A 60948-nucleotide genomic window follows, 5' to 3' on the forward strand; every position below is an offset into this window, starting at 1 on the left:
GAATAACGGAAGCTGTCAATAAAATATCGAACGGAAATGTAAAATGAAAATTGAAGGCGCCATTTTGTTTGAAAAATCTGATAAATTAAAACAATTTTTTGTCGAATTTTGTTGTGAAAACTATCTAGAATGAAAGAAAATGGTCTAACTAAGAAAATGAATCCGAACACCAATATCTTTTATTCAGTCGTTAACGCTGTACAGACGTTTAAAGTATTGTTTACACGAGTCGTCACAATGTAGCGCCAAACAGCACGTGCAAAACAAACAAATCAAGTACGCTATTTTAATGTCGCAAACGTTTTAAGTTTTACATTTATTTCACTTTTAATAATCTTTATTTCGCTTGAAAAATTATAGAGTGAAATAAAATAAAGTTTTATCAACATTTTCAAAACTCGTTATTCATTTAACGACAGGGGCGGAGCCAACACAGTACGTGTAACGTCACATGCACTCGTCACTGCATTTCAAATAAAAATGAGCGATTATTTCATACTATATACGTTAAAAGTACATCGAGCTCGCTTTGAGGCTTTGCCTTTTTCATACGGGGAAGTTAAAGACCGGGCCCGCGAAGTGGGTCCGGGCTTTGGCTTGCCCGGCTATAGACTACACATGGATATTTAAAAGAAAATCAAATAAAAAACAATTAAAAAATATACAGAATTCTATACCTATCAATGAAATTTTCAGTGTCAGTTCTAGTCGGGCGCCGCCATTTACAATGTATGTCAATGATAATAGGCGGGGTATTCCGATAACGGAACAAATCTCAACTTTTCGGATTAGTAATAATCATCAAGTGTTCCGAGTGAAAACGGAAGCGGTGTATGCAATATCGAATGACGCCTTTAAAACGGAAAGAATGAAAGGATTTTTTTAACGACTTCCCCGTTCATAGGCTTTGCCTAATTTCATATTATTATTTTAGACTAATAAATATCCACATACTGCCAGTTTTCAATCACAACCACTTTTCAATCATCCCTAGAAATTTTTTTATTTTTGACCTTATTTGTCATGTAACCAAACTGTAAGAACATCTGGTATTCACCTTGACTAAATTTATCAGCAGCAATGTCAATTATGGCGATTAAAAAAGAAAATACTAGCATTTTAGTTCAAAATATGTAAAATGTGTGTTTTCCACTAATCCTTTATTTTCCAAGTTACAAACCGCAATAATTTTCTAAAAATAATTGATTTACAGACTCTGTTTTTTGTCAGTCTGCAGAAATGGATACTAAGTTGGACAACTGTTTCAATATCATGAATTCATAATGTATACTGCACTTCAAAAGCTGTAATTTTAATATGTACATATTATACCATACAGTTCTTAATTGGAAGGTAATACATCAGTAAAGTAACAGTCACTTAACCAAGGAAAAACATTCTCTGTGATAACTTTTCAGTAAGCAGTCACTAGAATGGGGTCATATAGACCCTAAGATCCTAAAACTTTCACAAGAACATGCTTTATCTGTTATGCAAATTGAAATGTACATCCATACCCCAATTGTGACAGCTTTACCACTGCAAATAGATATCTAGATTGAAAAATGGCATTATAATTAGGTTAAAATTGTTTATTACCATTTATCTGAAGTTGAGTTTGTCAAAATTTCTCCAAAATACAGAACTAATTATATTTTAACATTGTATGACAATTTTTATGTGATACAGTTAATAATTTGTTAACTGATTGAAAAGTGGTTGTGAAATTTTGAAGAACAGGAAAATGGGTCAGTAATGATTTGTCCTCGATTCATAGTAATAATTCAAGTAAAATTTTAAAAAGTTGGTGCATTTATTAGCTGATATGATAATATTCACAGAATTGACAGAGAATTTTTTTATATATAATTCCACTGTCAGTTATTGTTGAAAAATCTGTTAGCTGATCGGAAAGAGGCAGTACGGGGATACGTTACATTGAAAACCTTATCCAAAGACTTGTACCAAGCCCAATAAGTAGAAAATAAGCCCAATAAGTAGAAAAAGCTATTGTTCTTCAAATGTTTGTGCTAAAGAAGTACACAAGGAAGTTGTAATTTGTAGACTACATTTTTGACCTTTACTGAACATCGCGAAAATATGAGACAAATACATATTTACTAAAAGAAGAAAATTTTCTTCCCGTTTATTAAAGTATATTTGTGAAAAATTGTTTGTTTTTTTCAAGTAGAATAAAATTTGACAAAGTTTTAGACTGACAAATTGAGAAAATACACAAAATATACCTGCTAGTTTTCTGAACAAGGACGCTGCCATCTTGGATTTACTAAATTTCTACCCTCCCAACGAAAATAACGTTGTGGTATTCTTGCTACCGTAGCAGACGCTTTATTTAGTTGTGACTATATGTTTTAAAAGAGATTTACATAACCGAAACTGTGTATTGCCGAGTAATAATTTCTAAAAATTTCAACACCTGCTCCCAGGTGATTTTTTTCCAAAGATGATAATTGTTCTGGAATTAAAGTGCCTAGGCCTATATCTAGCTACATGTACATGTACCTGGTCCGATTTGATTAAAAAAAGCCTAAAAACATCAAAATAATCTCAACACAATGTTCATATTTACTATGGAAACAACAATATCATCACGCAGGAGGCACGCAGGAGTTTTACTTTCACTTTCTTATTGTATTTTTACAACATACACTAAATCAATTATTAAAACATTATTAAACTTATGTTTGATATTCATAAATAATCTTATAAATATGGATTTCTGAGGCATAATATGTGCCTTGACACTAAATTTGTACACTTAACTTTTTTTTTAAAGTCAACATAAATCCCCAAGGTGTGTTGCTTTAAATCTCTTTGAAATTGGTATTTTGAATTAAACCCTGTTACTGTGGCATAAGGAAACAAATTGTTTCCAAAATACAAATGAGCCGTGTCATGACAAAACCAACATAGTGCGTTTGCGACCAGCATGGATCCAGACCAGCCTGCGCATCCGCGCAGTCTGATCATGATCCATGCTATTCGCTTACAAGCCCAATAACAAGTAGAGAAACTGATAGCGAACAGCATGGAGATGCAAAGGCTGGTCTGGATCCATGCTGGTTGCAAACCCATTATGTTGGTTTTGTCATGACACGGCTCATTAATGTAGAGCTTAAGAGTCAGACTGCCTTCATCTAAATGATTCTATCATACTTTGGCACAAGTTATCTGGTAATTGCAGTCACCAGTGACAACAAGTGTAGGTGATAGGAACAGGATGATCCGTGATTTTTTTTTTTCAATTTTCTTAAAACAACCTGTGCTTTTCTGAAGGGAAAAATATAGCGTGATAAATCAGAAAAGGGAAAAATCAAATTCTACAACTGTAAATGGAATTTATCCACTCATTTTATAAAATTTCAATTCAATTCAATTCAACATTCTGAGTACATAGAAGAGGCTGTCTATAGGGACAGCTTTCTGTCTTCTAGCTGATATACGTCAGCTGCTGTTAAGTCATGGTTCTGGTGAAAAATGTGCACATGGCGTTTTAGGGGAAAATATATCCATTTTGTGCTAGGGGAAACAGCCTTTATTTGGATGTAAAATAAAGGAAAAAAAATCACTGTTAAATGATAGTCTACTTTAATGTTAATATTTTTAGAGGTTACTTTATTAGAACCAATTACAAATGTATACTCATAAATATATATAACACGTTCTTCTATAGTATTTATGCATTTTATTAAAGTAAATCACAAAATCAAATAACATAACAACATACATTTATTGCACACATCCCTTTAACTGTCTAGGTAGAGATATACAATTTAATAGTTTTTAACTATACAATAATGTATTATATTCATCAATTGAATCTACAAGTAAAATTTCCTTCAATAAATGGTAGATATCATAATAATTATACTTTAACAAAAACTATCTTTATAGTTTGTCAAAGAATGATATAAAACGCAAAATAAATTTTTTATTCTTGAAAACTGATGTACATGTAGGTGTATTAAGAAAAGTTATCTTTTTGCAAACTACATTTCTTTGCATCAACTTACATTAGATTTAAGTAAATAAATGTAATCTTGTAGAAATGAAAAACAAACAATTGAAAGAGAATATTTACATTCATTTTACAATGTAACTATAACACTTGACACAAATGATCTTTAAGTAATAAATATATCTGATGTATATGTGTATATATTTTGGGCAACTGCTGAATAAGTAAATCGTCTCCAATTAACTTAGTTCAAAATATGTCTATACAAAGATTGGCATTTTCATCCTTGTCTTTTATTTAACATGTCACTGTGACAACAGTGTTGAAACTATAATTTTTCCATCTAGGTAACCAGTCAAACAAATTTTTGTGTCAATATTAGGTGACCAGTCTACCGTTGTTATCAAGGATGACCTATGACCTCTCAAATCCATCATGTACAATAGTCCTGGATCCTCCTTGATTAGCTGAAAAATAAGGTAAAATACAGTCAAACTGTAAATTAAACAGGGCAAAGCCACCTTAAAGTGCATTTTCTAGTTATTTTTATAAAGGGAAATAGGCACATTTACATCTGAAAAAGAAAATTTATGCTAGAATTATGTTTCTTGTTATTGTTTCTTTGTTATTGATTTATACTGGTAACCCAAAAGTCCAGTGTAACATTTAAAACAATTATTTGCCAGAGATAATGGGCCTTGGGCAATGACCTACATGTACAATTATGATCCAAATGAAAACTTGTGTGAAGTGAATACCTTCAGTTATTTATACTTATTAATATAGAATGGATTTAAATCAATACAGTGTTGGAGCAGTACCTCTACACACTTACAGAAATCATGATCACAAAATAGACAAACATCATTGCATTCCGTAATACCGTATTTAGGTGGTGCTCCAATCCTTTTTTTAGTCTCACTCATATGGAATATAAAGATGCATGCAACAGCTTATATTATTTAACCAAAGTTGGTATGATAAATCAATTATAGTTAGTTATAGTATTTCTTAAATACTCTAGCTAAATATCTAAATTCTGTGCTAAAAAAAGAACTGCTCAGACATCGTACCCTGTATATTTCAGCACTTGTATCGTTGCAGCTCATTAAATAATGTCCATCAGAATCCAAGGCCAACAGTTTACCAACAGGGACTTCCTTTGTGTTACCAGACTCAAGCTGGGAGAAGTTTGGTACTGCCCCCTGGTGGAGTGGTAAATCCCGCAGTTTTAAACCAGTCTTGTGCATACTCCATTCACTCATCTAGAACAAGAAGAAACGTCACAATTCAGCCTATTATTTTCACATGCCTACTATTCTTTAAAGTATTTTTTTTAAACCATCACTTCTCCAAATTTAGCTTTACTTGTTATGTGTAATGCTTTATTTTTGTAAGGACTTAAATAAGCATGTCCGATTATATGCTAGAAATCTGCTAAATAGGTATTTTGTAAAGAAGAAAGAAACCTACAGCAAAAACTTTCTGTACCTGCCTTAATAAGTATGGATGGATTTTATGCTAAATATATGTAAAATTTGCCACTATTTATATAACTATTATGTTGAAATATTCACTTCACTAATAGTATTTGCAGACACATAAAACCTAGCATCTGAACATTTAAAAATTATAAACAATTTTGCAATGGCATAATTAAAATCAACAGTTTAACACAAAACACACAAGATACTGTCTAAGTTAATAGATCAATGTTATGCTGAATCATTAGATCATCAGCATATATTTTGCATATTGTACATGTATATATACACAATCGTACCTTTCCGTCATTACCAAGACTGTAACAGGAATTATAGTCGGCCGAGTACTGGATGTTTCTAATGTCACTGTGGTGTGCCTGCCACTGTGATATACATTTCTCCTGGCTTACATCTGTAATACAATATACACAAAATACCATGTGATATGAGCTGCGTCACGAAGAAACCAACATAGTGCGCTTGCAACCAGCATGGATTCAGACCAGCCTGGGCATCCGCGCAGTCTGATCAGGATCCATGCTGTTTGCTTACCAACCCTATTACAAGTGGAGAAACTGATAGCGAACAGCATGGATCCTGATCAGACTGCGCATATGCGCAGGCTGGTCTGGATCCATGCTGGTCGCAAACGCACTAAGTAGGTTTTGTCGTGAAGCCGCTCATATATACTTAATTGTTTATTATTTTGGATTAAATCAATCAGATAAGCTATATATTTACTTGGTTTACTACTTCTCACGATTTAACAAGTTTTTCTTTATTATTAATATTAATTGGTTTTTAGCTTCATCAACAATATGAAAATCAATTTCCAGTTTCATTGGCAGAGGAAGACCTCAAGTGATCCATTGTACATTATTAATTCAGCGCAATGCCCACATAGAACTACATACCTTCCAGATATTTTTCAGAGGTCAGTTACATGAATATCAACTAAGATGGCCAAAGGAATAAGGGACTAAATGTTAAGTTCTTTTCTTGTCTTTTTTTCTCTCTATTTCAACAAAGTGTAAATCTTTTGTTCATATATACAGACTAACAGAAAAAAGGGTACAGATAAAGTTAAATTTGTACATACAATGTATATGTAGAAAAATATAAAGGGGGGGGGGGGGGGAGTCCAACATTCTGATACAACAAAGTAATAATAACACCCCTAAAGCCATGTATACACAAAGGCTCTTTCACACATCTAGTACAGCACTTTGCTTACAAGTTGGAAATTATTCAACCAAATTAAAATTATGCATTTTTAATTCCAAATTAAATTTCTATTTAACTCTGTATAATTTCTATGATATTTTATTTCAGGACATGACTTTGAGGTAATATAGAGGAATGTTCATGTAGAATTCAAGCTTACCAAAAAGTCTGATCATCCCGTCGGCTCCTCCTGTTATAAGTAACTGACCATTATGGTTGAACGAACAACTGTTTATACATGCTGAACCCGGTTCAAGAGGAAGTGTTTTCTGAAAAATCATAACATTGGTTGATTGTTTGTTTGTTTTTATTTTTACGCCTTTTCCCAACAGTATTTCACTCATATAGGCGGGTAGTTTCCTAACCATCGTTCCTGGAGAGTTACACCAGTACTAGACTACCTTCCTCCGCGCTAAACTACCAAAGCATCTCCCGGGGATCAAACCCATGCCAGAGAGGTAACTGGTTGAAAACAAATAAATATAACAGACCTACAATACTAATGCATGTAATATTATTCTTGAAAAGGTGAGCAAAGGTCTAGCCAGTTGTGTTTAAAGCCTGCCTATAAACCCAGTAATAATAGGTTTTAGACCAACTATGGTTATGACAATATCTCTATATCATACAGAGCCCACCATTCTCTGACTAATTGAGCTAAAAATTTATTATAATTATTTTTGTTCATTTTCTTGCTTTTTTTCTTCCAAAAAGTATAGGTTTTACTTATTCTTTAAACATGAAATGGAAAATATGAATCCATGATTTACATTCTTTTCATCAGCCTTAATTAGTTTATGCTAAATGAATTTTAGTTTGATTGTGTTGGAAGCTTAAAGCTTATTGAAACACTCTAAAATCTATTCCTGGAACCTACCAGTACTAAGCAATGAGTGTAAAGTTTCTTGTTTACAAAAAACAACAGCTTGCCTCTCAAGGGATTTGAACTCATGCAGTCAGCAATCCTTAGATTACTAGTCAGATGTGTTAACCAGTTAGCCACATCCCTACTAAATACTTTGTAAATGAACAACTTCAGCTCTGGCAGAAAGTGGAATAACTTACATCAGTTTTCATTGTTTTAAGATCCCATACAGTAAGTTTACCAGCCCTGGAATCATGACTTGGCCCTATATCAGAGCTGAAAGAGGACGATCTCGGATGTCCAGAAGTTGCTGAACATACAAACATCGGAGATGCTGGGTTAGAACACAATGTCACTATTCTGTAAGGAGGACAAAACTGATGTATTATCATGTATAATAAACTGAACAAATGTTACTGCATAACACTTGGAGTACAGAATATTATGTCAAGAAGTACTGTCAGTACAGATTAATCACATACATTGACAGTTTAAGGCATTTATTAAATGCATCCAACCTAAAACATTGATGAAGTTCTGGCTTATTTTTGTTTAAAAATTGCCAACATATCACATTAATGAGTTCAACAAGAAAATTTAAGTTCAACTAGAATGTGTTCATAGAACATGAATGCCCCCATATTTCAGTTATGTCAGTCTATGGACAATCAGAATGACATCTGGATGGATAGACAAGAGCAAATTTATATGCCAGTAATAGGGGAAAAATTTAATTCCACAGTTCAAGACATTGAATTTGCAAATGGTTCACTAATCACCTAATCTTACAATCACATCTTTAAAACATGACATCTGTTCAAGTAAAAACAATAAGTAAACACTTTACACAGATATGATACATAGATATGAAGAAAGTCTTACCTTGGATAGCTAGCATCAGCCGTTGCTTCATAAAATGATTTCATTTCCTTCACATCAAACAAGCGTATGTTCCCAGATCTGTTGCCCAGCAATAACTTGTAAAATAAAACAAACCATATTAATCCTTTGAGCACAAGGTGGAATTATGACACACTTACACCTGTCAAAATTCTGTGACGATACTGCTGAAATCTAATATTTGATGCAGATATCCCTGAATCTACTCGTGATTCCAAGGCATAAAGAATTTTTCAAATTTCAAACTCAAATCTAAGGAATATGATTGGTCAAAAAACAGCACCAATTAACCAATTGCAATCGTAATATTCCAGACTTTGCTCAGAAAAAGATTTATAACCTCAAGGCCAAAACAGTCCCAAAATATATAAATTTTGAAAATTCCATTATACAAATTTAGCATGTTAATATTCATTAGTCTCAAAGAATATCATGTTAACTAATCAAATGTTCAGGAAAATGAATCTAAGACAATAATTAATTTATGATAAATGTACTTAAGTTGAGAAAAATCATTAAAAAAAAGATCCTTCAAGCTGCACGCCTCCAGATGAGCAAACAAAATTCAAGAAAATCAATATTGAGAAAAATGTACTAACATTTTAAGAAAGGTAAAAACAGTCAAGATCAAAGTTAAATTTTACATGTTATATGCAGTTTAACACTGATTTTGCAGTATCTTATCACCATATTTCTACTGCCCTACTAATGCAGTAAGTGCTGTTTTTGCATATGCTGACCACTTTTTGGTAATTTATTTGGATTGTAAGTGCTGACTGCAATATGTAAATATTTTGTTTGTTCACCATACAATATTTTACTTTAAAATACATTTCCAATATTTTCATGAATATTAACATAAATCTTGAGGTGTGCTGCTTTAACATTCAAGTTATTATTGTTGAAATAAACTATTCCATCATTGCTAAGGTTTATAACAGTTTGTAAGACTTACCCGTTGTTGACATAAAAATTAATGCTTACCTTGGCCCGGGTTGGCCCGGCCCCTTAGTGCAGGAATGCTTTTAGAAAATAACTTTTAGTTTTGTAACTGCCCTTTGGGGTTAGACCCTTTCTCTGGAAAAATTCTTGTTTTATAATTTGTCTTCAATGGTTTATTCAATAAATTCATAACATACCCTCTGTTTTTGGGCATTTTTAGGGGTCAAAAAAAACCCAAACTTGGGTTTTAAACATGGTCCAGCCCGCCTTTGCACACGCGCAGTTGATTTAGGGCCCCTGCTGTTGGTTTTAAAAACCTATAAAAAAGTAGAGAAACTGATAGCGAAAAGCAAAGGATCCTGGTCGGGTTGCGCGGAAAAGCGCAGGCTGGTCTGGATCCATGCTTTTTTGAAAAGCACTATGTTTTTTTTTTGTATGAGGGCTTTAATTTTGGGTTTTTTTAGAGAATTCACAGCTGAGTATTTCGGCTGGTATAAAAAAATCTGTCGAAAAAAACCTTCTTTATCATTTGCAATTTGTCCCCTAAATCAAGAATTTACAAGTGGGTTTGAAAAAGGGGACAATTTATACATTTAAAAAAAATGGTTTCGTACAAATAAATTTTTGAAATTTTCCCCGTTCCCGAAGTGTCCCCAAATTTAAAAGTTTAGTGTCTGAAAGTTTTAATTTAAATTTAAAAAAAATAATTTTTGGGAAAAAAAGGAGGCAAATTTTTAAATTTTTTTTCAAGGGAGATCTCAAGGCAATTTTTTTTTTTTCCTTTTAAAATGGAAAAAAAATATTGAAAAATTTAAAAAATTATATGGTTTCATAATAAAGTCACTTGATACGCCCTCAACATCCCCACTTGAAAATACTTTCCAATGTTACTAAATCTGGGAATTGATAGGGGCCCCATGTCTGAATACCATTTCCCGAAGATACAAAACCCTGTACATGTTTTTCCCAGCTGCCCCAATACTAGACAATAAAAATGCAAAGGAAATAGGCCAAAAGCCCCGATAAAAATTTTGAAAATAAAAAAAAACAAAAAACATCAAAATCTGCCAAATGACCCCTGTACTGGTTTCTTTTGAATCATTAAAAAAAATGTATGTCAATTTTTTTTTTCATTGACTTTTAATTTTTTTTCAAAAATTTTTAACAAACACTAACTTTTGGGTTTAAATTTTCTACTAAATTTTTTAAACAAAAATTATACCATAAAATAACTTTTTATTTTTTTTTACGGTTTTTATGTAAAAACCACTAACAGAGGTATGGAAAAGTTTTTGTTGTTAAATGGGAAAAACAAAAAAAACATTTTGGGTGCAAGTAGGTTTTTTTTATGAGAAACATTTTAAATTTTTAACTGTGCTGTCTGGGCTTGATGCATGGGGAGAATCTTTGAGCCCTGTCCGACAAAACCAACACATGTAAAGGTTTGGAAGCATGGGTCCCGACACCCTGTGCATCGCGCATTCTGATCGGATCCTGTGTTCGCTATCAGTTTCTTTTACTTGTTTTAGACTTTTTTTTAAACGAAAGCTGGGGTCCCGATTTAGACTGCGTGGGTTTCGGGAGGTGGTTTTGGATCCCTGGGGTTTTCAAAAAGCACTATGTTTTGGGTTTTTTATGGCACCGGGGCCCCATTTGTCAATGGTAGGTTGTGAGTAAAAAAATGTCAGGATTTTTTTTCCGGGGTTTTGGGGGAAAATGAACCCTAAAAAATGGAATTTAAAAGTCAGCAAAAGTTTTATTTAAGATTGGGAAAAATCATGAATAAAATTTTGTAGTGATTAAATGACTGAAAACAATCACTGTCTAGAATGGCATCTTCAAACATTTCAGCACCATTACAGTGAAGAAGCCTTTATTTTCAAAGATTTTAGAATTTTTTATTCAATATCTTTATTTTGTAACTTTCAATTGGGAATTTTTTCCTGTGGTTTGGGAAAATAATATACTATTTTCAATTGGGAATAATGACCGAATATCGGCTATAAAATATTAAATAAGCCAAAAAAATCCCTGAATGTAGTAACATATTTAGAGAGATTTTGATGAAAACTACTATAGTCTTACCTGACTTAACAACAGAAAAGGTTTCTCATGAACTGAAAGACATAAAAAAAAACACATTAAATCATTGTAATAATTTGTAGTAATTATTAAACTCTTTAATTATTTTCTTTTGTTTAATAGAGGCCAATGGCCCCTTACTCTATTGTTACGGAATGAACTCTATATAATAGAGGGCCAATGGCCCCTTACTCTATTGTTACGGAATGAACTCTATAGTTCTCTTTTGTTCTGTTTACAGTTAGATGGCCCCCTATCCCTATTAGGTAGTGCAGACAGACAGATAACAGAGAAGTGATTTATGTCGCCACTACACCTTAGAGGCTACACACAAAAAAAAATCATTTCTGAATAAAAGATCACAAAAAAGAACTTTATCTCAACAGGTTGAAAATACTGTTTTCTATAATATCAACTACATTATAAAATTATCTGCTTTTCTCAGAAGCTTAAGAAAGCTTGAATGAATACTTTTGGATATATGGAAAGACTTGCAAACAATCAAATATGGGAAAACTTCAATACTTAATTTTTAGGGGTCATTTGTGTTATTTACATTAAACGTTTTGAACTAGATAAAAATACAAATGCATAATGGTATATATCAATATTGACAAAGTAGTATAGTAGTATCATACTTGATTCGGGGTGTCCGTGGCCGAGTGGTTAAGGTCGTTGACTTCAAACCACTTGCCCCTCACCGCTGTGGGTTCGAATCCCGACAGGGACTTTGGATTCTTTCATGTGAGGAAGCTATCCAGCTAGTTTACAGAATGTTGGTGGATCTACTCAGTAGCCCGTTCGTGCCTGAAATAATGCACGGAGGGGCACCGGAGGTCTTCCTCCACCAGTAAAGCTGGAATGTCGCCATATGACCTATGCTGTGATGGTGTGATGTAAAATCCCAATCAAACAAACAAACAAATCATACTTGTTTCTAATGTTTTTGTCTCTGTGCTGGATGTGGCAGGTTGTTCCGGCTCAGTAACAGAGGATGTGAGTGGAAATGTTTGCATCTCCTCTGCCTTGCTGGGCCCACCAGTTCCCAACATTGTTGCTAAGGTAGCTGTTGCTAAGGGAGATACAGTCTCCATGGAATCACTTGTTCCAGATGTGCCAGAATACATACTGGACTATAAAAAAGATATTGTGAACAGAAATGAAAATAACCTTACAGCAAAAATATCAAAAATATACCTCATAGCTTTGGTTTGAACAAATGTAAGGGCAAGTAACCTTTGATAAGTTGGTTAGGCCTCACTGTTGCATTTTACAGTAAACTCTTAACAGTTCATAGTGATAAAAGGTTTTGCATTATCATATCTATATGGAACAACTCATCTTTCAAAATTGTATAAAGTTCAAAATATAAATTCTTTCAAAACTGTACAAAATTGAAAATATAAATTGTGTATTTTGCAATACATAGAGGATATTCAAGTTTTTTCTATAAATACATGATTTATTTTCATCGAGTGGTATGAAAATAAATATTTCATGAGTGGCGGTAGCCACGAGTGAAATATGGTAATTTTCATGCCACAAGATGAAAATAAATCATGTATTTATAGAAAAAACTTGAATTTTCTGTTTATTATATACATTTTTCTCTTTCTGGACATTAAAATTTGCAAGACTTTCCCTTAAATTTTGAGTACTGGCAGAATTTAAAAGAAAGTAGTCCGGCAAGACACCAGTGAAAATACGGAAAATATGTTTCACTGCAGTGAAAAATAAATTTTTACAATGAAAATACCGAAAATGAAAATACGCATTTTATTTCATCAATATTTCTCAATATTTCATTTCAATGTATATAATAAAACACAATATTAAAATATAGCAATTTTTGTGATAGATGTCTTAAAAATATATGCTTCTTCAAAGTATATGAACCCTTATCCTGCTTACTGTGAATGAATTTACCTATGCAACTATCAACTAGCATGCTTATATGCCATTTAATCATGGTCTGCACTGTTTGCTAGTCAGTCGGTACTTATTTTGAAATTTCCCCTTAATATGATGAATATCTTTGTCAAGATTTAAAAAATGGACAAGTCCATTAAAGGAATTTATCAGATTAAGTGTTAATTTTATATATCAATGCAAAGATTCCACATGAATTTGGATCATCTATTAATATATTGAAGTTTGTGACCACATAAGTTTGTATTACCATGTAAAAAGACTTTTACAGATTACTATGTACATGTACATAAACTAGTGGTGAAAACTTGTATCACACAAACATACCTTTGTTTCTAGAACACTCTTGCTTACAGTTCTTCTAGTCCCCCTCGGTGAATATTTCGGTGTCAACGTATCCACACCGGATTCAGATAATGACCGGTTATAACCGGTACTGACGTCTTGTTTTACTTCTGGTGGCTTCTGTAAAACATTAAGCATCTGTTTATAATTCATTGCCTTTTCTGATTACATACAATGTAAGTTTTTCAGTGTTACACATGTCACGGTATGAACTGTTCACTAATCAAGGGAAAAAAAGTAACAAATGGCCTGATAACTCAGTCAGTAGAACCACAGTACAGTATTACGAAGGCTCTATGTTCGAGTCTCAGTCAAGCTGCACATTTTTCTGTCAATTTACCATAATCTGCTGACATTAGGTGCTGGAGTTGCTGATATACTGTACATATATTTTGAAACTGCTTGTTCTCTTAAACAAATGATTTAAACCTCAAAATTCAAGCAGTGACATTAAGATGCATGTACTTTGCCTATAGTCCAACTTATTGCAATATGCGTTGAGATATTCTGCTATTTTGTGTATGGGCAATATCTCCCACTCCAAGCACAAGTCAGATTCTGACAAAGAAAAAAATATCTTAGTTCTAGCTGAAGTTGGCACATCACAATCATGTTAAAGTCATAAGATACCTGTACCTTTTCTTCTTTCACCTTTGTGCTCGCTTCAAACAGTTCCTTCCTCTTCTGTTTTGCATCTTCAATCTTCTTCATCTTCTGATTGGCTGGTGACATTTCTACTGTATTGTGATTGGTTGAAGTATCTGTCACATGACCAACTGCTGCTGGTTCCAGGCTCTGTACCTTATTTCCTTTCACTGGTGGTTTCCTTTGTTTGTATAACTGGCAAGAGTTGTTCCTTTGCTAGATTAAAATTTTTTGTTCCCCTCGGGCTTTTGTTTGGGGTATTTTTTTTTTGGACTGGTAAAGATTTTTCATTCTTTTCCCAAAATTTGGGTGGGGATATGAAAAAGGGAACTTCTTCGGGGTTTGGGGGTTTGTCTCGGGTGCTGTATTTTTAAACAAAAAAAATATGCTTCTTATTTTTACAAATAAAATATCGTCGTACATTATTTTCCCTGGAAAACCTTCATTTTTTTGTGTAATTTAATTTTCCAAATACCCCACTGGGATTATTTACATGCAACTGTTAATGCAAGTGTACCATGTGACTAAGAAATTTGTACTGTAACAGGATAATGGTATTTTTAACAGTATAAAATCTGGTAACATGGTTTATTTTCTATAGAAAATAAAATCATAAAAAAAACATCAGAGTTATTACTCGAGGGTAATAAAATAAATAACACATGGGTTTGTGAGTAACAGTCAAAATATCATCCCTCGTAAAAATACTGTTACCCTCAGCAAATGCCTTGGATAAGAGTATTTTCCTCGGGATGAAATTTTACTGTTACCCACAAACCCAGCATGGGTAAAACTAATGGAAACAACAGTCTGATATGCAAGAATAAATGAAGGATCCTGGCTGCCCATCTGATATATTTTGCATACCGGTACTTAGCTTTAATCAAATGACTGTTATAAGAGTGGCTAAACACATGACTAAGGATGGTTGATCAAACAAAATGAAGAAAAAAATCATATCAAAAGAATAGTTTAAAACTTCTGTTGAAACAAGCTTTAATACAAATATCTTTATTCCTTTTTATGTTTTTGGTTGGGATTTCAGTCAAACCAATACTGTAAAAACCATCTTGAACAATTGAAAAATAACTTACTCTCCGAGAGATGAGAAGTCATATACAAGATCCATGTGACTGCGGTCACTCAAATAACTTTCTCGATTTGTCATCTTTGATGTCAGGTCTGGTTTCTCCCCTAATGACTTTATCTATAAATGGATTAAAGAACATATCATGCGATGCTGTGCATTCTGAACTTTTTACTAAGCAAAACAATTTGAAATCGGTTTTTACAGCGAAACTGTTTTTTTAAAAACGGGTCTTATTAAAGTTTCCCGCCCCTGGTGTGGTTGGTGTGGGTGGGGAACAGGTGGGCAGTGTCCAATTTTTGTACAGAGCATATCTCCTACACACATGGAAGTGTTTCAATGAAACTTCATGGCAATGTTCACATATGAGAAGCTGTGTTGCGCACATGAACCAGGTCTCTTGGTCAAAGGTCTAGGTCACATTTAGAGTTACAGGCCATTGAAGAACCAAGACTTTTGTATGCTATAACCAGAATTGAAAATTTAAGATATTATAAACAAAATAGGTATAAGTAGTGTCTGCATACACAATTGATAGAGAGAATGTGAATTTTTTATCCAAATTTTTTCATCATTGATCAATGATGTACAATTTACATTCATTTATTTATATTATCTAATCTACATACAAAATGTAATTCTGAATATTCTATGCATATTTCACAACACCATACACATTTCTTAATTCCATTCATTACTATAATCATTTATTTTGAAGTTATACACATGCAAAATTTCTATTATCATTATTATTTATTAAATAGTGTCAATATGTATGTATACTTAACCTGTGGTACTCTGCCTCCATATACCAGGTATTCAAGTACATGTTTATTACAGAAAGCAATCAAAAGCAGTATAGTATGCAGATTCTTTCCAAAATTTTAATTCCTATTATCCTTCTAACCTCACATCATTACAAGAAAATCTTAGCCATGCAGTTTTAAAAGTTCAATTGTCTATTACTAATAGTGTTGTACTACAACAATCAGAACGTTCCCGGCTATTATCTATAATAACCTCGGAAACAATACAGAGTGAAAGTAGTTTTACCATGTGGTTTCAGATGTAAACATAAAGAGAGAGTGTAATAACAAATGTATATATTTAACATCAAAAAGAAAAGTAAGTCTGTTTCGGTACAAATATGATTGAAAATATGTCTGACAACCATTTTTAATTTAAATATGCCCACAGATGTACAATTTGAAACAAATCAGACTAATTGTCAACAGGTTGACAGTTTTACTTTCAGTTTCTACAACCATAATAATAAACATACAAATATTGTATTGTTTGCTTTTGTATCTATAGATTCACTTATTTAAGGTGGGCATTTACTTGATATATTGGAAATAAACTTGTCAACAAGTCCCAGCATTAAATCATTATTTGTTTACATGTTTAGTTTCTTAGCATAGGTTAAACCCAAATACCGTATCCGTTCTGTGTATTCATACTATTGTGTGTGAGGTCCTTATCCGAAGACTGATGGGAAAGTGCCTAAAAGTTGCGATTGGTACTACAATTGTTTACCTGTACTTTCAGTTTGTCATTTTCATCCTGCAGGTCTCTAATCTGTCTATATTCAGCTTCAAAACTAAGCAATACTGGACCTGGTGCAATACTGTTAAGGAAATCTAAACACTACCCCATTTCATATCAAATAAAATAGAGCTTTACATCTACTATTACTTTATGTATTAGTTGTGACATACAATGTAACATTTTAACTCGTGCTAAATTCTGACTAGTCAGGCTTTATATTTGAAAAATCCATTAACCTATTGGTAACAGATTCTACACAAGAAACCAGTGCAGATTGCAGACCAAGATCTGCCAGTACATATGTGTCTTCTGATCATGGTCTGGGGCGTCCATGGCCGAGTGGTTAAGGTCGTTGACTTCAAACCACTTGCCCCTCACGGCTGTGGGTTCAAATCCCTACTGGAACTCTGTATTCTAATCTTTCATGTGAAGAAGCTATCCAGCTAGCTTACAGAATGTAGGTGATTCTACTCAGTACCTATTTTGAATTTTTCCCAATAAAATGATGAATGGCTTTGCCATGAAATGAAAGATGGACATGTCCGTTTAAAATATTTAGGATGGTAAAGGCTAAAAGGTTTCAATGTCAACTGCAAACAGAAAAGGGTACATATTACTTGTATGCAGGCTGCCCTGGATCTAAACATAGTAGACATAATAAATTATGCCTGTCCTTAATATGACTAGAACTCAACATGTAAATACTATATATTACACAATTACACATTCAATTTTAATAATGCTTAAATAAAGTCAAGTTTGAAATATAACGCAGCTGAATACTTTACTCAATTAGAATTGATTTGAATTAACAACAAACTTTAAAAGGATATGCATAGCTTGCAGAATCACACTTAGAAAGTTGTGAAGTGAAAGGAAGAATGTCTCCTGCCACTGCACAGTAAAATACATTGTAAAATGACTGTTCTCCCGTGGGTTCCTTACAAATGGAAAAGCTGAAATTACAAATAAATCTTGGTTACATGCTAGCCATATCGAAAGTTTATGTTGCATTTAAAAGAAATGTAGCTAATGCTCTGAAATAACAAGACTGCATTTGAGAAAAATGCTATGCCACCGCATGGTTCAAATTTCATAGCTGTACATCAAAGGACAAGAAAGTAGGTCAAATCATCAAAATCTAGGTCAAAGTTCAATTTTACAACTAAAACTGTGTACATGGTCAAAATGTCATACAATGTAGCTGTACATCAAAGGACAAGAAAGTATCTATGTACATAATGAAAATCAATGACCCCCGGGGCAGAACCAATTTTGACCCCAGGGCTATAATTTGAACAATCTTGCTAGAGGTTCACTACACAATGTTTCATGCAAAATATCTTAACTCTTTCCTTTGTAAATTTAGAGAAGATGATTTTTTAAGTTTTAACTATATACATATAAGATAAACCTATGGCTCCCGGGGGCGGGGCTAATTTTGACACAAGAGGCAAAATTTGAACAACTTTGGTAGAGTACCTTTAGATGATATTATTTAACAAATATTAAAGCTCTAAGCCTTTTACCTTCAGACAATAAGATTTTTTTATTTTTTACTATATGTATATATTGAAATCAATGACCCACAGGGCGGGGGCAATTTTGACCCCAGGGCTATAATTTGAACAATCTTGCTAGAGGTTTACAACACAATGTTTCATGCAAAATATCTAACCTCTAGCATTTGTCAATTGCTGGAAGAATTTTTTTTTAATTTTTACTATATACATATAAGGAAAACCAGTGACCCCTGGGGTGGGGCCATTTTTGACCCCAGGGCTATGATTTGAACAATTTGGGTAGAGGTCTACCAGACAATGCCACAAAATATATAAGCTCTAGGCCTTTTGGGTCTTTTAAGTTTTTACTATATGTACATATCGCGAAAATCAATGACCCCGGTGCGGGGCCGATTTTGACCCAAGGGCTATAACTTGAACAATCTTGGTAAGGGTCTACCAGATGATGCCTTATGCAAAATATCTAAGCTCTAGGTCTTTTGGGTCTTTACAAGAAGATTTTTTTAATTTATTCTTATAATTCCTTTTGGTTGCCATTTCAACCAGATTTCTGCATGGAATGAAATTCTTTGAACAACTTTGGAAGCCCTTCACCCAAGGAACAATCCTGCCAAGTTAGGTTGAAATTGGACTAGTGGTTTTTCACAAGAAGATTTTTTAAGTTCACTATATATATAACACACACAAACACACACACACATACACACAGATGAATCGCTATATGCCACCGCATAGCAGATGCTGCGGTGGCATAAAAACATCAGACAACTATACTAGTCTACAGAGCTGGTTTATGATATATGATAGTTCAACTAATAACCCTGCAAAAAACCTTACAAATTGAAATTTTAAAAAAATGTAGCAACTAGGGAGATTTGAAACTCATCTTACCAAACCATTCCTTAAATTCCACCTGTGATTGTAAAATTTCTGTCATCCTATCGAAGAACTCTAGTATTTTATCCTGTTTGTTGTTTTGCGACGCATTTACAAGGTAGTATTTAAGTAATCCCACCTCCAACTTCCGTACACTGCTCATATACCTCTGCTCTAGGCGAGCAAATAATCGGCTGTTTAGGAAGTTCCAATAATCCCTCAGGTTTGGCAAGTCATAACTTGAGACATAATTCTGTAGCTGCTCCACTATCTTATCTACCTGAATTTAGAAGAAAGTTACATGAATACAGGATATTGAATGAGTGTAAATTCAATACTGAATTTATTGAAAAAGTTGATTAAAGTTATATTATGGGAGCATGGGAGCCACTGGGCAGATATTTCAAAATCCAAATATATAGAAGCAGCAAATGCACCTTTCAATAAAGACAAAAAATTAAGAACATCAATGTTCTATCCATTCAATATTCTGTTGGGTCAGTCCTTTGGTATGTCAATCTTTCAACTTGTACACAACATGGACCTTGAACAGTGTCCATATAATTACAGCAATACTGTAATTATATGGACACTGTCTGTCGATCTTTCATTCTTTGTAACATTTTTGGTTATTGATTAACTTAGTATTCTTTAAATATTAAATTATTCTAAGAGATATGTTTTTACCAAAGAAAAAGTTAACTTTCAACACCTGATAGTGTAAAAGCACCTTGTGTTGTGTTAATATTTTATGTCTAAAAAAAAAGAATGCAGAATGAAAACATTTAGTGGTGTTCAACTTACAAATATATCCGAAAGCTTCAAGAAACAAAGTGTTTCCTTAAAAAAAAGCATGGCAAATTTTTTCTTACCCTGAATCCTTTTTCCTTTTCATTTCTCAATTCAATTTCAAGTGTTTTAAGAGTAGTCGACAAGCCTCTATATATTAAATAATCTTTAACAAATTCGTCTACCCTCCCAACAGCAGTCGCCATTTTGAACAGGAATTCAAGAGCCTAAAATCGATACTGTACTGTAGCGCTACTACGGAGACTTACCATAATTTACAGTATCTTATTTATGTCTCAGATAGAGCAAATTACACAATATCGTCACCAACAACCGTTCACTGTATACAAAGTTGAGTTTGAGAAAAGAATACTGTAAACAGACATTTTAGCAGAGGTATGATTAGGCAACTTCCTAGCTGGTAGTTAAGTTATCACTTGTGTTTGCTAAACTTAAAACTTGTAGCAAGTAAAACTTGTTAACCAGATAACAAAATACAGTAAAATAAAACATTTTCTGAAAGCTTATACATTTGTCTTTGGCTGCAGGTAAAAATATTTACAGTTCCCATCTAAATAAATTGATACATCAATTTTTAAGAGAACTACAAAAATGTTCTTATTAACTTTTGTTTGTATATGACGAAAAACTGACTGAATATGTAAATCTATGTTTTGCTACGTTAAAGACATAGATAGAAAACTATCAATATTTAAACATGTACTAATAGATAAAATGTTTAACATTCAAGTGGTGTACTGTATACTATAAAAGTACCAAATAATACAAATTTATATACATGTACATCCATCCATTAAGTTTAACTAGCTACAACATGCCTATTTTATAGTCAGTGGAGAATATAGGAGCTGCTTGTCTCTGTTATCTTCATCTTTGATTTAAAAAAATTCATTTTGCGTCCTTCAAAGTCTCTAATTATCCTGATATCAGATAATGTTCATTTTCAGGTTTTAACTTTCTCTCACACTACTTACTTAAATTTAGAGGTGTACTATTCCTGCATATAATACTAACGGGATGGATTGGCAGTTGTGTAGGTGTAAAGTGGTTCTTAGTGATTTATATGTAATAGTGATCAGGTTCTAATCGAGAATCAATGCTTTACACGGAGACCAAACGACCACAAATTATAACTGGAGTAAATTCTCAGGGCTCAGTAGATTTATATTATAAAGTGTCTCTATATAAAGATGATGGACTAAACAACAACAACTAGTAAATTCAATTTCAATAAATGCTTTTAATATATGAAAAGCCCTTACAAATTTAATGAGTATACTAATCGAATTATATTTAGTTATATATTAAGAATAACTATATTTATTAGTAAATTAAGATTATGTTTATGATATATTTTATATGTGGTCGATTATAATAAACGTATATTGAAGAGGTCATCAGACCTCTCTCCACAGTGTTCAGACTGATTGCTGGCGGCATCCATTTTTGCGTATCTGATTGTAGTGAACGAATCTCATTTAAAGCGTAAAATCATTAGGAGCAGTCTACAAAAATTGTTTTGCGCATGCTCCGTTTCAAAATACGAAATAACTTAAACGAAAAATTAACATCGAAGTGAACAAATCGGTACATAGAAAAATCGGAAAATATCTTTTACGTTACCTAGCGCTACGTGGATGTTTCATTCCGTTTTAATCTTTCATATTGTATAAATCGATTACCGTATTGTTTTCTGAATAGTGTTTTACTATTTCGTGTTCCGATAAAAAATAACAGTGAACATTACAGGTACAATATCACCATGCACTATTATATGACCGAGTGAACCATGTACCGAAATTGTGCTGCTCCTTAAACATTTGAACCGGTATGACTAACTTACGCAACGGATATTTTTTGGCTCAAATGGCGCAAACTTTACTCAAGATTTTCCTGAAATATTCTGTAATTCAGAGCATGCAGCTTTATATATCAAATGTTATAAACATTTTTTATGTAAATATTGCACTTAAAATTGTTTGATTAACAAACTTTATGCCCGTTAAATAATTGTAATTTATAACCATTCATTGTGTCGTTTATGCAAAAATATACCGAAATATTTTCGAATTAAAAAAATCTTCTACAGCAGCAAAAAGACCTCTCGCATGCTTCTTTTAAAGAAGCAAACTTGTACAGCTATATTTGGGTTCCAGTCGGCAGTCGCCGTTTCTACAGTAAGGCTAGTGAAGTAAGAGAGTTGTTAAAGGGACACCACTTCAAGTATTTTGTGAGTTGTTAAAGGGACACCACTTCAAGTATTTTGTGATAAAAATTAGAACGAAGATGTCGGGGTCAGTTCGCCTTGCTTTAATACAGTTAGCTGTTTCTGCTTCGAAATCAGACAATCTCGCACGTGCAGCTCGTTTAATCAAAGAAGCTGCTTCAAAAGGAGCCAATATTGTTGCTTTTACCCAGTGCTTTATTTTCCCCCTTTTGGGACAGCTATTTTTCCCCCAAATTGCGAAACCTATTCCGGGGCCCTCAACGGAGCACTCGTTGGGCGGGTAAGGGGAACAATATCTACCTTATTGGTGGTTTGATTCCGAAAAAGACGGCGGGAAAATATATAAAAACGTGCACCGTTATATCCAAAAAGGGACTTGATTGCAAAACAAGGGAAAATACATTTGTTTTCATTGACTCCCGGAAAAATTAAAAATTTTAAAAAATGGAAAAAGCTGCCCTGGAAAATTTGCTTCTTTGACACTCCGTTATGTCGAATTGGAATTGGAATTTGTTACGATATCAGGTTTGCTGAGATGGCTCAAATTTACGCGAAAAATGGATGCAAATTATTGATATATCCCGGTGCCTTTAACATGACCACCGGACCTGCTCATTGGGAACTGCTTACCCGCGCACGTGCGTTAGATAACCAGCTGTACGTAGCTACGGTATCACCCGCACGGGACGAAAACGCTTCATACGTGGCATGGGGTCATAGCAGTGCAGTAAGTCCATGGGGAGAAGTGGTTGCTACGACTGGTCATGAAGAAAATATTGTGTACGCGGACATCGATTTGGGACTGGTTGACCAAATAAGGGGACAAATTCCAATATCAGTGCAAAGAAGAAACGACTTGTATGAAGTTGAAGAAAAGAAAAATGAATGAAAACCATAGTGCAACTGTGTTTATAGTTAACAACTTCGAAACTTTGGATTCTATCTGAAACATTTTTTAATATTTTGAGAAAGAACTAACTTATGTTCATGCTATTTGTAAATATAGTACCATTCACATAATTATGGTAAATTATCTCAAATTTCTTATGCGAAAATAAACAATTGAATTTGTATTGTAATTTACATGCTGATACTTTTTTAATTTATGCACACATATCTATTTTAAGCAGTAAAACATAAAGATGTAACCAGTTTTCGCTGCTTAGTGTGTTTGCTGTTATTTGCGTGCCATTGTTAATCAGTGTTTTATAAATATTTTTTGTTGTTATAAAATCACTGAAGGATTAAATTGGGAAATATTTGATATTCTTTTCTTTCTTATGACGATACTGGCATAGATCACGTTTTAAACGATGAGGAATGACCACTGGGAGGGGGCAAACTGTGGTTAAACATGTCTGCCTTTTAATCCAGCAATATTATTGTACGGCGTTTGAGTTTTGATGCAGTTTTGCAGTGTTACCCCAGCGCTGAAATGTTCTGTCTATATAATCCAGGCTCTTGTTTTACTATCAAAGTCTGGGAATAGTCGAGCACGCTGTCCCACCAACAACTATTGTTAAAATATATTGCGCTGTATACAAGTAGATAAGAGGTTGCAATCTATTGTTTGAGCATCCTTAAGTCTTCCCAACGGTTGTGCACATCGCTGATAAGGCACGGGACATCGACAGACGTCCAATATGGCCAATGTTCGCATAGTCGCTACAGCTCGTTTAAGGAGGCACGGCTAACTTCATATGGCGTTAGCTGCTGGTGTCTTGAATAAAGCCTTTTTTCAGGACTACCTCAGATTACTGTGCATTTAGGTTCTCATTGCTTGCCGTTTTAAAGCACCGTAGAGTGACATTCTTTTAACTAAAAAGTCATAAATTTGCTAATTCTCCGTGAAAATTGCATGGAGGTAAATTATCGCCTCTGTGCTTTAAAATTAACCCTAATGATTAACCCTAATGGCATACTAGGGGATTTTGGGGCCTGTACTCATTTCAAAGGGGGCTTTTGTGGGGAAAGGATCCTAATAATCAAAGACTAATACATGTACATAATACATACATATTTGGGGCACCCCCAAACGTAAAGTTATGGCCTTCACCCTTTCCCAAAAAGGAAAAGATTTCCTTAAATTTATCATGTCCCTATAAAAATTAATCGAGATTCAATGTTTAGTAGTTTTATACATTAAAAAACGGTATTCAAATTATTCATAGATAAGAGCAGTGTGCACATGAATACACAACAAATGTACATAAAAGTGACTTGTAATACATTAAATATTACCATATCTCTACTAGAAGAGACCTGTAATAATGTATCGCTGAAATATTAGCAGCCGTGGTGAATTTACATAAATTTAAGTTGTAAATTTCTAGGTCGTATATTCAATCTTAGTGTCACTGCGATGGATTCTAGATAAAATTATGATTCGTGTTAAAATAAAAGTCATAAGAAATATATTATAGAATCGATTAAAAAAAACAAAGATATATTTTTCCTTATTTTAATCTGACTAGAGTTTAGTTATACTTATTTCTAAATGTGTAGCGTTATTTAGTTGCTGATTTTAATCAGGTTGATATTTTTCAGATATAAGAATTAATTAAGTGTCATCTACAGGTCTGCTTAAACATCTGCTGAACACAAGATATATGACCTATACTGTGTCGATGTGACGTAAAACCCAAAACAAAACAAAACAAGAACACAAGATATAAAAACCGACGTTGAAAACTGAAGGAATAATAATCAATCTTCTAACATCGCCATGCAGGCATACGTTTTTTTTTGTTGTTTTTTTCTTCGTTGTTTTTCTCGGCACACACTTTACCGGGACATATTTTACTACGATTTCTCCTGTCACCATCACTTAAAATTTTCTTCCAAAACCCTTTTATCGGCGTTTCGCATGACGTCATCCCAGACGAAAGTTGAAGTCTAATAAAATTACACAAAGTTTTTTTCATATGATTTATTCTGACTAAAAAGATAAATTCTAAAGGAGTACATGTACATATTCGAATCATTCATATTTTTGAATAAATGGTAGTTTTTGGAAGAAAGGAAATGCTTTTATAGCTGTGGCTATATATGGAAGATTATAATTGTCGTCTGCCGATATTGTGTAAAACTTATCTCCTACATCATGATGTCGGCTGCGGAAACCCCTCTCCTCCTTAGTTCCTGGAAATAATAGTACATGTATAAGAATTTGTGAACAAGTACATCACAATACAATCTTGGTCATTTGTCGGCGGACGGTCCACTTAATTAACCGGCTTTCTTATAACAATGTGGTCCACTTAACCGGCTTTCTTATAACAATGAGGTCCACTTAACCGGCTTTCATATATCAATGTGGTCCACTAAACCGGCTTTCTTATAACAAAATGTGGCCCACTTAACCGGCTTTCATATATCAATGTGGTCCACTTAACCGGCTTTCTTATAACAAAATGTGGTCCACTTAACCGGCTTTCTTATAACAATGTGGTCTATTTAACCGGCTTTCTTATAACAATGTGGTCCACTTAACCGGCTTTCTTATAACAAAATGTGGTCCACTTAACCGGCTTTCTTATAACAATGTGGTCCACTTAACCTGCTTTCTTATAACAATGTACCAGGTTTTTGCAAATGACCGATAACTAATCTCACACGATATCTGATTACAAATGACCACAATTTTCCAAATCAAATCTCCGGAGAAATTATAATTCGGCTGGAGATCGCACCCTTGAATAACAAAGTCGGTATTTATTGGATTGACTTGTATTAGATGCTGCATGTCTGTATGGAAGACCACGAAAGTATCTCAAGTAGATGAGTGTTATGTACATGATGTTGGCAATCTTATATATAATAAATGATCAGTTAACTTGGATTCAATACTCTATACTCATTATGAAATTTCAGTAGAAAGTCGACATAAATACCTCTTATGGTATTGTCTAATATGGCTGCTGCAAGCCCTCCTAAAAACATTGGTGTCCCTAGCATACCTTTAACAATACCATCAGATGTGCTGTTACCTGAAATACATTGTATGGTACATGTATTGAGCATTTGTAACCATGTACACGCCCATCCCGCGGGGAGTTGTTAGGTGTAATTGATTAACTCTGACTTTCAGAGTAAAGGCCCTGCAGTGGCAGATACTTAAATTACCAGCACATGCCATACGGCCACAAGCACCGCCATTTGAAAATATATATTGGCTGTTTAAAAAGTATCTTAATATTGATCACCTACTTTTTATTTGTTAAGAATGAACGACTGTCTTTGAATACATATGAGCCTAGTCACGACAAAACCAACATAATGGGTTTGCGACCAGCATGGATCCAGACCCGCAGTCTGATCAGGTTCCATGCTGTTCGCTTACAAAGCCTATAGCAAGTAGAGAAACTGATAGCAAACGGCATGGATCCTGATCAGACTGTTAAAATATGTATTTGAATTACCCGTATTTATAGCCTCCGGGTACCGTTCTACCCATTCCGGAATAACAATCCCTGTGTATAGAGATAATCCGAACACCGCTAAATTTCGGGATGACGTCAAATCGACAGATCGCAATGAGAATATTCCTATAGCCCCGAGTATTCCGAATGTAACAAACATGGCGCCACCTATAGCAGGATCGGGCATAGTGGAAAGCACCGCCCCAAATTTGCTGATTAAAGACAAAGCTAGGCACAATATCCCTGTCGTGATCATACATGATCTACTAGCGACCTAAAAAATAAAGAAAGTGTTTAAACATTTTAGCCATCGTTGAATTCGTTGAAGTTCCAAAATGTTATATTCAATACAAAAAGCTCTTCCAAACTTTAATAGCGAACACTTACAAAAGTCCCAAATACAAATGTAAATGATATATGACATTCTGCGGCGACAATATACCTTACTAATACCAATTAATGAAACATGTGAGGTTGATGACGTTGTTGCATGACCCGCCCCTAAAGTTCCCGAAATTAGGCTTCCCAAACCCTCGAGGAGAATGGCACGGTTAATGGCGTGAGTTGGAGGTGGCGGTGATCTTGATACATATGCCGTGGCGTAATAATCACCAATAGATTCCATGATTGATGAAATTACAGCAGACAGGAAACCAACAAATATGGTCGAGTTGAACAAAGGTGACCCAAACTGACCTAAAATAGAAAAAAGGGCGATCTAGATCAACAATTAAAATATCAAACTTTTATGCCCAGCTGAAATGAAACTTTTGTAAGTTAAAGTCATTACATTGATGAATTTATCACCAAATAAATACAAATATTACCACATCATTAAACAAAAAGACTTTAATTCGATAAAGCAAAGAGTTAAGCTATTAAAAACATGTTCCAGAATAACCTTAAAAAATCACAAAGCAATAGATACCCGGATATGGTACATAGAACCATGGTGATGCAAATATAATCTCATTTCTGACGTCAGTTCGAGCCCGGTAAGAGAGACGGTCCGGGTCGTCCGGAAACACACCGGAGGCGGTAAGAATCCCGCATAACAACCATGTGATCAAAATGCCCAGCAATATCTGAAGTGTAGGTTACATATATTATGTGGTGTACGGACATAATCCCCTTCGGACAAAATCCCCTTTATGTATTTTTGTATATCCGGACATAATCCCCTTCATGGCTGGACATAATCCCCTTCATGTGTGAAATTTTGAAGTGGACAAAATCCCCTTCATAAAATTGCTACCTAGGACAAAATCCCCCTCAGAGAAATTTTCGTTTTTTAAGTGGGTATGAGAGCCACATACTGCATTATGCTGTGTAGTAAATATCTTAAAGTATAAATGAGTAGAAAATATTTCAGCAGAAAAGCACATTCAATTAGCAAAATTTAAATCACATTAAAATTGCTTTGTTAAAGCATTCATAACAATCAATCAAGTAGTGCAGTGATCTTGGTTTGATTAAATTATCACTCTTTCATCAATAGAAAGTGTAACAATGGATAGTATCTATCAATTAGAATTATCAACTTATACAATCAATGAAACAATTATTGGCTAATAAAAATGTTTTTCATACTAATCAATTTAAAACTATTAAAGAATTTGCCTAATCAAATATGTGTTATGCAGTTGATAATTTACCATAATTTTAATGAAAACTTCTAATCTAAATAAAGGTAACTATTGATACATAATTATAAATAAAAAAACAAAAGTTCATTATTCATCAATTTTTAGGGAGTATAATAATACATTATTCATCAATTTTTATGGAGCATAATAATACATTAGAAACCTATGAAACAAGGGGATTTTGTCTGGGTAGTGAAGGGGATTTTGTCCAGCCTTGCAAAAAAATGAAGGGGATTATGTCCACCCATGAAGGGGATTTTGTCCGGGTAGGTGAAGGGGATTTTGTCCGAAGGGGATTATGTCTGACATTCATATTATGTAATTCATCGACAAAAAATGATAATTAATGTTTCGCACTGAGACCCAAAAGCCTGCATACATAAATTTTGAAATTCTTACATAGATAAACAGTTTCACTTAAAATGGAAACAATGCAAGAGATAATATAGTTATAAGCTCAGCATTATTTGAAAATCGATATTTGTGTTCAGTTTGAGTTAAACGTGGTAACACTTTTCATCTTTCGCTATAAAAATTAATATTCAGGAAAAAGAAGTGAGTGAATAATCTGAAATTTTGCACGGAAATTATTGGTCAAGACCTTCATAAATTTAAATAAAACAATTTCAAGAGTCTTCATGTCTAAAAACTTCAATGGAGTCCCTTTAAACTATCAATATGATTAAGTCATTGAGAATACAGGTCTGTTATTGTAGCACAGCGCATTCTTGGAGTACATACTTCTGCAGTTAAATCTTTTTTAAAACTTAACATCAAAATGAATAAGATAATCGGCATTTACTTAAATGACTACTAAATTAGTTCGTTAAATCATTTTTGATTGTATATAAAGTAAAGAAGTTATGTAGCACTAAATTCGGTTTCTTAAATACAATGCATGCAGTTCATCTCCAAAATATGAACACGTCTACAAGTACATGCAATATATTATTATACTGGCATTTGAAATGATCGAGGCCGGATGGTTCGGGGTCAGTTGTTACACGTGTAAACTATATTTGATGGACTAATTTAAATTTGAAAACGACAGCTTCGTACAATTTAGAGTAAGAATTTAGTTATAAATAGGCATGAATGATGAAATTCAAATTTAAAAAAACAACAACAACATCAAGACGGTCACATATATAATTTACTAAACTTACTCACCGGAAACATCTGAAATATTGACACTTTATTTCCTTTACTTTTCTTTGACGCACAAAACGGTGGACATGGAATAGCTACACGACCAAAGTATAGCATAAACAAAATTATTAGAATTATGCATCTGAAAAGAAAAAAAGATAAGTTATACATACGTATGATAAGTCTGATAATGAAATTATATAAAGAAAAAAATGTAAGAATTATGATTCGTCTAACAATATTACTAATATGAAATTATGTATATTTCGCCTGTTTATGCCGATGGAGCCCCTTTTTCCTGTCATTGATAGAAATATATGGATAGTTGGATACCGATTTTATTTATTTATTTATTTCATTACTGGTACCCTTTGCTTTTGGTCAATATCTGAAGTCACGTGACAGAACTTCTTATAATGTGTATATTACTTCCAACAAGATTATGAATAATCGTCACCCACAAATCGAAAACAATCCGGAACACCTGGACGATTTTTCAAAATCATCTCGGAAATAATATGGATTGAAAGTACTTCCTGTTATGTATTTTTTTTGTAATTCGTTCTGCAATTTTGTTATGCGACTTTTTGAAGAATGCCCATTGAAATGCCATTATACCATGTTCGAAAAACCATCAACATGTTTACATTTTGTACTTTCGGTTCTCTTAACGTTACAACATTACAATTGGTATAAAAATAATGTACTTTTATTTATAAATTTACAAAAATTAAGTCGACTTTTACACGAAATAATGAAATAAAAGAAGCTAACATAAATAACAAACATAGAATTTATTTACTAATTGTTTACATAAATTATTTATTTGTTTTTGAAGCGTAAGTAAATCTGAATGTCATATCCGCCTCTATCTGATCTCCTCGGCTATAATGCTTTAAAATAAACCTCTGGCATAATATGGGGACACTATGGGACTATTTTCAGAAACATGGTAGAATCGCGGACTTCATGTGCCACCTTTTTGGCAACAGTAATATAGATATGCCATATATTTCTGGCAATGACAGGTAAAAAGGTGCTCCATCGAAATTAAAAGGCGGAATATACATAATTTCATACTAGTAATATTGTTAGACGAATCATAATTCTTACATTTTCGATTTGTGGGCGATCAGAACACGTGTTTCTTTTATGCAGTGGAAGAAAGAATAAAAGATATATTTTAAAACAGTCAACTTCTTAATTAGATATAAACCACATTTGCTGAAGTTGTAGAAGAAAGTTTCCTTCTTTCTTTCTTTCTTTCTCGCGAACGAACACTGCCTTGTAACTTAAGCGAACTTCGTTGGTGTATTCGTGTTCTACGAACAAGGCCTCTTATCCGATAAATACTGGAACAGCGGATGTTTTACGATTGTTACGATTGATATAACAAAAAGAAAGCAGAATAAAAGCAAAGAAAGATATATAACAGAAAAAAGAAGAAGAAAAAAGGAAGAAATGTGTCCATAGAACACCAATGTCTTCACATTCTACGATGGACAGAAAGCATGAATTACTACCAAGACAACAGTCGGACGGTTAATAGTAATTCTATCCTTCTCCCTAGGGGCACAAAGACAAAAAAGGGGGGAAAAGAATAAAAGAACAAAAATACACTTACACTGATGACAAGCCCCAGTGGGTTCGAATATATATCATTGGTATTTTATACAAAGACAACCCAATTAAAGATATGACAACCGATATTGTTAAAGGTCCGATAAACCTAAGTAATATGCCGACAATTCCTGTAAACCCGACAAACACTTCAAATAAAGATGCATAGATAAGGCATCCCATCATCTGAAAATAGATTTCAATATTTTATTCATTCATCAAGCATATAGTAGGCAGTGCATATGAAAACAAATATAAAGCCTATAAATTTGAAAGTTTCCCATACAAATTTGTACAGAAATAAAACACTTGCGACCATTTTCATTTTCGAATCGAGCAATATTTGTCTTGAAATGATGCCGGAAATGACGTCAAGGTCACGTGGTATTGCTACACTGAACATAAGTTGACGATAAACGAGAATTGTTTTACAAAATAATGGATTACTACAAATACCAAATATACTAGGAAAGATATCAACAGTAAGAAACTGTTTTATGGTGTTCGTAATAACGTTGTAAAATAAATAATGCAAATTTGGTTAATTTTGCTTTGTTGTTATAATTCATGAGCTGATCTTATTTGAAAGCACTTGAATGACGTTAATAATACTTATCAACATATCTATTGCAATCATTAAAATGAACACACCCCAAAAGATACAATCACATTTTTATCACAAAAAGTACATATCCTTAAGTGTCGCTGGGTTCAATTAAAAAGAATGAGCAAAGTTTGCCGGTGATAGCCGAAAAGTAGCGAGTATCATGATTGATTTGTCACAAATCTTTGTAACGTACATGAATCTAAAATACCTTCAAATTCCTTTCTTTGAAGAAAAATAAAAAAAAGTACATTGACAGCCATTGAGACAAACTCTATTGCATTCCTAAAAATAGTTTGCTATAAATGGAGAAAGGGAGAGAAAAGTAACCCTGTTTTACATGAAGTTGTACAATATACACTATTGTCCAGAATTCAACAAAAGTGGGTTTTTTTCCGATGTGTCCTGGTATTAGCTAGGAGAAAAACCCTCATTTGCCGATTTCCGGAGTATCTCTGTTATACAAAAGGACACACAAAATAACTTGTTTATTATTTACACCTCCCGAAGTTTGAAGTACATCTCATCGTCTGCTGAGGATTCTAACAAAGAACTGTTTCCACTACCCGACATATTGTAAGATGCAACACCGGCCCCTGTCAACAACAACAAAAAAAGAGAATGACTTATAAATAAAAATACAAAAAATGCTATGTCGAACACGTGTTCAGAATTAAACACTTCAATGAAATACGTATTTGACTATCTTGAAATAGGCCTTCGGTTTGAGTCAATAGAACACTATTCCATATATAGGCTTTCAGCATCGGGTTCGTAATCCAGAGGTCTCTAGTCCGACCCTCTGGCAAGACGATCTCGAACATCGAGTCCTATGGTCATTTGTCTATTACATGTATATTGAAAACAATACAAGTTTGACTCTTGTGTCAATAGAGAAAATAAGAATCTCAAAAGAAAGTCCAAAATGGCAAAATTTAAAATGTAGTAGTCTCGGTTTAATGGACGGCTGTAATGTACAAACTACCGTCCACACCCCAAAACATTAAAGGAACAAATGAGGTGGCTCGGGATGATGACTGTTAAGTTATCCAGGGACACCGGTTAGATGGACTGACCGCCGAGCATGTGTCGAAACCAGCAAATAAACCGACAGACAGGCAGAATCGCTGTACATGTATATACTGTAGAAATAAAAACAGAACAACAGGTCTACCGAATTAAGGAGTGTACTACAGTTCTGTACCATTGTGAGAGTAAATATACCAAGCACACACGTACCCTTTCTGAACAAGTTGTCGCATTGCCATCGACTGTCGCTTCTCATTGCCATTAATGGAATCAGAAAGGTGGAACACACCCCTTGAAAAATGGACAATCTGAAAATGGAAGATAGAGAATCCAAAATCTAATATGAACAACACACAATTCAAAACGAAAGAATTATAATTTATTATAAGAATTATACATGTACATGGACAATTTAGGAATTATACATGGACATTTTCAAGAATTATACATGGATATTTTAGTAATCAAATATAAACAACTTAAGAATATGGAATAATAATCTGAGTAATAAAGATGGACAACCTGAAAAAATAATGAATAGTATAAAGGAAATTTAAAAAAAGAACTTTGGAAACGCACAAAATGTGTACGAAAAAAAATTTCAAAAATGTATCTATACCACCAAAAGGTTTTCGGTTGTAAAAACATTTTAAACCAAACATGCGGTTTAAAGCAGCACACCCTCAAAAAATTTTTGAAAATGTTTTAAAAAAAAATTTGCGAAAAGAACGAAGAAAATAGTCATTCAAACTGCAAACGGCACCTACAGCCAATAAAAATTCCAAAAGAGGTCAAAATATGCATAGATTGCCCTTACGGCGTTAGTAATGCAGTAGAAAGATAGTAAAAAATACTACAAAATTGGTCATAAATGGCACATAACATGAACATTATTACATATTATATTATTATATAAAAAAAAAAACATCTGTTAATTAATGTTATACCGTATTCCAATCAAGGGTTGAAGTGTCGTACATATCCCTGTCATGAACAATGATGTACAGAACAGCTTTGCTCTGATTGGATGATCAGGTGCGGCACAAATGACGTCGGAAATGACGTAAGCAGTTGTCAAAGCCCCGCCCAACCCTAACAAAATATTCTAAAAAGACAAAAGTTAAAGATATTGTTAGAGACATGTATGACAGTCAAATGACTTACGTAAAAAATAAACATCGAAATCTCTTAAAATCCTTTGGCATTTATTTCTGTTTTAAGTGTCCCAGCTGATCTATGTAAAAGAAATTAAATTTTATATTTTAGGCTTTTCGACCTCGGCGGAGTCCCTTTAACCTGCCGAAATGATAAGCATTTTTTCAGTATATATAGTCAGACTAGACCAAGTTATATAATGGTACTATTTTTTTCACGGCGTTGTTTTATATCATTTGGTCATTTATTTTTAAAATATGTTACTTTGGGGATTACTTAAGATTCAAGTGTAGTGAAGACGAATAAATTTATGCTGAAATTATCATTGAATTCTAAAATTCATTGAATTCATTTAGACCACGAATGGACGTAATTGAAATATCAATTTATTTGCAGCTGTTTATTATATCTTTATAAATAATGCTTTTTGGAACCTAAACTATTGATAAATCTTCATTTGAGCATCATATTTAATTATGATTTAAAACCATAAAAAATTGTTTGACAGGATCTTTAACTTAAAATCTTAATAACAGTTACCTTTAGTTACACACAACAACAAAAAGAAAAAATCAACAAACAAACGATAATTGTGTTGTTTAAAAAAAGCGACGTAACTTTACTGAATTCGCCGTTACTATGTTGTAATGATTTTGTTAATGATTGTATTTTGACTATATTCATCAAACAAGTCGTAGGTGTAAACGTTATTATTTAATTTTAATATATTTATATGAGCCGCGTCACGACAAAACCAACATAATGGGTTTGCGACCAGCATGGATCCAGACCAGCCTGCTCCTCCGCTGTTCGCTATCAGTTTCTCTACTTGTTATAGGGTTTGTAAGCGAACAGCGTGTATCCTGATCAGACTGCGCGGATGCGCAGGCTGTTCTGGATCAATGCTGGTCGCAAACCCATTATTTTGGTTTTGTCGTGACGCGGTTCTTTTTGAATAAATCGTGTGGTAACATTGTTTCCTGAAATGCACTCGTGCAGTGTCATTCCCTATATAAAAAAAACTTTGTTTAAAATAATTGAGTACCTGCATAGCTACGGAAAACAGTATTGCTACCGGCGGAACTTCATTTACGTTGTATAGCAACGGGTTGTCAACAAACTCTTCAGTTTCAATGTCGTCTGCGGCAGGGTTTTCAGTACCGTCTGCTGAAAAGTGTTCGGTGTCGTCTGCTAGAGGGTTTGTAGTGTCGTCTCCTTTTATTCTTTCACTTTCATTTGTTGTGCCAGTTTTTATTGTACTCATATCAATGCTTAGATCTGCACAGTGACAGTCATCCGAATTATTTTCTTTATTTACACGATCCATGCTTGATCTTATACAATATATCGCATAATTAACATCAGTTCAAACTGCAAATTAAAATTTGAAAGTCACTGGCAATTCAAAATTAACTAATGCGCAAATAGTATGAACATGAATAGATTTTCCCGAATTGCAATGAGCAAATTATTTTCTCTTTCCCGTCATGAACTGAACCAAGTCTACATTCTTTTCCCTAGTCACTCTTTGTTAAATAAGATACAGTCGAAACCTTTAAAATAACAGTTATATATAATTATAAGTGCCATCAGCACTGTCCTGTTTTACTGTACCTTCTTACATAGTAAGACAAATTGTGGCATCTTTATTCTTAAAGGCAAACGCGACCTTCATTTGTAAAGTTGCTGACCGCTCCTGTATAAACTTAAGGTTGAAGTCTATTCTTACCATGCTTAATTACCAAATTATACTACTTTCGTTCTATGGCACGCGCTCATTTCACTAATTTATGCGTAAACACGCCCATATCATTGTGTATGCGCTTATTCATCTACATTATGCGAGAACATATTCCTTCCTCACGGACTTTGTTCAATGCCGACCATTTTACATCTATACTGGAACAGTTTGATTGATAGTATGTCATATGTTGCTGTTCTGATCGAATTTCCGTCCCGAAGCTACCCGCCCATTGGAGCGGTGACGTGTCTTGTAGAAAAATAATACAATATAATAACTAAACAATTATTGCATATATTCAAAACACAATGAGAAACAAGAACAAAACTTGCTTTTTTTTATTAACTTTTAATTTTAAACATAATATGTTACAATGGAATTCGTTACGAATCAGAAAAATGAAAATTGTGAGATCAAGTTATTAGTATTAACTATTAAGTTGTGATTTACATGGTAATCTGAATTTTGGAAATCCCTTGTTTCTTTGCTGAATTTACAAAAAAATCACAATAAAAATTGACAATAAATTTACAAAATAACAAAATTATTTATTTATATTTATTTTATTTCGTTTAATCGGTCATAGAACTGACCGGGTATATATATATATCGTACCTTCATTACCACCATAAGATACTACAAGGCACATTATGCCTCTAAAATGAATATGTTTTTCTTCTGAAGAAAAAGGCATACACGTTGTAATTAATGATTTAGAACACGTGTGATGCTAAATACACGAAGCAAATAGCGCTGAGTGTGAAATAATTTGTGAAAAATGCAAACAAAGCGGTATTTTGATTTCCATACACCATTCTAAATTACTATAACAGTACAAATTGCCAAAACACAAAAGAAACCAATGACGTTTCAGGTTTATGACCAATGAGTATATGAACTATAACAGACCACCTAAAATAAAGAGCTTTAATTTAAAGCCACATTATGCTTAGAAATGCATTTTGTTTTTTAATTCTTAATAATTAACAAACATTTGTTTAATAATGTTTAAATAATGGATTTTGGGCATGTTACATAGGAAGAAGTGCTGAACGTGCAGTACTGTGTCAGAAAATTAGAAAATACAAACAAAGAAGTATTTCAAAATGTAAATAAAGTAGTATTTTGACTTCCATGCAAAATACTAATTCACTATAATTATACCAATTACCAAGCAAGCAAAATAAGCTAAAAGATTAAAATTCAAGTTTATTTATGTGGCATATGATTTAATTTTTAGAAACTGTAAAATAATACAAAAAATAAACTTTTTGATACCATTTCCGAGGCATAATGGACCTTTAAAAATAAAAATCATAGCATTTTTAAGCTAACTTAGACATCAATAAACAGATAAATTCATATAATGTCAATTTTATTTCATCCAAGCTAACTTATGTACAAAAATAGCACTGATTTTTATTTAAATGATGTCCAAATGACAACAAAAATTACAGAAGATTTTCTTTATGTGAAAATAAATTTAATGAGCGTAAAAATGAAAGCCGCATGCTCAAATTTACTGATTGTTTACAAAAGAAACAGAAAATGTTGAAAAAATATATATAAACGTTAAATAGCAAGTAAATATAATACATTTAGATAATACTGAAAGCTGTATACAACTAAGTAAAAACTCAAAGAAATAGATATGGAAAAGTAAACACTATAACTGAAAAGAATACTAAGTATAATTCAATATAAAATGCTACATTGTTGAATACTAAATGCCAAAGATTATACTAAAAAATATACTATTAATTTTTTCTATAAATTTTTCTATCTCATTGTCTATAAAAAATATTCCTTAGTGGGCTTCAAGAGAGGCAATAAACTCACTAACATATTTCTTATGACAGACCAAATTCAAATTGGCCACTGCAAAATATTAACTGAAAGACATAAATGCATGAATACAAAAAAAATAAATTATTATTGTTTGATATTAATTATTACGTTTTTATTATATATTCATTATAAAACAAAATTGTGGACCAATTAGAGACAGAAAAAAGAGCCCTGCATGTGGTGTAAATGCTCGTCATATTCGGGCAACAACTATCGACAAAGTTCAAAAGGGGCGTAACTCTAACAAGAGCTGTCGGTAGGACAGCAACGCTCGACTATTCTTAGTGCTTGATAGTAAAAAAAATGCTTGATAGAGTTACCTCCTCCTGTTTACAGGTTGGGGTCATGATGGTGAACAAGCGTGCAAAGTTTCAAAGCCATATGTCAATGGACTTCGAAATTATTTGAACTATTACAAAAAACTTTAACGTAAATTCTAAGTCAAAAAAGGGGCATAATTCTGTCAAAATGCTTGATAGAGTTACCTCCTCCTGTTTACAGGTTGGGGTCATGATGGTGAACAAGTGTGCAAAGTTTCAAAGCCATATGTCAATGGACTTTGAAAATATTTGAACTATTACAAAAACTTTAACGTAAATTCTAAGTTGAAAAAGGGGCATAATTCTGTCAAAATGCTTGATAGAGTTACCTCCTCCTGTTTCCAGGTTGGGGTCATGCTGGTGAACAAGTGTGCAAAGTTTCAAAGCCATATGTCAATGGACTTTGAAAATATTTGAACTATTACAAAAACTTTAACGTAAATTCTAAGTCGAAAAAGGGGCATAATTCTGTCAAAATGCTTGATAGAGTTACCTCCTCCTGTTTACAGGTTGGGGACATGATGGTGAACAAGTGTGTAAAGTTTCAAAGCCATATGTCAATGGACTTTGAAAATATTTGAACTATTACAAAAACTTTAACGTAAATTCTAAGTCGAAAAAGGGGCATAATTCTGTCAAAATGCTTAATAGAGTTACCTCCTCCTGTTTACAGGTTGGGGTCATGATGGTGAACAAGTGTGTAAAGTTTCAAAGCCATATGTCTATGGACTTTGAAAATATTTGAACTATTACAAAAACTTTAACATAAGTGGTTACGCCGACGCCGACGCTCGGGTGACTGCAATAGCTCTACTTATTCTTATCGAATAGTCGAGCTAAAAATGCAGCTTTCAGAATTGTGCCCCTTGTCTGACAACTGCACATTGTCATGATAAGCAAGAATTCCAAGTTTCATGTTGATATCTTTTCATATGTTTTAAAATGAGCTACATTAAAGTAATTGCAGGACAACAATGAGGCAGTGCTCTCAAAAGCTTGACCAGACGAGCTAAAAAATTAATGCTTAAAATAAACAATTACGTCATTGTTTACAACCAGAAATAGTCATACATATAATCAATAAAAATTAAATATAATTGATAAAAATCGGCGGACAAGTTAACAATTTAATATATCAAGGAACGTTACAATTAGGGTAGATTATCAATTTGTCATGGTTCTACATATCTAAACATTTCTCTTTCACTATACAGTATACATGTAATTACAGCTCCTTACTCTCTTTATTATTATGCTTTAACACTTCACCTGCTGAATTTGTACAATGGATTTGTCCAGCGCTTTGAATTTGGAACATTTCATTTCAGTTTGAATGGATTTAATATCAAAATGCAAAATCTGAGCTAACAGCAGTTTAGAGCCTGATCTCAGACTGCATGGACGTGCTGGCTGGCCTGCCTCTATACTGGTGGCAAAGGCTGACCACCTCAGGTTCAAGCAGGTTTAAGGTTATAATTTTCAAATACTATTCTTTATCCACTGTGTTGTGTAGCACCACAAATCACTCAATCATAAATACTAAAGTGATTTATGAATACATAAAGTAATAGTATTGGTTCAACACAAGTCTGTTTGTTCCATCAATTTCACCACACACATGCTCAATGTTACTGTAATTACTCACAACCATGCAGTTAATATCGCATAACATATGTCTGTTTTACAATGGTCAACAAAAAATAGTAACCTCTATATAAAACATTCTTCATCACTGGCCATTTTGAAATCCACCTTCATCATGTTCACGTTGGACTTATAAAAAGCCAACGAATTCTTTGAAAATGAACCAAAGTTCAATATCTCAAAATCACACTTTTTCATAAATTGTACTCATATCACATAAAAAACACATGAAATTAGTGCTTTTTATCTGACCATAAAAATTTAGTATGTCCGAGCATTCGTGCTAGCTCTTGATTGAATGGTTGGTAAAACTCCTTCAAAAGTGACCTAGTTTTCTCGTGCATTCCGCCTAGAAGTTTATCCTCGGGTTTTCGTGCATTTCTACCAGGTGACGTACACACAAGCTCTTCCTCCTCTTTTGTTACATCCCCTGTTGTTGTGATAAGGTAAAATTTAAATAACATACTTTATTATATACTTATAAATGAAATATTGAGAAATATTGATGAAATAAAATGAGTATTTTAATTTTTCGTATTTTCACTGTCAAAAAATTTATTTTTCACTTCAGTGAAACATATTTTCCGTATTTTCACTGGTGTCTTGCCGGACTACTTTCTTCTTAATTCAGCCTATACACATTTTAAGGGGAATCTTTCAAATTGTAATATCAAAAAGAAAAATGTATATAATATACAAAAAATTTAAGATTTTTTTCTATAAATACACGATTAATTTTCATTTTGTGGTATGAAAATTATATCATTTCACTCGTGGCTACCGCAACTCATGAAATATTCATTTTCATATCACTCGATGAAAATAAATCCTGTATTTATAGAAAAAAACCATGAATATCCTCTATATACATGTCACATAATGAATAACAAATATAAGAGCTAAATACAGATACAGTTCTGCGTATGACTAAGGTAAACATAAATGTATATGTACTATGTACATGTATATGGGACACGGATGCCCAAATATTCCGCTGTTACGTCAGTCGACGGACGGATAGGATGACACTTGGAAAGCGTGACGGACGCGAAGGGGCAAATCTATATACATGTACCTCCAAACTCCTGTTTAAAGACAATATTTAAGAACCTTAAAGCCTCCCTTGTCAACCAATTAAAAAAAATAACTTATCATTTTATTTTCTTCTTCATGTGATGAAAGTTTTTATTTTTATATTTTCTTCTACGGTGACGAAAGTAACAAATCATTACACTTATGTACATATATAATAAATGTATAATTTCTAAAAATAAAGTGTTTAGTATACGTACTTATTTGAAGAAAACGGTAGATTTGTTTGACATATTCCACAGGACGTTTAGAATAATCTTCTAGTCGTAAGACAAAGAACTGTTTCAGGGGAAATAACCGTAACCAGTCCTTGAAATAAACACTGTACATTCCGACCCGGAGTCTTACCTATAATATAACATAAATAATATCTACCATTAGAATATATATGCATGTAAGTTGTAGAAACACATGTCAGTTATCCTGCCAGAATGAAAAGTTATTATTCTCACGAGATTTAAATCTAAATTTCCAAAAAAATATTTTACCTGAAAATAAGACTGTGAAAACAAGTGGAAAAAAAATATCGTTAGCTATTTGTTCAACTGAGTGCAATTTAAGATTGCTATTTATATATTAGCGCGTGTACCCGCTCGTGCAGATTAACGTCATCATGTCATCACTGTTTGTTATATGCAACTTGGCTTACCCTGACTTTGTTGGCTAAATTTGTATCATATACACACTGGCGAACACTGTACAACGATGTACAATTAGAATATAATCTAATAGCTAAATCAACAGCAGAATGGAAGTCGTCTGGTGACTTGTTTGTGGAATGAAAATAGAGGTAATCCGAATACATTCTGAAAAAAAGACAAAAATAATTTAATTATGATTAACTGACTTAATGATTAACCAATTCACTTTAATGTTAAACCTTAAACCTGGAGAAAAAAACTTATATTACTTTATGCATGTTTATGCAAACCTTCTATTCTTATTTCTTAACAAGAAATACTATATATATTAGTTTAATAAAAATATCAAAATTAAATATCCAGGAAAAAAAATGAGCGGCATCACGACAAAACCAATGTAATGCGTTTGCGACCAGCATGGATCCAGACCAGCCTGCGTATCCGCACAGTCTGATCAGGATCCATGCTGTTCGCTATCAGTTTCTCTACTTGTAATAGGGTTTGTAAGCGAACAGCATGGATCCTGATCAGACTGCGCGGATGCGCAGGCTGGTCTGGATCCATGCTGGTCGCAAACGCATTGCGTTGGTTTTGTTGTGACGCGACTCAAATAAGGGTAAACGAAGATATAATCTACCTTTCAACTGGGTTCCTTAACATGATAATGAGTTTAGTGTCCGGTATAATATGACGTATGTAATGAGGCACTATATATAGAGGTTCTCGCTGACCAAGGTTCTCCGGAAACTTCATCCAATCATTATTGTCCCAGAATAAAGACACGCTCGCCTCACCTTGAAACAGAATTGCGGTAGTTAGAGTATAAGCTTTGTAAGATTAAAGATTTTTTTAAGGGACAAACAAGTACGGACCCCGGACATGCCATCATTCATGTCCTCAAAGGTTGATTATAGCATTTAAGGACATACATGGTAACATGTCCAGGGTCCGTACTTTCAGTGCCTGAAAGGGCGGATGAACACTCATTAAGCCTAGAATACATACATAAGGCACAAACATAATATCTATTGCTATAAACAATAATGACATGTGTCAGTGAAATAAGGAAAAAAGAAAATACTAAAGAAAACAATCTAATTTTGAAAAAAGAGTAGAGGATAATGAACAGAATATTAAATCAAAGCACAGAAGGTGCTGAATTTGTTTGGGTCTCAGAATGTAAGATAGGTGAAGGTTGTGAGATTATAAAACAATTTGTTTTTGTATAGTGCCACCAATGCTTTCCAGCGTTTTAATTGTAGTAGAATTGCTATAAGACTAATTGCAACACTGATATTCGATCCAATGTTTATTTGACTAAAGCAATTAAAAAAAATTAGTTGCCTTAACTGGGATTTGAACTCCAGACCAATCGCTTCCTAAGCGAGCGCGCAACCCCTCGGTCACGGTGAATTTATATGTTAATGGCCTGAAGAAAACCATATTATTCTAGTTAGGGTTTGAAACGACGCTAACTGTTTTCTAGTGTAAATAATCATGGCGATTACTATAAGCATGTATATCTATAAAGAATAAAACAATATTAGAAATCTTCGACCATTCGGGAATTATTTTGCTTGAAAATTAATCCGCCTGTCATGTTACCATATTTACGCAGTGATCTCCCCTAAATTTTTCGGCCTAAGTGTTAGGAGGCAGGGGACATATTCGAATGATGGCCCCGGTCAAATTTTTTAATAACTCAGACATGGTGTTTTGAAGGTAGTGATAACTTCTGATATTTCTCTGTCATTGTAATTCTTTCTTGTTTGTGTGTAGGAAATGAGAAGTATTTTTGGGTTTTTACCCGAAACTAAGCATTTTGGTAGCTTTATATGTATTTCTGACTCTCCGAATGGAGGTGAAAAGGTTAAAAATCAAGCTTTGACAGTTGGCGCCAAACAAGTAAGAAATTTCAGATAAATTTTGTGAAAAATCTAAACGTATCACAGACACTTTATTGGTAATTTCTGAAAATGACATAGCTTGCACTGCGTGTTACTGATATTTTTAAAGGAATCGGGCGGATTCTGGAGTATGCTGCACCTTCATGAAGATTGCCCATATTGGTATATTTTAGGTGTGATTTTGGCTGGGTGGGGGTAAATATAAATTGCTGTCAGTCATTTTTTGAAGGAGCAATGCATGCAAACTATTATTTTCTTCAATGTATGTCATATATCATTGAATAATGCTGTGCAACTGGTTATCTGCGAAACAGATTTTGAAATATTTGGAATTGTGTTTCTGGTCACACTGAAATACAAAATTGTTCATTTTTAGGTCCCCTGCCCCCTTACATATAAAGGGAAGTAACCGCTTCAAAAATGCGGACTACTTTCGGCACTTGCAATTAACAGCATTAGAGTCTGAAATTTCGCTACCATTATTTGTTTGGTCTGACGACCCAAACAAATAAAAACCTAACACAGATTCTAATATAAATTTTCTAGTTCACAGACTCCAAGAAAATACAGTTAACTTCCACATACACTTATATTCAGACTGTCACTTGTTTATTATTAGCATGTAAAAGAATCCTGAAGCACCATACGTCATGATAGAATGGACAGACGGACGAACACACATTCACACTGATTAAAAGGTCGCCCAGAGTCAGAGTAGTAAAACATGTTATACGTTTGCAGCATGAAGCACTTGATCAGTGCTGACTGAATGCATTCTCAATAAAATCATGTTTTCGAACTAAAAATCATTTGTAGTTGATAATAAGGGAAACAACTCCTATGTAAACAAGCATAGGAGTATCATGTAAGAGTAATCTGTTCTTAAGCTTAACCGTGGTATGTAAATAATAAAATTTATCTACAAGTATAACATTTGGAAAATGAGAGAATATAATAATATGAAACGGGTACAAAAAATGTTTTGACGATCCCCATGTTAAGACTTATCGCCGATTTACATATTCATGTTCAGACTATTACATTTGCAATAGAACATACAAACAAACAAAAAAAACAACAACAGATTTTTAGAAATAAAAATGTTAGCACCTCTGATGCATAATGGACCTTAAATAGGATCATATTTAAAATGAGTTGCTGATTTGCAATGAAATCAATTTAATTTGGGGTGGGTAATAGGAATTTGATTTTTTAAAGCACATTTCTTGTGAAGTACTAGTACTATTAATCAGGGAAACAATTCTAAAATGTCATCACCTCAAGTATCACTTAAATTCCACTTTTATTTTTATATGCAATGTTTAACCAATAGAAATAAATTGAGGAACAAATTAACTTCGATTTTTTATTCCTGTTTTACACCAGTTGCCAGCAATTCTAAATTCAATCACTTGATTCACTACTTGAACTAAATTGTGCGCTTGTCTTCCTTACGAAACTTTAAACAACGTCATGTAACTTGACATTTATGCATACTTACAAACTGTTGGTTATCCTAGAACTTAAGCTAAAGAGTATGTACGTTTTTGTACTTTACTGCACAAACCCCTTCCTCCACCCCTCCCCACACAATAAAATTGCACTGTGTGCGGTGCCCCCACCCCCTCTTCACACAATAAAATTGCACTGTGTACGGTGCCCCTACCCCCTCCCCACACAATAAAATTGCACAGTGTGCGGTGCCCCCACCCACTTCCCACACAATAAAATTGCACAGTGTGCGGTGCCCACACTCACTTCCCACACAATAAAATTGCACTGTGTGTGGTGCCCCCACCTCCTCCCCACACAATAAAATTGCACAGTGTGCGGTGCCCCACCCACACAATAAAATTGCACAGTGTGCGGTGCCCCCACCCACTTCCCACACAATAAAATTGCACAGTGTGCGGTGCCCCCACCCACTTCCCACACAATAAAATTGCACAGTGTGTGGTGCCCCCACCCACTTCCCACACAATAAAATTGCACAGTGTGCGGTGCCCCCACCCACTTCCCACACAATAAAATTGCACAGTGTGCGGTGCCCCCACCCACTTCCCACACAATAAAATTGCACTGTGTGCGGTGCCCCACCCACTTCCCACAAAATAAAATTGCACTGTGTGCGGTGCCAACGCTCGTCTATTAAGGACAACGAGTAAAATATAATGTCAGGAGTGTTACGGCTTTTATTACTTCACTTTTTGTAGCATGAATAATTTTGTGATGTTCAAAAGATTGGGTATACAAAACTTAAAAATGGGGCACAACTCTAGAAATACTGATTACGCAATATGTCACTTGTTTTTACGGTTCCTATGTGCTTTGTCCCTATTATCAAGCATACCTAAAATCATGTCAACATTTTTGATAATTTTTAGAATTTTATACAACCAATAACCAATTAAAACAAAATATTTTTAGCAAAAGAGACATAATAACTCAAAAAATATTCTGTTCAGAATAATGCCCCCTGTCCTGCAACTACGCCATGTCATGATAATCAAGTATTCAAAGTTTTATGTTGATACCTTTGATAGTTTTGAAACATTTTGTTTAAAAAGGGGGCACAACTTAAAAATAGTCCTTTCAGGATTATATCCCTTGTTTTACAACTGCGTCTTGCCATATAGTTTAATTGTTTTAAGTTATGTGTTAATAAATTTAGAATTCTTAAAAAAATCGGGTAAAAGATTCTGCACGACGACAACGAGAACAGTGCGCAGCGATCATAATAGCTCGAAATTTTTTTTTTCGAAATAGATCAGCTAAAAATGACTCACACTTCCCTTCGTGAGTCGCTCATAATCTATCGTTTCCGGTGGTGGCTATAAATAAACAAATTGACTAAATAACCAAAATATTATTAAAATAACAATAATGATTGTTATGTTTAAAGCTGATTAAAGAGAAGTACAGAATATTTTTATATCTCTGGTAAAAATGAATTGTATTCTGAGGGGCGTTTTTTAGTTTGATTGTCTATGATAGGTACAGTAAAAAACATTTTATTGCACGGGTTCAGGATTTCAAAGAGGATTTATAATTTCCGCCCGTCTATCAAATCTACCATAGGTTATGACATACTTATAATAGTACTGTAATAAAATTTTCATTCTCAAAATTTAAATCGGATGCCTAAGCAAAAATGCTGATGGTACATGATAGATGTACCATTATTAATAGATAATATAAAGAAACAAGAATTTGCAACAGAGTTACCAACTTCCCCGCCTCGGAATAAAATAAAATAAATAAAATAAAATTGTGCTATTTCAAAAGATTGAAGTATGGATCTCAGGACTTTCAGACCAAAATTATGATCAATGCTAGATCTGCAAATGCAACAATAAATTTATTAAAGAAATCCTAGTAAAATGAAACACGGAATTTTAAAATCTATCATGTTAACCTTTGACCTCTAAGTGTGACCTTGACCTTGGAGGTAGGGTGCAGGTGTTGTGCATGACAGTCTTATTAATATTACTATTTGTGCCAAGTATTTTCAAAATTCCTTGAACTATGAAAAAGTTATAGAGCGGACACGAAATATACCCTATAACAGACTATGTCAATCTTTGACCTCTAAGTGTGACCTTGGAGGTAGGGACCCATGTTTTGCGTCTGAAATATTATCTTATTATTGTGATTATTTGTGCAAAGTATTTTTAAAATCCCTTGATCTATGAAAAAGTTATGGACCAGACACAAAATATACCCTGTAACAGACTATGTTAATCTTTGACCTCAAAGTGTGACCTTGACGTTGGAGGTAGGTGACCGGTTGTTGCGCATGACACATCGTCTCATTATTATGAACAATTGTGGCCAGTATTTACAAAATCCCTTCAAAGATAAGAAAGTTATGGACCGGACACGACATATACCATCAAATAGACAATGTTGACCTTTAATGAGCAAGTGCGACCTTGACCCTGGAGGTAGTGGTCTGGTTGCTGCACATGACACATTGTCTTATTATAACAAACATTTGTGCCAAGTTATTTCAGATTCCTTTGATAAATGACAAAGTTATGAACCCGACACGCAAGTGTGACGGACGGACGTACGTTCCAACATTTTGGCTCTAGGGGCTATTTCCTTTGTTATTTTAAACCCTTTGATCACGGAATGAATCTATTGTTCTGTTTTGTTCTCTTTACTGTTATATAGCCCCTAAACCCAAAATATTTGCTCGGACAGACGGACGGAGCCTATGACTATATCCCCCTTTTTTCTTCGAAAAGGCGGGGGACAATAAAAGAAAAGATGGTGAAATATATGTTTTTGTCATCAACATAACTTTAGTAATATGCAATAAATTGCATTGCATACGCATACCTGTAATTTTCTGAGTTTCGAAGACGGCACTATTTTTTCCAGCGTAAGATTCCTGGGAACTATTTATCAGGCCTGCAGTAAGGTTATGAAGTCTCTGCTCTATATGTAAAGCGGCACGGTCAAACATATCGACATAGTCATTAAATGGAATGATTTTTGAATAGGAAAATCTTCGGCCTGAAAAGAAAGAATTTTTTTAATCTCTGAAATAAAATATTTTATTTAAGACTGATCTATCAAGATTTGTGGGTAAAACACTAAAAAGCTTCCCGGAAGAAAAAAACAAAACAATCTTTAATAGTATTTCATTCCTGATTTATGAGACCTAAGTCCCTCTCGTCGAGGTAGTATAGCAACATTCAAGCTTTTAAGTGAAATAATCACTCCACCCCTACGACACTACGAAGATTATTATTTCAAGCTCTTGTTTATATCATCCGTGTAGACCAGGAAAACAGGGGGATAAGTGGCATGTTATATTCAAGGAAACAATTCAACTTTGAATTTGAAAAAAAAAGCTTGTAAAAATGACACGCAAGTGATGCGGAGAATAAGCAATCGGCTTTCCGAGTTCTTGTTAAATTTTGGTTTCAGATAGTAAAATAATAATAACATCTCACGTGTCAGTTTAATGACATGAAAAAAATGTACATTGAAATAATAATTAATTTTCGATCAGTCTAATTAAACAATCAATTAGGCAGATTGAAGGTATGTGTGCCTATCGAGAAACAAACGTTAACATCTGAAACATGTGCTATCTAAAATAGAACTTTTCTTTCTGCAATTTATTACATTAATGAAATCAAAATCTTATTAAATGGATTCAAATACCAATTTGACTTATCCATACATTCTTCATTTCACTGTGTCTAACCTGTTTTACAGATAGCAAAATGTTAAAATGTTCAACAGAAAATAACATTTATTATACTATAAATTGATATAAATGTGTATTTACTATAATAAGAAAAAAATCTTTTCTTGTTCTATTTTCTAGAATTTTGAGAATGTTGCAAAAGTGAATAATTATTGAAAGGCCTAAACTTTAGTTAACCATATGAACTCACCTTGTCTACTTCTTGACCACCAGTGTAATTCCTTAATAGGTGGCGCTTCTATATCCGGATGTTGCGCAATCTTCCAAAACAAGTCCGTCGTGCCGCATTTTGGCTGACCGATAATCAAGAAATACGGAAGGCACCGAAGTCTGCTGTTCCGTTCATTTCCGGTGTCGAATTGCTCCTCCCAATGCTCCGTCATCTTGGCCAGAACACGTTTAGCAGACGGCGAGAATGGGGCATATGTGTTGTTCTCGTACGGTCGAGAGTTGGCGAGAGGTTCGTACCAGCATGGATTTTTGAATTTCGTATCATACTGCTTTTTGGGCTGCGATGAAAATCAACATTTCTTTTTCTAGGTAAGTCTAGTATAAAATAACGTATTAATATTCAATAAATTACTGTTATAGTCCAATATTGTTTTTGAAAATATAATCTGGTTAACCGGAAAGAGTATTCCTGATCAGATGGTAGACATGTACAGGTAACTAGACTTTTATGACATTGACATTTCTATATGCATTTAGAAAACCGGACTACTTTTCTCACAATGAAAGGTCAATTCACTTAAATGATCCTGAATTATACAAATTAAATATTTCTTTCGATTCAAAATCATTACTTAAAATTAAGTTGTTATCACAATAATCATATTTCTCTGAAACTCTCGATCAAACACAAATGACCATTTTCAAAGCAAACATAACGCTAAAGCTACCATTTATACTTGTAATTATCGCTGTTAACTTTACATGTTATTTTCGTTCAAAAAAATATATATCAAATGATGAAAAAAAAAATCTGAAAACTTTGACATAATGATAATGAAACATATACACAAATAATTCAAGTTCAAATATAACATAAAGAATTTTAATAATTAATACCATGTGAAGAATATCCAGTCTTGTATCATTCCAGTTAATTCCTTGCACGTGCGCTGCATTCGCTGCCAGCGTTGTATTACTATTGTCGTCTGCATCGTAGCTGTCACTGTCGATTTCTGCCACGTCAATATTTGTCTCAGTATAATTCAATTTCACAATATTCAAATTCAACTTTGAAAACACTTTTTCAATTTGTTTTGTTGTCACTTCTGATTTTGCAAGGGTTTCATCGTCTTCTGATGAAGCTACTTTTCGTTTACTTATGTTAGAGATGATGATACGGTCTACCTCTAGTACATGAAGATGATGTAACTGGCTCTGAGTTAATGAAACTGGCAGTGAAGAGTAATATGAAAACGACACCGAAACAATAAACACCACGACAAGACACAATGTTATAAATACAACCCTGAAATCGAGCTTCCTAAGTTCGAGTTTTTCTTGGAATGGAAAGCGCCATTTTAGAGATGGTCCATATGTCATCTTTCGGTCACAGGCCCCGCCAACAGCATACTACTTCCGGTCACACCAACACCTACCCTCTTACCTCAAATCGAGCTTTATCTGAAAATACAATTGACAAAAATAGTTATTTCCGAAATAAAGTTACTTCTCTTCTAGAATCAGTGTTGAATGACCCCACATGTTCACCTTTATATAATTTTATTTCTTAAAAAATGTTAAAATCTAAATACCTGCGAATTTCGAAATGGAAATACCTACCCAAATCACATTCAAATATCAAAAACAGCTGTCTATAAATTTTTAACAAACAACGGAATATACCGACAGTCAGCCAATGAAAACAAATTATCATCTGACAACATTTTACCATACATGTTTCACATGTACTTACCAACCTCTAACTAAAATAGACGCTACTTTTCACATCAATCTCTCTATAAATATCAGGTCAGTACACACTGGGAAGTTGGGAACAATAACGGACTGTTTGTTTCGAGTGCGATTGTATTAAAAGTGCAATGTAATATAGAGGGCACTCAGAAGTCAACATATTTTATTTCATGTATAAAAACCAGTAATTAAACTAACTGACCACGTTAAATCTACCATCTTAATATTTCAATCATATACTTAACTTAAAAAGCATAAATTTGTATACAACTTATAAGTGACAGTGTTTAACTGTTGCCAATTTTAAAAGCCACTGGCATCAAGGCACTGAAATATTTATTATTTTCAAGGATTGCACCTTATTCAAGGACAGCACATTTCACCTAAAGTCTAAACAAATTTATAACAAAGCGAAAAATAGCTTTAATAAAACCCGTAAATTTATCCCCAAAAAACATGCGCTCCTCACCTAAACATCCAACATAAATCTATTCCCAAAATTAATCCAGTAATTCTCTTAACCACAAATTATCGTACGATGATGCAATTCTTGCAACGCGTCAGATATTGTAGACGAATTCCACTACTTTTAATATACTTATTGCATAACACAAATCGCGCTGACGACCACATTCACAATGCACACAATTCAATATTCAGAAAATGTCTGCATTTGGTGACCTATCTTCTTTTAAATTGAGGTTAAAACGAACTATCATCTGTATTGCGGTATTATCCCAGACAAAAAAAATACCAACAACTTCCGCTAAAACAACATCATTGCATGCAGCTGCCGATTCAATCTATAACCTAGGTTTTTATTGCGATATAACCAGCTATGGAAGAGGATGAAATGAAGAACCTTACACTCCTCCAATTATATATAATTCTATGAAGTCATGACTACTTTATTCAATAAAAGTTCAAAGAAATGTGTTAAGTTCTTAACATTACCTTAAGTTACATACGAAAACCGGGTTTCTCAACGAAACAAAGGCTATATAAAACTACATTTTTTTCCAATTTCATGCGCAAGCATAGTTTTTTGTTTTTGTTTTTTGTTGTTTTTGTTTTGTTTTTTTTTGTCTCCAGACAAATTATACCATAAACGAATTATAAACATTGGTAAAGGGGAATAACTCTGTTCATAAAACAAGTGAAAGTCGAACAAACGTACATTCTGGTACATCTTTTTCGGCAAATCTTTAACAAATACATTAATACAAGGACCGTAACTCGGTCTCTACATATTAACTTTATGTCTTTGCGTAACTTAATTTACACAGAAATAAGCATAAAAAGCTGTAAAACATACGGACAGATGAACAATGACAATCTATGTCAAACTTTTTTGTCGAATATTCGACACTAAGAAGAATTATATTTATAAATAAACAAGCGTACCTTTTCGCTCTTTCTGCCAGTATATCAACTACATGTATCTACAAAAAATTATCTACATGTAGAAGACAGGATGTAGATTTTTTTTATATACTTAATAGTTTACTAGTTTACTTTGTAAATCTTCCCTAGAGAATAAAATCGTTTTAAGTACGCGATGACCTTAGATAGATAAACAGTATCATGCTTTTCTCATCATTAAATTTTGCATCTACATCAAAAAGTTCATGGCCATCGATGAGTATGCGATAAAGTGCGTATGAGGAACAGTAAAACACATATGTAGATAATCAGTAAAAAAACACGTTGTTAGTTTTGAATTATTTTTGTTTATGAAAATTACAGCGACGTTCCAGTTTCATTAGTGGATGCTCCGCAGTTCATTGAGACACGAGAAGAAACCAAACAAGATCGAACCTCTGACCTTCAATAAGGGAGCTGGGTAGCTTTTTCAAGTAAATTATTGTCACTAATGTACCAGTAAATTGTGCCGCCCCTCCCCCACACCAAGGAATAGCGGGGATTTCTGGATTATCAAATTCCCAATGATTAAAATCCAAAAACAACCAAGGAACATAAACCTCGTATAACAGTGGCAATTTAATTACTCAGATATATTTTGATTCATAACACTTTGCAAAAGATTAGAAAACAATTTAAATATAGAAAATCTATTAAGCAAATCTTGGATTTAATTTAAAAATCACAGAAGATAAAGTTCTGCAAACAAAAGCAATAATGTAATTGTTTGCAGATAAATGTTTAGATGTTACTCGGAGATAAAAAAAAATCGCACGTGAAAGAACATACTTAACGACTACAAAGAAAACATGCTTAACCCTTAACAATAAATCATTAGGTGCTATATGCATATGCTACATTAATCTCCAACCCCCGGGGAGAAGAGGCACTTCAATTTTGGATTAACAAAGCCATCAAATACCGGTTCTGCGTCTTAATGTCCACAACCTGGACATATCTGTCTTCAACAGCCCCCCCCCCCCAAACACACACACACACACGCACACACACACGCCACCCTTCCACTAATAAGAAAACCGCCCCAATGATAAGATTTGAAATAGCTTATCGTGCAGTTACCTGTGGCGACAGGGGTCGGGGGTTACAACTCGTACATGCATCTTAACAAACGTCCTTCACATTAAATATTGTGTTACAGGCGATATTGGTTTCCAGCCATATCACAAACAATAATAAATGAGCCGCGTCACGAAAAAACCAACATAGTGCGTTTGCGACCAACATGGATCCAGACCAGCCTGCGCATCCGCGCAGTCTGATCAGGATCCATGCTGTTCGCTATCAGTTTCTCTACTTGTTATAGGGTTTGTAAGCGAACAGCATGGATCCTGATCAGACTGCACGGATGCACATGCTGGTCTGGATCCATGCTAGTCGCAAACCCATTATGTTGGTTTTGTCGTGACGCGGCTCAAATTAGCATACATATTCTCAAGATTCTTAGATTGTTATTAATGACCAAAGTGAGCACAACTTCATCAAAGTCATTTCATTTAAAATAGGATAATCCTTACAACAAACAACAAAAACTCTTTAGCTTCTTTTATACCGATTTATAACATAAAAATCACGCCAACAAGTTGCGTTTATCGTCTGCTGATATTTATCTAAGAATCATATAAAAACTTTAATTGCTCAAACTGGCAGCACGCCTTTTGACTCCTGTAGTTTAATTGAGTTTTGATTGCCGGCAATTTGAGCTGTGGTTTACGAGCGTTTCTGCAAAACAGCAGTTTTTGTTATAATAAAATCGTCTGAATTTACGACAAAATATAATTTCCACAAAAAATGACTTAGGTACTTAAGAATGTATAAAGCTATATATATATATATATATTGCCTGTAGTTTACTAAATTATTGTTTGAATTTTGAAAAAGATTAATTCCAAAATACCTGTATGAAAGAAATATGTTTGTATAATTATATATTTAAGACCGAAAATCGCATGCATGACGTCACTGCTACTTACAGTGAAGTGCTCTATAATGCAAGGTCTGTAAAAACAATAAATAATTTTAGTACCATACATGTTAACAAACAATGAAATAATTATATATATGGTAGATGTTGTTGGCAAGTGTGAGACGTAAAACCCATTAAAACAAACATTTTATAAATGTTCATTTTTTGTCACTAAGAACTTAATCAACACGTTTTATAACAATATCCATATGGTACATTTCTACTGATTTTCTTTTCAATATTTGAAAAACTTATTGAAAAATATGAGCCCCATTGTAGATAAATATCCACATCAAACTAGAAACTGTTTTGTTCCAGAACATTTAATCTGTGGAATGATTTCGTGCACCGTGGGGTTTGCTAGTGGATTTATTCAATATTTGTATAGTTATTGCCCTTGACTTAGTAAAAACTTGTGTCGCATGTGGCTAAAAAAATATTAGACCTTGAATTATGAAACCTTACAGGAATGTTGATCAGCATGGGGACACCCGTGTCCATAGTGTCCTATGAACACATTTCTAGTTCTTGGTTCTTATTCTAAGCACAAAATAATCATAGATAAACAGATGAACAGTCCACAATTCCTTTCAAGAGCATTTCCTCCTAAACAACTGTTTGACCAACCTTTACAGGAATTGGTCCTTGTATGTGATCCTCTACAAGTTAGAAACCTGGTTGCCGTCTGAGCTAAAATAAGACTTCAAAATTAAAGTTTATAAAAACACAATCCTACCCGGAAACTTTAATGCTCAGAGTATGAGGCATCATGGTAGTCCTTTACAAAAGTTGTGAACAATGGCCCAGGTATTAAAATGAAATCATACTCCTGATGGTCAAAATGAGCCCTCCCCAATTAGATTGAATAGATTAGAATTATTAGCACACTGGCATTTTCTAGCAATGGATCTCAGGCGAGCTATCTAAGGTCATCATGTTATGTCTGCGCCCTTGTTTAATTTATTCCTTTCGTAAACATTTCCAATCCGGCTTCGATTGTGACGCAATTTTTAGTAATGTCTGTATAAAAGCGGTTTTTTATTTACAAAACAAGAGGCACTTGTATTTTAGCCACATCCTTGTTCTTAGACAACACTTCACCTACTTGCTTATTGCTAGTGTTTCTTTATAGTTTAGGTGATTCGTTTGAACAGAAATGTACCAGGAAGTTTCCGTGCATAAGCATCTGCAGAACGAGCCAGCAATGCTTTCGCCGATATCAACATATTAGGACATTCCTAAGCATTCGAGATTTAGTTTATACAATTTGTTTTTAGTTAGATTGTGTTGGAAGCTATAAGCTTAAAAATCCGTTATTGGGAAAAAACAGTACTAAGCAATGAATGTAAAGTTTCTTTTTCAAGTAAACAACGGCTTGCTCTTGACAAGCTTTGAACCCGCGCGGTCAGGAATCCTTTCATTAAAAGTCCGACACGTTAACCACTCGGCCACGCCGCTATTTCAAATTTAACCAAATTACGAAACAAGATATAAAAGAGTGGAGTGGGCATATAAAAATACAGGTATATAAAGCTGGACATGCAGTACAAGAGACTGAACGCTGACAACTATATATACATTGGGACGATCTTATAGAATTTCACTAATAAATATCACGCATTAAACAGCGCGTGCAAATTTAGACATGTTTACAATTAAATGAGTATAACAGAGAAGACAGGAAGTGCAAAACTTGCACCGATTCTCCGATGACAGACTGATCGTTGATATATAAACAAGCTGTAATTAATTGTAGAACCGATGCCAAGAACAATATTTGAACCACATGATGCTCTATTAATACACGTTAATTTTGTGTGTGTGCACGAAGTTTACCGTGCTATACAGGAGAACACTATATAGTTGATGGTTAGTTATTACGTTGATAAGATATCGAATTAATCCATTAATGCAAAAAGGTCTGGTTTAAGTACCAGACATCTAAAGCTTTATTTTCTAGTAACGATCGTATTTCTCGACTAGAACAGAACAGAAAAGAACAAATGAAGATTTTACGCAAAGTGCTGTCGCAGTTTTATTTCTCTTGATTTTTGCTAGTATATGTATCGTACACGATGTTATAGATCGAAAGTCGGCAATTTGTTTATTTACAAAACCTGAGAAAAAAAATAAGTTCCCGCCACAAGTTACAACTTTACCATATGCCTATCATCGAAGAGTCCGACGTAAGTTTTTATATTTTTTTACCAAACATGTTTTTCTTTCTTTCTTTCTTTTCAATATTTAAATATGGACACAAAAAGAATATCTAGGTTAGTCTCCCCCTTTCACCTCTTTGCAAGTTTGTAATATTATATAGGGACTTCGTTAAAATGCTCAAGTTTCTTGTTGATGAACCTTTACAATCACAGAATGATCATTAATTATAGTAACATTTCGAAAGGGATGAAATATGAGTTCTGGCATATGAACGCTGAAAAAATATTTGTGAATAGAAAATATATATTAAAGGTGACCTTGAACGGAAGAAATAGGCCAATATGACCGTAGGGCCTGCAATATATAGATTTCATTAAATCAAGCTTCAAAATTAACCAAAACATTAAAGAATTAACATGTGAACATGACGAAAAGTAAAACAAAACCTTTTTTTTTATTTTGCGTTATAATAATTTCCCTACCTATCAAAATGCAATATGATGGAAGCCTGTTAACGTTATTAATTTTGTTGTTGCTTTTTTGTTATAAAATAGCCCTCTTAAATCTTAACATTTCAATATATTAACATTTCAATGTAATGAATTGAAATCGGTGGTCCTTTGGGATCACGGGTTTTTTGGGTTTTTTTTTTTCATTGAGTACTAGGGCCCTAAGGGCAGAATCCGATGTAGTATTATCTTTCATGAACAGACTCAATCTGTGGCCTTAATTTTTTATATATTATTGGTACAGTTTTCATTGTCTCATAGGGATCACCCTATGCCGGATTTTTATGAGAACGTTACACATTGTGGTAACGAAAAATGATCAATTCATATTTGCAAACAACGATTGATATGAAAAGCCAAATTAATATTCTTTTCATATAACTATGACAGTTTATGCCAAATTAAGATTCTTTTTATATAATTATGAAAGTTTACGCCAAATTAAGATTAAGTTCATATAACTATTACAGTTTATGCCAAATTAAGATTATGTTCATATAACTATGACAGTTTATGCCAAATTAAGAATATGTTCATATAACTATGACAGTTTATGCCAAATTAAGATATATGTTCATATAACTATGACAGTTTATGCCAAATTAAGATTTTTTTCATATAACTATGACAGTTTATGCCAAATTAAGAATATGTTCATATAACTATGACAGTTTATGCCAAATTAAGAATATGTTCATATAACTATGACAGTTTATGCCAAATTAAGAATATGTTCATATAACTATGACAGTTTAGGCCAAATTAAGATTATGTTCATATAACTATGACAGTTTAGGCGTAATTACTGTTATCCACAATTTCACATAACTACGATGTTGCAAAATAAATAAATAAAATAAATAAATAAATAGAGGATATTTGTTTAGTTCAGTGTAAGATCGGAATATATTTCACCGAGTGAGCACCAAAAGGTATATTTCACGAGTGGCGCAGCCACAAGTGAAATATGAACTTTTGGTGTTCACAAGTTGAAATATATTTTGATCTTACACTAAACTAAACAAATTTTCTTTTTATTATATGCAAAGAAACGTTTTAAAAAGACATAAAACCTAATATTGAATTAAAAGCGCGCCAAATAATAATACAACTTTACGTCATTTACGGCGTCACGTCATTAAGTTGGTACCCAGTACTGTGCACGCTGGCATTTCACTGAAACAATGTAATGGGCTTAAACTCAAAACAGTGAAATTATCAAAGTGGTAATTTCACTGTTTCAAACAGTGAAATTACCAGTTTTAAATCACTGATATATTTCTATAAACCATCGAAAAGCATGTAATAAATAAATAAAAATAAATAAAAAAATAAATAAATAAATAATAAATAAATAAATAAGTAAGCACACAATATAAGAGGTTTACAAATATTCAAATTTTAATTTATGTATTTACAGTAACAATTAAGATTGTGTTGTTTTTTTTCGCAATGAATCATTAACGAATGTTAAATGTATTTTTCACAAAATTATTATCGTAACCTTTAAAAAGTGAGTTAGTCTCTAATGGAATATCTCTAATACCATAAATAGTTATGTAAATGCCGACACTCAATTGACTTCCACCTCTTTTTTATATATCAGAAAAAAAAACTGTCATTTCTTTTTGTCAAGGAATGATTACACATGTTTAATTATTGCTCAAGTAAAAAATGTTGGATATTTATCGTGTCAATTATTGACATATTATTAATCGTAAGTGCATTTTGACATGGAGTTTAATTAGACGTATGTAAATCTGTGATTTTGATTGTGATATTTTATTTACATTTTTATGATCTTGAAGATATTTTGCAATACTTGTGTCTGCTATCAAAACAGTAATGCATATGAAATGACCACAGCTTCCAAATAATTATTTTTTCGGTAAATTTTATGACAGAATCCCCGCTGCTACCAGAAATGTTTTATTGCATGGGCTAAGTATTTAATCTGTGTCGGCAGTCATAAACAAACGAACATGTACTCCAAAGCACATTAAAATTACCACATGGTAAACTAGTGACCATATAAAAGCTTTACAAATATTCATTAACTGAACAAACATTATTTTTAATCCCGTTTCCACACCTTAATTTGATACGTTCTATTATTAGTTAGCGCGCATGCAGTACTGCGTGACGTAAGGAAAATATCCTTCCCTGGTTGGTTGCTATTTATGTAAATACTTTAAATAGTAACGCACAGAATGCCCTCATGAATGATCACTCGTTACTTTACATATAAAATGTGTGTTTTTCCTCCGATTTTATTTTTGTTTTCGAGGGAATTTTTTAGGTGGAATGCCCTGGCTGATTTGGCGGAAATAAAAAAAAATCTGATTTTTTTAAGCTGAAAAAAACTTTTGAGTCGGGGCATTTTCGCTGGGTCGGCCGGCAATAGCAAACAGATAATTTTTTAAGAGTGGCCTTGATAGTATTAATTTTAGTATAACAAGTGAAAACGAATTATATATGGATGTTGTGTGTAAGATCAGTTATTACATATCAATATAAAGCAGATAAGTGATTTTTCTCGCTAAATTGGGAAGAGGCCTTAGTCTCTTGATTTTGGGAAAAATTATTGCTAAAATTGCTAATTTGGGAAGAAAAAAGCCGGTTTAAGTTCAGATTTTTGGGAAAACTGCATGATTTTAAAGAAAATTTCAATTGGGAAGAGGCCCTTTTTGGGAGTCTGTTATATAAGTAGGAAAATCACTGATAATAGTGTTCTAAGATGCAACAAAATATGATTGTTCATCATATATAATGTATGTTCATAATAAATCACTTTAGAAATCTTTCACCATTTTGTTTGCCAGAAATATTCCATAAAATATCCAAATGATAAAATTATATTGCTTTTATCAATATTTGAAATACTTGTGGAAAACCTGCCCATGGAGACCAATTCACTTTAAACAGTTAAATTTAAGATAGTGTTTATTAGAACGATTGTTCAGCTATCAATGAAACAAAAACAGGTCAGGACAGTCGGATCTGGTTTGTTATTACTTGCCTAAGTCTAATTTACAATTCAAGTTACCATGGTCACATAGTGTTATCATACAATTAAAATCAGTTATCTTAAAGTCCATATAAAATCAACAATGTAATCGGACACAATTTGTTGTCGCATTTCTAAACAGAAGTGTAATTTAACACTGCTGATCTAGATCTTTATCAATATGGATATTTGAAAATAATGTAGGTCGGAACAGATCTTTTAATTAGAAGTCCATCCGTCACAAGATGATTCATCGATAGATTCATAGAGACTAGAGTGATAGACCAAACGTACTCACTGATTTAATTAAATGAATTTTTAGTAACTCTTTACATTTTTAGAAAAGTTCCTAAGGCTAAGCCTTATTGACAGATTTATTTTGTGTGTCGAATTCAAATTGTTAACACTCAATTATACTTGAATAATGTAAAAGCTATCATAAGCAAACATACCTGTATTTACGACATATCCAGTATTTTCATGTACACAACAGCATGGTTACATTCTTTTAAATGCTATCAATGTGTAATCCGGAGAGTTCAATGGGTCGCGAACTTCTACCCCGCAGCATGTTTACAAAACCTGTACACACTAAATCCACACATGTGTACAAGATGCACTCAATGACAGGGATTAAAGCTTTAGGGGACGCGGTTAACCGATCGGATTAAATTAGAAATAATGATAAACGCGTAGTCGTATGGGAAATGTAAATATTGTACAATTCGCGTCACGAATCGTACGATTTTGTTTTCTTTCTCGTATTGGATATTCTCGCATGGCGTGCGAAAGACTTTATCCACTCGCAGACATATTCTAAATCGATAAAAGAATGAGAACAACATCATTATCTTGTGAATATCACACTTTTTCAGTTCACTGAAGATTATTTGTGCCTGGATATAGGTTTAAAAATATTTACAAATGTAAAATAAAGAAAAAACGTTGTCGATAGTATGATTGATTATTAATTTATTGATAATTTAGACAAATATTTTTACTGATATTTTAGACAAGAGACACTTGAATGCTTGCACTGTGGTTTTGGTCATATAAAGTGGGTTGGGGGTGGGGGCAGGGTGGGGAAGGGAGTGAGGTTTTGCTTGGAAAAAATAATTGGGTGGAATGGGGAGTAGGAGGGGCAGTGCACCCCTTCATTAATCTGTGTCTGCGCAAACTTTCTTTTTCATAAACAGTATCTAAGTTAAGGACAGCGTGGTTGAGGGCCAGATTTTTTTTGTGGAACGTCTAGAGAATTATTGTTGAGATGTAGAACTATAAATTACATTTCATTCTAACTTAGAAGTTCTACAGTATTACATTGTTTTTATCATTTTATAACGCTGTTTCATATATAGATCCAAAGACACCACCATTGCCTCTTTCATGATTTAAATAACGTTTTCTGGTGGATGAAGTTATTTATGATTGGAATC

General features: G+C 33.4%; 4 protein-coding genes and 1 pseudogene across 6 annotated transcripts in view; 1 reads left to right on the forward strand and 4 right to left on the reverse strand.

The window, feature by feature from the left end:
- Positions 1-2387, reverse strand: part of LOC132729141 (large ribosomal subunit protein bL35m-like) — a 6402-nt gene extending 4015 nt beyond the window's left edge. The window contains exon 1 of the mRNA XM_060714882.1: positions 2247-2387. Within this exon, the coding sequence (XP_060570865.1) occupies positions 2247-2277 (31 nt within the window). The 5' untranslated portion in view covers positions 2278-2387. The remainder of the gene's footprint in view (positions 1-2246) is intronic.
- Positions 2388-3680: 1293 nt separating this feature from the next.
- LOC132729129 (WD repeat-containing protein 91-like) lies at positions 3681-20441 on the reverse strand. Its single transcript, XM_060714869.1, has 14 exons — positions 20302-20441; positions 19445-19709; positions 17864-17986; positions 17019-17101; positions 15490-15602; positions 14381-14576; positions 13733-13870; positions 12408-12609; positions 8435-8558; positions 7753-7912; positions 6848-6956; positions 5763-5875; positions 5053-5244; positions 3681-4446 (listed from the first exon to the last, which is right to left on the reverse strand). Exons 1-14 carry the CDS (start codon positions 20422-20424, stop codon positions 4285-4287), a joined length of 2103 nt encoding a protein of 700 aa, XP_060570852.1. The 5' UTR covers positions 20425-20441; the 3' UTR covers positions 3681-4284.
- A 2023-nt stretch (positions 20442-22464) lies between these two features.
- Positions 22465-23727, forward strand: LOC132729134 (omega-amidase NIT2-B-like; annotated as a pseudogene).
- A 1608-nt stretch (positions 23728-25335) lies between these two features.
- On the reverse strand, positions 25336-36057 carry LOC132729149 (solute carrier family 23 member 2-like). The gene is made up of 11 exons (XM_060714892.1): positions 35136-36057; positions 33883-34040; positions 33146-33243; positions 32408-32502; positions 31307-31488; positions 29704-29824; positions 27816-27972; positions 27330-27583; positions 26888-27161; positions 26360-26455; positions 25336-25607 (listed from the first exon to the last, which is right to left on the reverse strand). Exons 1-11 carry the CDS (start codon positions 35415-35417, stop codon positions 25447-25449), a joined length of 1878 nt encoding a protein of 625 aa, XP_060570875.1. The 5' UTR covers positions 35418-36057; the 3' UTR covers positions 25336-25446.
- A 3028-nt stretch (positions 36058-39085) lies between these two features.
- Positions 39086-60267, reverse strand: LOC132729154 (carbohydrate sulfotransferase 15-like). 3 transcript variants are annotated; one of them, XM_060714896.1, is made up of 8 exons: positions 59965-60267; positions 49576-50139; positions 48698-49016; positions 47628-47804; positions 42014-42170; positions 41385-41541; positions 40936-41083; positions 39086-40073 (listed from the first exon to the last, which is right to left on the reverse strand). In XM_060714896.1, the coding sequence occupies exons 2-8, from the start codon at positions 50056-50058 to the stop codon at positions 39877-39879; spliced, it is 1638 nt and encodes a 545-aa protein (XP_060570879.1). In that variant the 5' UTR covers positions 50059-50139; positions 59965-60267; the 3' UTR covers positions 39086-39876. The 3 variants fall into 3 exon arrangements, with proteins under 3 accessions (XP_060570879.1, XP_060570881.1, XP_060570880.1); XM_060714898.1 differs by lacking the exon at positions 59965-60267 and adding an exon at positions 50900-51031; XM_060714897.1 differs by lacking the exon at positions 59965-60267 and adding an exon at positions 50299-50430.
- Between the last annotated feature and the right edge of the window lie 681 nt (positions 60268-60948).

This window comes from Ruditapes philippinarum, unplaced genomic scaffold (genome assembly GCF_026571515.1).
Source record: "Ruditapes philippinarum isolate M1 unplaced genomic scaffold, ASM2657151v2 ctg1843_1_1_1_1, whole genome shotgun sequence".
Lineage (NCBI taxonomy): Eukaryota > Metazoa > Mollusca > Bivalvia > Venerida > Veneridae > Ruditapes > Ruditapes philippinarum.

Bases quoted from the DNA above. Each gene is read 5' to 3' on its own strand.
- LOC132729129 (XM_060714869.1), bottom strand. From the start codon at position 20,424: ATGGCGACTGCTGTTGGGAGGGTAGACGAATTTGTTAAAGATTATTTA. The intron at 12,610-13,732 runs GTATGTTTGTGT...TCTTTTTTATAG, and splicing joins AGAGTGTTCTAGAAACAAAG to TCCAGTATGTATTCTGGCAC. The intron at 6,957-7,752 runs GTAAGTTATTCC...ATGATTTTTCAG, and splicing joins TTAAAACAATGAAAACTGAT to AAAACACTTCCTCTTGAACC.
- LOC132729154 (XM_060714896.1), bottom strand. From the start codon at position 50,058: ATGACATATGGACCATCTCTAAAATGGCGCTTTCCATTCCAAGAAAAA. The intron at 49,017-49,575 runs GTATTAATTATT...TTTTCATCGCAG, and splicing joins GACTGGATATTCTTCACATG to CCCAAAAAGCAGTATGATAC. The intron at 41,542-42,013 runs GTAGATTATATC...TCTTTTTTTCAG, and splicing joins TTAAGGAACCCAGTTGAAAG to AATGTATTCGGATTACCTCT.
- LOC132729149 (XM_060714892.1), bottom strand. From the start codon at position 35,417: ATGGATCGTGTAAATAAAGAAAATAATTCGGATGACTGTCACTGTGCA. The intron at 29,825-31,306 runs GTAAGTGTATTT...TTTTCTTTTCAG, and splicing joins CACTGGGGCTTGTCATCAGT to ATGCATAATTCTAATAATTT. The intron at 27,162-27,329 runs GTATATTGTCGC...TTTATTTTTTAG, and splicing joins CATTAATTGGTATTAGTAAG to GTCGCTAGTAGATCATGTAT.